This window comes from Cebus imitator, unplaced genomic scaffold, assembly GCF_001604975.1.
Source record: "Cebus imitator isolate Cc_AM_T3 unplaced genomic scaffold, Cebus_imitator-1.0 Scaffold76, whole genome shotgun sequence".
Lineage (NCBI taxonomy): Eukaryota > Metazoa > Chordata > Mammalia > Primates > Cebidae > Cebus > Cebus imitator.
The window spans coordinates 5,043,338-5,108,480 of NW_016107391.1; the positions used below are offsets into that span (position 1 = coordinate 5,043,338).

Below are 65,143 nucleotides of genomic sequence, written 5' to 3' on the forward strand. Positions count from 1 at the left end.
CGCCCATAGTTCCTTGCAGTTAAGTTTTGTCATGGAACTGAGATCTAGACAGTGGAAGGAAGAGAAAGAGGATATCATTTTGAGACCCGGCCAATAAGAATCTCCCCCCAAATCTCCAGTCTCTTTTCTTTTCCCTTCTGCCTGCTGAGTACAGAGTAACCTGGGATCTGGAATGATTGCATAAAACACAGCCTTTCTCCACCATCAACCCTCACCCTCCCTTCTGCCAAACTGCTTCAGTCTATAATTGTGTGTTAAGCCACTGGATGATTTTTTTTTTAACACAAAAGCTGCCACATGGTAAATATTACACATGTGACAGTAATTCTTGGAGTTCTTATTGGGAAGGAGAATGTTAAGTGTGACAGCATGAGGAGGTGGGTGAGTGAGCTCTTGAGATTCCAAAGTGTAGCTTGTGGAGGGAGAATTGAGAAACTTGGTAGCGCCTATGAATAACATGGATTTTATATCATCTTGCAAAATTATCCGTTAGTTGGGATTTCAAGTTTTAGACAGCTTTTGCTTTCTCTGAAGCTGTAAATTTCTGTTCTATAAAAATTGATAACAACAAGAATAATAAGCTTCTTTTGTTGACCAACTACTCTGTGCCAGGCATTGTGCAAACATCTTTACATTTATTGTTTTACATAATTCTGGCAAGAAACTGGAAAAACTAATTTATTAGCCCCAATTTATAAATGATAACATGGAGGCTTATGATGCTTAGGTTTATGCAACTAGAAGGTGGTGGTGCTGGGATTTAAGCCATAGCCTACTTGAATAAAAATAAATCACAACCATATTACATACATCAGAGGCTTGTGGTAAGAATTAAGCAGAAAAAAAAAATCCTCCGACTCCTCAACCCCTTTTCCCACACACATCCCACACACACTCATGCTTGTTGAAGCACCAGTTACCTTTCCTCATCCCCAACTCTTAGTATAGCTTTTAAGCCACCTCAAAGGGTATCTGTGTCAACATCTTTTTGCCTTAGTGATTGTACCTCAGCTTTCAGATGTTCTAAATTTAATTTATAATTTTAAATAAAACTGAAAGCTGAAATTTGTGAAACATTTTAGTAATCTTCTTACCCTCACACTCTTCTCTTAAAGTTTTTCAAAAATTATATAGAATTCCAATGACTATACTAGCAAGTAACTACATTTATCACACTGACTCCGTGGATCAAAAGTTCCCTTGTCAAAGATACTACCTTGAAGGTACACAAAGGAGTTAGTGCAATCTCAGTTGTGGTACTACTCCCAAATAAAGTCTGATTTTTAAAAACACTTTCTATCATTTTGGTATCCAGAGGGAAACACACACACACACACACACACACACACACACACACTAGAAGTATGCTTTACCTTACAATAAAAAATTCAATACCTTCTTTCAGCAGGATTATTTCTTTGTTTTTGTTGCTGTTTGGTTGATTGGCTTTGGTTTTTTTGTTGTTGTTTTTCTTTAAAGGGCTGAATTAAATCAGCTTATTCTCTTAGTGACCCATGAAATAAAAAGCTTCACTGCTTAGCATATCATATTTTACTAAAGCATTCTGGTTTCACAGCCAATGCCTAATCCCAACTCTGTGATAATAACCGCTGCTATTTGTAGACCTTGGACTATGTGCCAGGAAGTAAAGCAAGTGCTTCACATGACACAACAACCTATGAGAAAGGTCCTGTTGTCATCTTATCATGTTACCAAAACAGAAATTAGGCTTACAGAAGTTAAATCACTCCCAGAAGTGAGCCACCAATGAGGGGAAGGGTCTACCTGTCCCGACAGTCTGAGCATTTGACTTTTGTGTATATTGTTCTCTCACCTTTCTACTTTTATGCCTGAATCCACATAAAATAGATATTATAAATAAGGGTGCATATGTATCGAATGCTTGTTGTGTGCTGTGCACTATTCTACATCATTTATATTGTAATTCCCTTTACTTTTACCTGTGAATTATGTATATCGTTTGTCCTCATTTTATAGATGAGAATTCTGAGACCTGGAGAAGTGGAGTAACTTGTCCAAGATGATACAAGTGAAATAGTAAGAGATTCATGATTTGTGCTAAGTCAGGCTAACTGCAAAGCCGATGCATTTAGTCACACAGTGTACCACCAAGAGTAAAAATGTGTGGAGACTCCTCTGCGCCCCCTGCTTGAAACTACTTAACATACACACTGCCTTGTGCTTTTCCATCTCCAAAGAGCATATACTGTTTCAACACATTCTATGTTTTTTTCTTCCTAATACAAAAAAGTTTTTCTTCTCTCAGCATCCACACACAAAGTGAGCAAACATCATTTATTTATCTCAAAGATACCTGGAAATCCCAGGCCTGACTAGCCTTCAAATGCCCTTCAAGTGGAAATTTTGAAAGCAAGAACATTTTGCTATTTTTGACTGCCTCTCCATTCCCAGAGTGCTCTGCTTTTCACTCTCAATTGCTCTTGCTCTCAGCGTCAGCCAACCCCATGGCTTTTGTAGACTACTTGTTCATTGTAATGCACAATTGCATTCCCTCTTGTTTTATTTAGCACAAGTATGCACTCTCCAGTCTTTCCTCTATCTCTCTCCATTTAGTTTTCATATCACCTACTGGTTTACTGGCTCCATAATATATTTCTAATGAGGTAGGACACATTCAGAAAGAGCCAGGAAGACTAATAAGAGCTCTTTCAACAACCATGGCTGTCTGTTGCCACTTGAGATTTCCCTGGGATTTATGCCCTTAGAATCCCACTACACCACATTCCGTCATCTCGCTTAAATTCTCCCAACAGCCTTCCCTTTACCTATCACAAGAATCACTAAAATAATTTTGTAGCTGGGTGTAGTGGCTCACACCTGTAATTCCAACACTTTGGGAGGCTGAGGTGGGTGAATCACCTGAAGTCAGGAGTTTGAGACCACCCTGGCCAACATGGCAAAACCCCACCTCTACTAAAAATACACAAACACAAAAAATTAGCTGAGCATGGTGGCACATGCCTATAATCCCAGCTACTTGGGAGGTTGAGGCAGGAGAATTGCTTGACCCTGGGAGGCAGAGTTTGCAGTGAAGCAAGATTGCACTACTGCACTCCAGCTTGGGCGACAAGACAAGAGCAAAACTCTGTCTCAAAAAAAAAAAAAAAGAACAAAGAGTTTTGCTTAATGGATAATTAAAGGACTATAATGTCTTTGTCTCAAAATTAATGAGGGTCTTAAGATTCAGTGGCAGGAATGATGGATTCAGAATTAGAACTTCTCAGTTCTATGGTCATTTCCTAGGTATAAGATTTGGCTCCCTCTCCCTTGACTCTGTAAATTGGGGATAAGTACACCTGCTTACCTAAACATTCTTCAGAGGGTTTCTGCACGATCACCTTCAGTTATGCCTAAGAAAGAATTACGGAATTTTGGGGGCTCTACAAATAGCACCCCCTCTGTGTGAGCTCTCCACTTACTCTGTGTGAGTAAGGACCAGGGTTTGTGGGAACCACAGTTAATGGGTTGTACTATGGCTAACAACATAAATCAACTGACAGAAGCCATTACTGAGAAAACATTTACTGAGCATTTGTTTTATATCAGCCATTTTACTAGGTGCCAAAGAACAAAAGAAATTATGGCATAAAAAATCAATGAAAGTATGCTATGGAAGCTGCTTTCTTACTGGGCACCTTGATAGGTCCTAGGCACAAAACAGTGAAAGAGAGAGCCCCATGTGGTATAACCTACTAGAAGACAAGCAAACAGAAAATTTAAACATACTGAGGAGGAAAAAGTATTCTATTGCAACACATCAAGTGACGCTTGATTTAATCTTCTAATGATACAGGATGTATCACCATAGATAGTGATACCTAACGAAAGTTGTTTTAGTTTCCTATGGTTGCTCTAACAAAGTCATACAAATAGGGTGGCTTAAAACAACAGTAAGTTCAGGGTGCCAGAAATCCAAAATCAATGTGTACACAGATTGTTTCTTCTGGAACTCTGAGAAAAGGCTGTTCCATGCCTTTTTCCCAGCTTCTCTGCGTTCTGGGCAATCCTTGCTTAGGGTTGCTTGGCTTGCAAATGCATCACTCTAGTCTCTGACTCTATCTTCACATTACCTTTTCCACTGTATCCCTCTGTCTCCATTTGTGTATCCTATAAGGACACTGTCATTGGATTTAGTCTCATCTTCATCCAATATAATCTCTGTAACTATAAGGTCATATTCTGAAGTTCCAGATGGACATAAATTTTGGGGAGGCATTATTCAACTGCCCCAAAGGAGAAGGAATCATTTAAAAGGTGGTTTTGACACCTTTTGACAGAAACTGACAGAAAGGAGACCTTGTCAATTAACCTGAGGGATTCAGACTTTCTTCTGAGAGTAACAGAAAACAGTGAAGTATGATTCAAGCAAAGGATTGACATGATGAGACTCTTTAAGCAAAATTATCCTGGCCTTGGGCAGAGGACCGGGTGTGAAGAGATTACAGGGCAAGAGTCCAGTTGGAGGCTGCTGTTGGTGTGAAGTGAGAGAAGGTGATGATTTGAGTCATAGGAGTGGCAGTGGAGGGAGAAAAAAGTAGCAGACTTGGGGGAAAAAACGATTTCATCAGTGAGGACTTGCAGGACTTAAGGCGAAGGCATAGAGTTATAGATGGTTATACAACTTCTTTTTTGACAATTGCTTTTCTTTCTCTTAATAGCTGGCTCTATTTCCCATTGATCACAATGATTTTCCTCAGAGATACGATTGTTTATTAGAAAAAAGTGACACTAGTGGTACAATTTATTTGAATACTCCTGGGTTAATTAGAATTATTCTGCTTTCAAGTAACCATAATTGAATTTAAAGTAATGTAAAAAATAAATAAATAATGGGATGTGTCTACTCACATCCTGGGAACTGAGATATAGGCTTGGCTAGGTCTAATGATTCAAATACCATCATCATAATTGTTTTTCTTTCCTTTAACTCTACTTTTCTCCCCTGCTAGTGGGAACAAATGACACTGTAGTTCTAGCTCTCATCAACTGTATACTCAAAATCTCCCAGAAGAGAGTCTCCCTGACTAACTTTGTTCAGTGTCTTGGAGAAAAATGGAATTGTTCCAGCTTGGATCTTCTTTCCACCCCCAAACCAATCCCTGTTCTGCAGTGAAAGGAATACTCTGTTAGGCCTGGATCATGTGTCTAAGTTTTAAAGTGAGTAAGCTTCATCTGAGCCTCATGGACTAAGCAGATTACTATGAAATTAGTAAAAGAATCTTCCTCAAATAAACGGCTGTGAAATGCGTAAAAATAAAACTAACGGACATTTAACACACTCACCTACACTGCAATGGTGTCAAGCAATCATTTTAAGACAGGGAAAAGATAAGACTATGAATTCATAATCTATTACATCAGCTTGTTCTATTTCCTAATTCATCCATCCGTCCATTCGTCTATTTATCTATTCACAACATGTTTATGAAGCACTAGCCGTTTAAAAGGGGCCAAGAAAATAAATGCAGAATAACATGATTTTTGTCTTCAAGTTCCTTATGATCAGAAAGGAAAACAGATGCTTCATAACTTCTAGGCAAGCCTGAATAAAGTACCTAACAATGGTATAAATAACAAACTTTCAAAACATGAAATATGAGATAAATATTCCATTTGGAAGTTCGAGAGCAATGTTGTGGGGGAAATGACATTTCAATGGGGAATTCAAGAGCAAAAAGACGACTTTAATAAGTACAAGACTGTTCCAAACTCAGGGAATATTAGGAATAAAAGCCTAGAGTGTGTTAACTTGCTTGACGGTTGAAGAAAATGATAAGAGAGTGTATGGCCAAATGCAGAATGTCTGGAGGACTAAGAGAAAGGAATATGACCAGAAAGGTACTTGCTTGGAGAAAAACTATGGAGGATCTTGGAATGCAGAGCACAGAACGTCAACTATTTTTTTTATAAATATTTTGGAGCCAGTACAGTTTGCTGTGAAGAAGTTGAATCATCTGTGAAATAATCTGTGTTTCAAAAGATAACTCAGAGAAAAATAGCTTGCACTTTTGGGTGCTGTGCCCCCCAAAGTCAATTCAACTCTTTTGACCTTTCCATTTAGCTTTTACATTTCTGGAAATCTGGAAAGAAATTTGGTATTTTTATATATTTAAAAACCACTTTCTCTGAAGAAAAGAGATCTTCGGTAGTTGAGCACTTTAGTAGTAAAGGTTCCAACTGCCCTCTTTCCTAGAGAAGAAGCCAAACCTCTGTAACTGCATGGCCTACTTTGCTTCAGTGTAGTCAAGACAGGAAGTTGCAGCAAGGTCATGAAATAGAGTCACAGACACATTCACGTCATACCTAGTGCCATTGGGGAAAATTTCCAGACGCTTTTAGCACTCTCAGAGCTTTTGTTCGATAGAAAACAAAACTGCATTTTATCAGTTAGTTTGTGAATATATGTTTGTTCCATTTCCACGTCTGTTAAACATGGCCCTCATTCTCACTCTCTTTGTCAAGAGAAGAGAAAAATGTAAAGAATTTGTGCTGGGGGATATGGGGGTAGTAATTTTCTTAAAACAGCTGCACTTTAAATGAAAGTGAGAAAACATTTATCTTCAGATTTTACTTTTTTCTTTTGGGGACAAGAGTTCAAAGACATCAGCATACAGTTGTGAGTTGATATACACTATGCGGGAAAGAAAGTCATTGAACCACAAAGTCATGGAGAATGGCATTTCTCCATCTGCACTGGTGATAATGCGTTTCATATAACCACACCATCCCTTCCCTGAAGACAGAAACAGCCCCCACATGTGATGGGATCCTTTTGGTTGGCAAGTGGGATGTGAGTGAGAAGCCCTTTGAATATAAGGCATCAGTTCTCACTTTGGAAGGTCTGGCTTACACAGCCACCCCAGCCAATCCCACACATTCTCACGATCACCATAAGGAGAAATTCATAGAGTGTTAAAATAAGAAAAAACTTTGTAGACCACCCGTGTTTTTTTTTTTATGGAGAAAATGAAATCATTGAAAGATGTCATTTATTATAGGTGAAGATTTATGACAGAACTACAAATTCTGAAATATATAATGTCTCGTGTGTGATAGCACTTTATAATCTAGGAAGCATCTTCATGCCCAGTCTCACCTCCAGTTCTCATAGCAAGTCACTGAAATGTCGCTTATTCCCACTTTACAGGTAAGTAAATTGAGGCTTAGAGGGGCTAAGGTAACTTCTCTAGAACAAAAGAGACAGCAAAAATTGAGGTGAAATTGAAATTGTGATATTTTGAATAATATACCACAGCTCTTACCTTTATATTGTATGTATTGTCTCTCAAAAAATTTCACCAGATTATCACCTGTTTGGTGTTTGTTATTATAAGACATTCCAAAAAATAATTTCATAAGATTTCCTTGAGTTTCTAGGAAAGCAGCAGCACGGAGTTTCCACAGAGTGCAAAACTGCATGGGAGTAAACATAAACTAGCTGTTAGCACTGTTTCTATCACAGAAGGAGGATAATACAAATGGGAACACCAGACAATCACATTAAATAAGCAAAGAACAATTCAAAGTGGGCCACAGCTAAGTGCTGAGTGGTTATGGCAATATTTGATATAAAAGTTAATAGAAGGGAGTAATGATTAAACCTAAAGAAATCATGAAAGGCTCACAATGATTCTAAGAGAAAGATAAAAAGCTAGGACCTCTGCAGCATGTAAACCTTAGCACAAGAACCCAGCACTACCAGCCTGTGACTTTTGGTAAGCCATTTAAATCCTCCAAACCTCGATTTCCTCATCCATAAAATGTGATAACTCCTATATCTGAGGGTTGTGGTGAGGACCGAATGGAATAAAATATCAAACCCTTAGCATAAGATGTGAAACAGAAATATTTCTGTAAGGCTTTAATAAGCATGTGGAATTGAGACCGACCTGGTTGGAAGGGGAAGACATTAGGGACAACTTCCACTTGGCTCATGTGCTGATGAAGCAGAGAACACAGCTGTGACCTCTGTGCCTGGCTTTGGCATGCTGCTCAGCCAGCCCCAGTTTGCTTGAGCTGACTTTGGCAGTCTTGGAGGACACTAACAGAGAGGTGTGAAACGCTCTAGGCTGATTGTCATGTGAAAGCTGTCAATATTTGTAAATGAGTGCTCTTAGAGCTTAGGAAAAGCTCAACCCTGGGTTTACAAGGGAAAACAATGGAATGCTCTGAAACCAAACATCAATACTTCTGAGGCAGTGATGGCTAGACACAGAAAGTAATCTGGCTCCTATGAGAATGACAAAAATTTTCCTGGTGACATGAACAAATCTCCAGGACAGATTCTTTGTTTTGTTGCAAGTGATCACTTAAAAAGCCTTCTTGGTCATACTAGTGCAGTTAAAATGCCTATTTGATAGTAGATAATTCTACCATGGATAGAGGTAATGGAATAGAAAAACTACAGACAATGACGATAAGTGCTTGCTTTAGTAACATGTGTTTTATTGAGGAACAGTACAACTCTGAAAAAAACAAAACTGAAGAGGTATGGAAAGAGGCTGGAGGGTTGTATTAGACTTCTGGGCTGCCATAACAAAAATATCACCAAGTGGGTGACAAACAACAGAAATTTATTTTCCCACAGTCTTTTTGCCAGAAGCCTAAAATCTAGATGTCAGGGTTGGTTTCCCCTGAAGTATCTTCCCTTGGCTGTTTTTATATTCACATCGTGTTCTCCTTCCATGTCTGTCTGGGTCCAAAATCCTCTTCTTACAAGAACATCCATTATATTGGGTTACGGCCCACATTAATGACCTCATTTCAACAGAATTACCTCTTTAAAGACCCTATATCCAAATACCGTCAAATACTGAAGTACTAGGGATTGAGACTTCAACACAGGAATTGGGGAAGATACAATCCAACCCACAGCAAGGACACTAACAAAAAACGCAGATTTCTTTACAGATCAAAAAACAAAGTCGGGGGTCCATTTTTTGGTGGAAGAGACAAAATGAGAGAATGAGAAGCAGGCGTCATCAACAGGATGGCAGTCCAGAGCCACAGTGAGCACCATCCAGAAGGCGTTTCCTGTGACATGATGGATGACCAGTTCAGGCAGTAGCCATGTCTAGTTTTGAGTCAAATTGTTCTCATCTCAATTAACATGGCTTTATTTGTCTTCAATTTTCAAGTAAAGTTTACTATCCTGCTGCAACTTGGTTTCAGTCTCTTGTTAGCACTACCTGGAAAATAAAGGAAGGTGCTATGTCAACACTTTAGGCAAAACAAAGAGAAAAGAGTTAAATGACAAGGAGAACTAGAGACAAACATCCAAAAATGGTAGGGTGAGGAATTAGAAGTTACAATTCAGAGCGAGAATGATAAAAATCAACCAGGACATGTCAGCACTCTTTGGAAATATTTAGATATATTCTGAGGGGTTGGAATTTTTGTAGTCATGCAGAATGAGGTTGACTTCTTCCATTTTGTATGAAGTTGACCTGCTATTTAAAAGGTCCTAAGGGAGAAACCATGATTTCTCTAGAAATACAAAAAAGAGGCTGGAAGCTTTAAAAATGTAAAAGTTGACACATCAGTCAAATAGCTTTCTGTTGTTATTGTCTTTACTTTCAACGTTGAGCTCTTGCACAATGTTTCCAGCTTCCAAAAATGCTTTTCTTTAAGCCAATACTTTCAGAAGATACTCACTTGGAATTGTTTTGGGTAGTACAGCAGAGCTCCCCTCTAACTAGGAATAGAGTAGAACATGTGTGAGCAAAATCAGGAAATCCTACCTTGAGCCACAGTGTAGATGAGTCTAAAAGGTTTTTACAATAAGGACAGAAAGGCAAACTCAAACTGTGAGCAGGTAAGTCCTCTACTCAAAACTTCCATGACTGCTCAGTTCATTATCATGGAATTCAGTCTCCTCCTCATAGCCTACAAACCCTCACCTGATCTGTCTCAACCACTGCTGCAACCTTGTTCTGCACCACCCTTTCATTCTTCACACTGTGCCGTCTACACTGGCCTTCCTTCTCCCCTTTCAACATGCCAAGTTTACTTCTGCCTTAAGGCCTTTGTCTAGGGGTCCATTCTATGCTTCTTTTTCTTCAGATCTTTGCACAACTTCTCCTTCTTGTCATTCAAATCTCAACTCAAATACTCCCTTCTTACATATGTCTTCTATGATTAAGGAAGCCACCCTCCTATCTCATTCTTCTTAATTATTAATTACTACCTTATTTATTCATGTATTTGTTGTTTATTATCCTTTGGAATAGATGCTTCTTGAGGGAAAGCACCTTATTTTCTTGTTCTCTGCTATGTTCCCATCAGGGAAACCTTTGTTCAATGAATGAATGAATGAGTGACTATCACCTTCATCCCTGATCAAGGACATAGCATCCACACACGCACAAACCTTCTCATGCAAATTGGAGAACCAGACGTTCAAATCATTCATCTTTAGCTAAAAATTTAATCTCTTTCTTACTAATCTTTTTATTCACATTACTTCTCCTCCAGTCCCCAAACATAGCTTCAAAATAATTTACAAATCATAGAATCATCTGATTTGGAAGAGCAATTAAAGGATACAGTGCAGTTAACCTACTAGGTCTTTTATATGCCATTGCATTGTTTCTAGCAAGAGGTTTTTTAGTGTCTATGGGAATACTTCTAGTAAAGGACAACACCCCCACCAAAAACATGTCCAATTTATCAGCTAAGAACTTCCAGTGTTAGAGTCATTGCAAATAGAAAAAATAAAATTTCATTTTATTCTTTCCTTTAATTTAGTTTTTCATTCAATATTTATTTATTTATTTATTTATTATGTAAGCATCTCCTGGCAAAGGAATACTTTATTGTAGATGCTACAATACAGCAGTGGGTAAGAAAAGCAACATCTTCCTTTGCAGAGTGTTCAGGAAGCTGGGAAAATAGACATGGTGTACATAATTACAGGAAAAGCACGGGGAAAAGGAGTAGAGAGGAAACAGCCTGGAGAGGACGGGAGGAGCATGCATGAAGCCCAAAGAATAAGTATGGGTCAGATGGTACAAGGAGGCGCACCAAGGAAGTGCTTGAAGAAGAAAGGACAGTTCCAACCAAAGGATAAACACATCCGGAGTTTCCAAAACTAGAGGAAGGAAACTAAGTATGTGGCCAAGGCTGCAGCATGAAGTTACCTAGATGCATGAGTGTTCACTTCCTCAAAGAACCCCACTACAGGAGAAGCGAAGACTAAGGGGCAAAGCAATGGGACTGGAAGCGGGAAAAGAACGGAATTATTCAGGACTAGGTAGGCCAGCTAAGACTCTGAACTCTTTATTTAAAGTGATGTGAAGTTATTGAAGTGTTTTAAGCAGGGGAAAGACATGAATCGGAGGGAAGCAAAAGTGAACTGGGGAGACCACTTACAAGGCTGTGGGAGTAGTCCAGCAAGAGACGAAAATGCCACACACTAGAGCGGCGGGGAGCTGAGATGAAGAGAAATAGGCTTAAGAGATATTTGGGAGGTAGAACCTACTTGTTGATACTGGCTCCCTTTGCTCTATCATACAACACAAGTGGCTTCACATGCCCGCCTGACCACACAGCCTTTTGAAGAAAGACAGTGTCATTCTTATCTGCTCTCCTAACTTGGACTTATCCAAGTAGCGAAGCCATGGCTATTTCAATGGTCATCTGTTGACTACGGACTGACATCCTCTACCATTCTAGTTATTTTAGTTCAAATATACACTCTCTCAATATGCATTGCTGGTATATCTCGTGATGCCTCCAAGTATGTATATATCAACCCTCAGATGGTAAAAAGAGCAAAAGAATGATAGCTGGGAGAAGCAAATTCAGAAGACTAGAAAAATAAGAGAAATAATTATTTGGTTCTGAAATCCTCAAGAACCAATCATATTCCATTAGACTTCAAGATGTTTTGGGAACCAAGTGTACAGTAAACTTCTTTGCATAATATGATATGACAGAAAGATTAACCAATAGATTTTGATACTAAAACCAACTTTAGAAACAGTACTCAGTGAAGCAAAAATTATTCCTGTCTTAAAAGATGGGCCTATTTTTCTTGTGATCACAGAAGGGGGTGATTGCTGAGAGCAGAAACGCGGCCAGGTCCATCAGAAATACCAGTCACAGGAACACATTTATTTTGAACCAGCATATTCTGTTGACATCTCCCCAGGAGAAAGTACAAGAAACTGACATTAGCTTTAGATCTAAGTTGAGACGGCAGCATGAAATCATGTGGACATTCAGATGTTATCTTCCCCAAAGAGTTTCATTTTATATAAATTGCAGGAAACCTGACGCACATATTAAAATTTACTATGGTTGAGTGAAAGCCAGGAAGAAAAAAAGAAAGGAAAAAAATGTTGCTTCTAGTAATAACGTCCATTATCATCTGATACATGTTTTGTTCTCTTAGGGGCATTTCATGACATAGATTTTCACATCCAATCAAAAATGTTTCATTTTCAATGGAAAAACAGCAGATGTATTCAACCATAGGAGATTTGGCTAAAGTAAATGAAAACCCTGTTTCTCTCTCTGTGTGTTTCTCTCTCTTTCTCTCTCTCTCTCTCTGTGTCTTTTCTTAGAGTTCACCTTTATCATCATCAGTCCGGTGCAGTCAGTCATTCATGAGTAACATTTATGAAAGTGTCTACACTGAGCAAGAGCCTTCAAACCCAATGCCTGTTCAATGAGAATATCTCAGGACACCTGAGGAAAAACCCTTTGAGCTCTTCAAGCTCATTTGTCTGTTACAGCCCACAGCGTTTCCAAACACACTGCAGGAGTGAAAAGCTTAAAACTTGCTACTCTAGGTTGCTTTGCATGGTCAGTTCTAACTTTGACCTAAGATTCCATGTGTAGATGTTAAAAATAAAACTTTGGGAGAATGCTTACTCATTCTTTACTGCAGAAAACATAAACTGGTACATCCAACTTGAAAAGTTATTAAAAGTTTTAAAAATGCCCAAAGTCCATTTGTCCAATAAGATCACTCCTAGAAAGCTATCCTATGGAAATATTCAGAGACTAGAATTATACGTATGAAGAGAAATGTAACCAGAAACCAAAATACCATCAGTAGAAGAGTAATAAATTTAAATATTCATTTAACTATTTATTTAACTTCTTCATTGATGCATTGATATGCATCTCATAAAAAAGATATTTTCAAAGGCCCATCCTACGAGGCTTGGGTTTAAATGGAGAGAAGACATGCAACTATGCACATTCATATCCATTTCATATTTTTAAATTATATATGTAAGTATAACAACATATATAATATATGGCAACGTTGAAATCTGATTCACCTTGTCTAACCCGGCACCTAAAAGAAAGAATAGTAGATACCCACTAAATATTTGATGGATGCATGAATGAATGAAATAATACTCTATTATACAAAGAGCTACACTTGCAGGTTAGAGTCAATTCCCTATTGCTGTGTAAAAAAGTATCTATAAACTTAATGGTTTAAAAGGACAATTATCTCACATTTTCTCACATTGGTCAGAAATCCAAGCATCAGTGTGTTAGATCCTCTGGCCCATGGTCTATTTCATGTGGCTGCAATTAAGATCTTAGCTGGGGCCAGGTCCAGTGGCTCACACCTGTAATCCCAGTACTTTGGGAGACTGAGGCAGGTGGATCACGTGAGTTCGAGACCAGCCTGACCAACAAGGAGAAACCCTGTCTCTACTAAAAATACAAAATTAACCAGGCGTGGTGGTGCATGTGTGCAATCCCAGCTACTCGGGAGGCTGAAGCAGAAGAATCGCTTGAACCCGGGAGGCAGAGGTTGTGGTGAGCTGAGATCGTGCCATTGCACTCCAGCCTGGGCGACAAGAGTGAAACTCTGTCTCAAAAAAACAAAAACAAAAACAAAAACAAAAAACAAAAAAGATGTTAGTTGGGGCTATAGTTATATTGAGGCTCAAATGGGATAAATCTACTTCTGAGCTGACTCACAATGTTGATGGCTGGATTCAATTCCTCCCTAGTTATGGCCTGAGACTGGCTTCTGTTTCTTAGCACAAGGATATGTCTTCATATGTCAGTTCTCAATATGGCAATTTGCTTCTATGAAAGAGAACGAGAGAGAGAGAGAGAGGGGTATGCAAGCCACCCTTTTTATAATCTAATCTCAGAAGTGACATTGTATCACTTTTGCCAAATTTTGTTCCTTAGAAGTAATTCACTAGGTCTATCCCACACTGCAGGGGAAAGGATTATGTAATGTCCCTTATGAGAGAAACAAACAATAAAGGCATTGGAATTTTTTCTCAAAGCAAGATTATTTTTCATTGGGGTGATCTGAGAAGACTTCATGAACCTGGCATTGAAACCGAGATTTTAAGAATGGCTTACATTTATGAGTTTGACTCTTTTAGATTTCTCATGTAAGTGAGATCACGCAGTTCTCGTCCTTCTATGTCTGGCTTATTTCGGTTTGCATAATGTCCTCCAGGTTCATCCATGTTATCGCAGATGGCAGGATATTCTTCTTTTTTTAAGGGTAAATAATATTCCATTGTGTTTGTAGGTATATATATACATATTTTCCACAGTTTATTCCTTCATCTGTTGACAGACATTAGGGTTGTTTCCACATCTCAGCTATTGCGAATAATATTGTTATAAACAAACATGGGGGGCACAAATATCTCTTTGAGATATCGACTTTATTTTTTTGGATATATACTCAGAAGTGAGATTGCTGGATCATATGGTGGCTCTATTTTTAATTTTTTGAGGAATCTCCATACTGTTTTCCATAAATGTCTATACCAATTTACATTCCCTCCAACAGTGTGTTCCTTTTTCTCATATCCTTGCCAACACTTGTTATCTTTTGTTGAACTCATAAAAGCAGAAAGGAGAATGGTGGTTGCCAGGGGATGGGAGTGGGGAAATTAGGAACATTGGTCAAAGAGGACAAAGGTTCAGTTATACAAGATGAATGGGCTCTGGAGATCTAACCTATAACATGGTGACTATGGTTAATAATATTATATTGTATGCTTAAAATTTGCTAAGAGAGTTGATCTTAAGTGTTCTAATCACACTTCACAAAATCATAATTATGTGACATGATTAATATAATAATTAGCTTAATTGTGGTGATTCATTTTACAATGTATGTGTATATCAAAACATCAAATTGCATACCTTAAATATGGGCAATTTTTATTTTTCAATTGTACCTCAATAAAGCTGAGGAGAAAAAGAATGGCTTGTACTTAGGCAGAGAAAGAACAAAAGGAGGACGTTCATGTATAAGAGTCATGAAATACAGTACAGAAAAAAAAAGAGAAAAAAATGGCAATGAATGATATGATTTTAATGTTAGTAATTGGCTCCAGCTGAATGTTTATGAAGAAGAATGAATAGAGTTTATGTCTCCAGGAAATAGTCCAATGGCTTCCTCATAGTAGATATATGATAAACATTTGTTAAATAAAGAAATAAACTCCCTGGACTTTTTCTATATGCACTTGAAAGGATACACAAGATCATGAAAAGAGCCTTTTAAATGTGTATTAACTCAATCATCTCTGTGACTTCTGCGAGCAGTCAGGGCTCCAGTGGCTTTCTGAAACACACAGTTCACAATGGGACTGGGAGCCTTGCAGGTGTCTCAGCTGCGAATGGGGAATGAAAGATCAACCACAGAGGAAACTGGCAGCTTCAGGTTGGTTTCAGGGTTGTGGGAGAAGGATAGGGAGGACAACAAGAAGTAGGGGTGCCAAGATGAAGGGCACCAGTGATGATAGAATGCAAGAAGCTGCATGTTTTGCCACAAAATCTGTGTTATCTTGTGTGGTTGGCAGTATTCATAAGGCTCTAGTTGTATCTCACTGATTCCTTGCCTTAGCATGGACCTCACTGTATGTTATTTCATGTATATCAATTATACATATATATATAAAGTCCTAATTAAAGTGTCTCTGGCTTTGTGGGATGAGACTCAAGACATGCTAATTATTTTCTGTTGTGACTGTGAATAATGATGATGATGTTGTTGCCAAAGGCTGAAGGCGGGCAGCAGTCTTGGTGACTGGCAGCCATCATCACTACCATTAGCTCACATGTCTCTTCTTTGCCCTGAATGATAAAGTTCAAAGTTAAACGTGTGTGTTTGGATGTGTGCATATGCAAAAAAAAAAGTACCTATCTTTTCATGGACACTGAGAAGCTTTTCTTCCTAAGCCAAAGTACAAGTTTAGCTTCACACACACATTTGCACACATGTATATGCATGCACACATATGCACACACACAAACACACACTTATATATTTAGCCCCCACCACGGGAGCTTGAAGTCTATTCAGTGACCATGATATCAAGAAGTATCTCATTTATTGAAACTGATGAATTCTGAATTGTGCTTTCTAAGGGGCCAATAATGATTACCCAATCATTATTGTTAAAGGAAATGGTAGACTCCAAGGAGTTCCAGAATCAGAAAGTGACGTGGAATGCTCTCCCAAACTCTATTTCAGCCCCAGGATATACACAGGTAGAGACAGAACTAACCACTGATGTTAAATGCCTCCACGAGGAGACAGAACTTCAATTTTCAAAGCATAACTAAATTCATAGGCAAATCCTCCATGCATATAAGTAAGGAACCCAAATGCATATCATTTTCATTTATCTGGAAGTATTTTGCTTGCTTGATTGCCTTGGGTTTTGTATCTTGGGAGGGTGAAGAAGGCAGCTACAAGGTTTAGAATGTTGCTGTCTTTTTTCTCAGTTTTAAATCTTTGGCCCAATTCTAATATCTTACTTTCATATTTTCTGTTTTTTTCTTCTCATCTATCCTATAACGAAGCACTGCATTGCATCAGCATGAAGAAAAACAAGTTCAGCAGTGTGGAGCTACATCCTCAAGATGGTACATGTCTCTTGGGAAGCACTAGTTTTTTGATGTACAATCCAGTGTTCTAAGTAGGAGATTTTTATTAAGCAAGTGTTAAAACACCTCCCTTTTGCTTTAAGCTCCTTATCAGTGTGGTTAGTTATTACGGAAAGGCGAATAGAAGTTTCTAAGTAAATGCTTCACTCTTTCATCTCTGCTTATACTAGTGCCTAAATCTAGAGAAATTTCTTTTATATAGCTCAAGGAAAATACTATTACAGCTGATTAAGTTCAAGATGCAACTTGAACTTTATGTTTTCCTTTTTAATGAACCCAGTGTTCAAACTGCATTCTTTTTCTTTCTTTCCCATTACCTTGCAGACCTGTGAGAGTAGTAAGTGAGAAAATGCTGTATTCAGAATTTAGGAGGTTCACACACAATAATTTTACTCTGTCTGCTCCAGCCAAGAACATGAGACTCTAGGGATTTGGGTCCAAAAGCAAAAGTAATTCTAGTCAGGCTTATATAACCAAAGGCTGAATGATTATAATTGGCAATTTATGGAGAAAGGCCTTATTTGCAGCTTTCATTAATTTTTTAATATCTTAATAACTATTTTCTGAATGTGCTTTCCTAAGTTTCTATAACTGGATTTTTTTCTTTTTTTTTTTTTTAAAGTAAACCTATAAGTTCTGAGAAATATATTGGTAGGAAATCTAGCATATATTTTCTAAATGCTGTTATCTAATGTTGAGAAGGTTATGCTGATCACCTACTATATGTAAAACACAATAATAAGCTATTTAAATCTGAAAATTTTAATAAGTATTTACAGAGTTTAATAGTCACATGGCAATATTAACATACATTTTTCAGTAGATATTGAATTCCAAGCTATGAAAATGTCATTTAAACTGAGATTTGAAGGCTGAAAGGGACCTAGCTGAATAAGACACTTTATTTATTTATTTAAATATATATTTTTAAATTTTACACAAGACAGGGTTTTGCTGTGTCACCCAGGCTGGGGTGCATTGGCTCAATCGCAGCTCACTACAGCCTCAACATCCTGGCCTAAATAATTATCCCACTCAGCCTCCAGAGTAGCTGAACTACAGGTATAAGCCATCAGTGTCTCACTAAATTGCCCATGCTAGTCTCAAACTTCTGGGTTCAATTGATTCCTCCTGCCTCAGCCTCCCAAAGTATTGGGATTAGAGGTGTGAGTCACTGCTCCTGGCCTATAAGACACTTTAACATAAAGAGATATAAAAGCATTTTTCAGAAATCTCTTGACTGTCACTTGTTCAGAGAAGACTTCCCTTGATTCCCTCAATCTAAATAAATTTCTCCTCTACCTTTCATATTACTTTATTATTATAATTTATTTATTCATATCCATTTATGTGATTGCTTAGCATCTCCTCCATTGTTAGAGTATAAATGCCACAAAGGCAAGTATTGTATCTGTTTCATTTATTTGCATAGCTTAGTACATAGTCTGGTAAATAATGGTGTTCCATCAATATTGATAAATAAAAAGATTAAAGACTATTACTTAAAGGAAGCATAGCTATAATTTATTGAGCACTTACTAGCTGCTAAGCACTTAAAAAACATCTCATTTAATCCTCTTTGAGTGCTCCAAAGTCGATGTTAATTTTATGTATGAGGCAACCTAAATTCAGAAAGGTGAAGTAAACTTCCTAGTCTCATAGCTAGTAAGTGGCAGAGTTAGGATTTAACCCAAAATCTAGTATTTTTCTTATTGTAATAGCTATACTGCATGGTTTGTGTCTCCCTCTTGCCCTTCTTCCCTTGTAGATTATAGCTATAATCTCTTTATTTTAGTTACTGCACAGTAAATTTTCCATAAAATAATAAACCATATTTAATTATTGTGTTATATTTTTGATGTATACTTGGCTTCATTCTAGATTTTTTCTATTATGGATTTAGTTTTCTGACACAGTAGTCTTCCCTTATCCATGAGGAGTGCATTCCAAGACCCCAGTGGATGCCTGAAAATACAGAAAGTACCTAACCTTATATATACTATGTTTTTTCTATACATAAACACCTATGATAAAGTTTAATTTATAAAGTAAGCATAGAAAGATATTAACAATAACAAATAACAAAATACAACTATGAAAACAATGTAATTTTAATAAAAGTTAAGTGAATATTGCCTCTCTGTCTCTCATCTTATTTTACAGTGCAGCATGTAGCTGAATCTGCACCACGTGAAACTACAGGTAAGGAGAGGACTACTGTAGTTCATTTAGAACATTGGCTCATATGCTGTCAAGGGAGAAAAAAACTGTAATTTCTACTTCTCATGCTATCCTCATTCATTTTCAGTTTCTATCATTTTCCAACTAATTTGAAAATATAAACATACTTATCATGAATCTATTGTTATTATTACCTGAAAGAAATTGTGTAGGATTTGAGTGGTTTTTTTTCTTAATGTTGATGGAACTTACTTGTCCTGGTATTTCCTTCACAGGGAGATTTTCAAGTATTAATTCTTTATTAATTGTAGGACAATTTAGGTTTTCTATTTCTTCTTGTATCAGCTACTGGTCAGTTGTGTTTTTGAAACTTTTATCAACATTTTAAAATTTATTTCCGTGAAATTGTTTAGTATATATTTTTATTTTTAGTTTGTTCCATGTGTGTAGTTATACCATGTTAAATCCTTAGTATCTTCATTATTAATTTATTGCTTCTCAGTCCCAAATCACCCTCCTTTTTGGGATGCTGAAGCTAGACCCTACAGACCAAATTTCTTCTTTTCTAGCTGGCCCTGTTATGCTTTGACAATAAAGCATATTATTATCATACAGTCTCTCTCAAAGGAGACTGTAAGACTGGAGGGAGAAGTTACCCGCTTCTGTTTGTTTTTCTGCAGTAGCAAGTTGTGGCGTGCATGGCTGATCCCAGTCCCAGGAATGGCAGATCAGTTTGATGTGAAGCTGATTTCCTCATCAGTGTTCTTCAACACAAGAGCACATTGTTCTTGTGGTTCTGGTAAGTGACTCCCAGCAACTTCTGTGGCAGCTGATGTGGCTGTGGAAAATCTCTGCCATCTCCCAGAGGGCTAAGTCTTATTTTTACAGAGGCTCTCTTTGAAGCTTCTGTTTTTCCCTTGCTCATTTTTTCAGTCAGCACTAAGGACAGCAGCTGCTCTCTGTAGTTACTCTCTCTGTTGTGTCAGTCTTTTGCTCTTCCAGCTAGTTCATCACCTTTTCATAGGTAACAATGCATGTTAAATGTGCTCTCTTCAAATTGCTGATATAGTTCTGTTTCCTCATTAAACCCAGGTTCATTCAATTCATTCAGTATCATTGTTTTACTTTTATAAAATGTGAAAATTTAAAAGAATGAAATTGCTTTCACTGTAGTGTACCCATAAGTTTGATATATAGTAATTTATTTATAGCATCAGGAATATTGGATGACTGGGTGCTGTGGCCCACAAATGTAATACCAGCACTCTGGGAGGCTGAGACAGGAGGATTGCTTGGGTGCAGGAGCTCAAGACCAGTATGATTGTATAGGAAGACCCCTACTTCTACAAAAAATAATAATAATAATAATAAAGAAAGTAAAATAATAAAGTAAATAAAGGATTCATACCCTAATTCCCATAAGAGTTGGCTTCTCTCACTTGCATAATGCCTTTTCGATTTATTGATATTGTTGAGGGAAGCTGGGTGATCTTGGCTCACGAAAGCCTCGCCCTCCCAGGCTCAAGATATCCTCCCACCTCGGCCTCCCATTAGCTGGGACCATAAGCTGGGACCCAGGGCATACGGGGTGGGTGGGGGGTTCGCGGCGCCGCAGCCGATGCAGCCAGCTCCAGGCGGTGCCACCTCCGCCACCGCCGCCACGAGACCCCCGCCCCGGCCACCACCACTGCCATGGGAAACGCCCCCGCCAAGAAGGACACCGAGCAGGAGGACATGAAAGAGTTCCCAGCCAGAGCCAAAGAAGATTTCCTCTGCAGATGGAAACACCCCGTTCAGAACACCGCCAGCTCGCCTCAGTTTGAGCTGCTCAAGACTCTGGCACCGGCTCCTTCGGGCAGGTGGTGCTGGTGAGGCACCGGGACAGTGGCGGCCACAACACCATGAAGACACCCAACAAGCAGAAGGTGGTGAAGCTGAAGCAGGTCGAGCACGTCCTGAACGAGAAGCGCATCCTGTAGGCGATCCACTTTCCGTTCCTCGTCAAGCTCCAGTTCCCCTTCAGGGACAACTCCAACCTGTGCCTAGTGATGGAGCACGTGCCGGGTGGGCAGATGTTCTCCCACCTATGGCGCGTCGGAGGTCCAGAGAGCCCCATGCCTGTTTCTATGCCGCCCAGGTCGTCCTGGCCTTCCAGTACCTGTGCTCGCTCAACCTCATCTACGCGACCTGAAGCCCGAGAACCTCCTCATCGACCAGCAGGGCTACCTGCAGGTGACGGACTTCAGTTTCGCCAAGCACATGAGGGGCCGCACTTGGACCCTGTGTGGGACCCCCGAGTACCTGGCCCCCGTGCGGGACCCCCGAATACCTGGTCCCCGAGATCATCCTGAGCAAAGGCTACAACAAGGCCGTGACTGATGGGCCCTGGGGGTGCTCACCTACGAGATGGCCATGGGCTTCCCGCCCTTCTATGCCGACCAGTGGATCCAGATCTATCAGAAGATCCTCTCTGGGAAGGTGCGGTTCCCCTCCCACGTCAGCTCTGACCTCAAGGACCTGCTGCGGAGCCTGCTGCAGGTGGACCTCACCAAGCTCTTCGGGAACCTCCCGAACGGGGTCGGCGACATCAAGAACCACAAGTGGTTCGCCACAACCAACTGGATCGCCATCTATGAGAAGAAGGTGGAAGCTCCCTTCATCCCGAAGTTCGCAGGCCCTGGGGATGCCAGTAACTTTGACAACTACGAGGAGGAAGAGATCCAGATCTCCATCAACAAGAAGTGTGCCAACGAGTTTTCTGAGTTTTAGGGGTGTGCTTGTGCCCCTGTGGGTTTTCTTTTCATTCTTTCTTTCTTTTTTCTCTTTGGTGGGTGGGTGAGGGGTGGGTGGGTGTCAGGGTTGGACTGAACAGCCAGAGGGCCCCAGAGTTCCTTGCATCTAGTTTTACCCCCTAACCCAACCCTCCAGGGTTGGGGTAGCAGGAAGCCCAGATATTTAGAGGGACAGAAACACCAGCTGCTCCCTCACCCCCTATGCCTTCCTGGGCCCTCTGTGCTTCTCCCTTCCTCATCTCGCAGAGTGCCCCTTGTCCCAGCCCACTTCTACCTGTTTTAAACGAGTTTCTCAGCTCTATTCAGGCCAGGTCTTGCTGTATCCAGGAACAGGGTGTGGAAAGAGGGGCTCAAACTTAACTCCAGCACGGAACAGGCACCACTTGCTAAGAGAGGATGAATGAAAAGCACACCTGCCTTTCAGAGTAATCTTGCCTGGAAGGAGAGAGGTTTAGTGTCATGTTAGTGGGCTGCTTGCTAAAATTGAAAATTAAAAAAATAAAAACAATTAAAAATAATAAAGTGAAACAAACAAAAAATAATATTGGCATGTAGTTTTCTTACCTTTTATTGGTTGTTCTGTCCTTTTCTGGTTTGTGTATCAGGTTAGTGAGGGCCTCTTAGAATAAGTCTAGAAGTATTCCATTCTCACTAATTTTCTTAAGTAGTTTGAGGAGAACTGGCATGGGTCCTTCCTTAAATGTACAGTAGAATTCAGTACTAAAGCCATCAGGTGCTAAACTTTCCACCAACAGAAGACATTTTATTACTGTTTCAATGTCCTTACTTGTTATTGGTCTATTCAGGTTCTCTATTTCTTCATTATCCAATTTAGAAGAGTTATGCAAGTTCAATTTTTTCATGCATAGGCTAAAGTTGGATTTCCCAAGATTACACTGTATTTTATTTTTTTAGTCACCTCAAATTATTACCTACTTAAAATTACCTGCTTACCATGATTTAAGTTGCATAAGATAATAGTAATTGGGGCTTGAAGACAAGTAAAGGCAGCTGGTTGCTTATTGATTCTCAAGGGAAGTTTGAGTGTCCAACTCAACTGGTTGTGTGTCCAACCAATGCCAGAACAATGACAGAGGTATGTTGTCTTCTTCTAGGTTGAGTTTATTTATCATTCAAAGGATTGTACTCTGAAGTAGTAGTCCTTTAGATTCCAAGCTTGATATCGAGGTTGCCCAATATATTCTCACTTTATGCTGGTTTTAGTCTTTATTTCCATTCTCTTATGCTCTGCATAACATTGAAACAGAATCCTAAAGTCAACAATGTTGAATGTAAGCTCTCAAGGGGAAATTCATTTTAAGTGCTAGCTTACCTCTCAGAATTTCCTTTTTTGGAGTGTGTGTGTGTGTGTTTGTGTGTGTGTGTGTGTGTGTGTGTGTGTGTGTGTGTGTGTGTGTGTGTGTGTGTGTGTGTGTGTGTGTGTGTCTGCAGATGGCAGACTCTTTGTATTCTTTCTATGTCAATGGTGGCTATTTTCACCAGAGTTTTTTGCTATTTTCAGTTGTAAACTTAGGGTAACCAATCCATCAGAGGGAAAGAAAAAAAACTAGCCCTCCAGGTATTTCATTTGTTTTCCAAATACTTACCAACACTGTATTCCTAAGAATTCTTGCTTTCTGTAAATATGTGGAAGGAAAGGAATGGCTGAGTAAGGGATACTTCAGTGCCACTACCTGCATTACACTTTCACATTAGACATCACTTGGGGACAAAAAGTGTTGTATTGGAAAAGCATAAGGAAAAAGTGGCCCAGCTCTAAGGAAGAACCTGATATAGTAAATACTTACTTATTAAACTGAGTCTGATTGAGCAGTTACTTTCGTTATGTGTTTTATTGTGGGCTTCCCAGAGTTTACAATTAGTGAAAATTACCTTCAGGCCTGTTTTGAAAAATAAATCATGGAAACCCCTTTGATTCCTCATTTTTTTTAAATGTCCTATTTGCTAAAGTTCTTTTCTAAACCAATAACCTAAAATGTGAAAATACCTGAAATGTAGCAATGAAATACATCAATGTTTTCAAAGTGTCATGTCTTTGAAATGGTACAAAAGCAGTGTTGTCTTATAGGTGAAAAACAGGTTTGGTTTGTAACCTGAAGAAAGTATCAGAAAGGAACTCTTTAAACATCCAGGATGGAGAACACAGATTCAGTATTACATGGAAATTCTTAAAAATCTCCAGGCTGATTTCACATTCCATTAAGGACAGAATATTTTGAGAGAAGGAGGCAAAAGGAAGGAGAAATAGACCTAATGTCTGCTGCCTGTTTCCTAACTAGGATCCAAGTGTTGCTTTTAAATTTATGAGATCAGAACATCAAAAGATAGCAGCTAAATATATTCAAGTACAGTGGAAATTTTGACACAAATTTAGTGACTTATTTTTCCCCTCAAGAAATGAGTGCATTTTTTTTTGCCAGCTATTTTTTAGGACTTGATTTACATAGAGACCCATTTATTTAGGAAAGAGTCAATAAACAGAATAGCAGAGAATAACATCAACTGAGTCAGATGCTCTGAGTCTGCAATGTCGTTGGGTATCTGCCCTGTGCTGTTTTCAGAGTGTAAATGGGAGACCTCTCAAAGGTCCCTCACTGAAGCAAGGCCAGATGGAACATCAACTAGCACCATGGAGGGAGAATGCCTTTCCATCCTCTGCAGTACACGTTCGTAAAAGACTGAACAGTCCATGGACTGTTTAACTCTTATCAAGCCTGGGACAGAAGTTAGACTATTCAAGAGAGCCTAGAAAATGTATAGATTTTAGACCTCAGTTGCAAAGCTCCTAAAATAGTTTCTCATCTAGAAAATGAATGGATACAGGTCCAAGCTCGGTGGCTCAAGCCTATAATTCCAGCACTTTGGGAGGCCAAGGTGGGCAGATCACCTGAGGTCAGGTGTTCGAGACCAGCCTGACCAACATGGTGAAACCCTGTCTCTACAAAAAATACAAAAAAATTACCCCAGCCTAGTGGTGGGTGCCTGTAGTCTCAGCTACTCAGGAGGCTGAGGCAGGAGAATTGCTTGAACCCAAAACACAGAGGTTGCAGTGAGCAGAGATCGTGCCACTGACTGCACTCCAGCCTGGGCAACAAGAGTGAAACTCCATCTCAAATAAAATAAAATAAAATAAAATGGATGGATACATGGTAGATGTTTGGTAGATAATGGTTACCTTTAGGGAGGGAAAGGGGAAAAGAGAGAGGTATATACATTTTTTCTTATTTGGAAGGCTTAATTTATTATTTTTTAAAAAGAGAGTCCACTAAAACAAATATGGCAAATAGCAACATGCATTTCATCTCAGTGGTAATTAACATGGATGTCTATAATATTATTTTCTTAACTTTTCTATATGTTTAAGATTATTATCAAAATAAAAACATCGTCTTAAATTCAGCCTCTTCCAATAGAACATTTCTTATGTTGAGAATGCCCTATATCCTTTCTGTTCAACAAAATAGACACTAGTCACATGTGACTAAGGAGCACTTGAAATGTGGTTAATGAAACTAAGGGATGCAATTTTTAATTTTACTTAATTAATTTATCTACATGTGAGTAATGTCTTTTATATTTGACAATACAAATCTAGTATGCAAAACTTGTCAGCCTTTATTCATTGTAATGCTAGTCCCTAAAATCAGACTTCAGCACTAGCAGGAATTCCATGAATAGTTTCTTATTTAGTGAAATAATGAATCCTAGTACATATATTCGACTTTCTTCCCATGATTTGGTAGGCATGCACATGAAGCCAGATATTCACTAAGCTTAGAAATATTTTTAATTTAGTATCCTGTAAAATCAATATTTTCTAGTTGCCATCCTTCTATCTATAATAACAATCCCTATTATGTATTTTAATTAGACTATAATGTATATTGTGCAATGATTTAATTTTGTCCTGTTTCTACTATTGTGTTATGCTTGGTGTCTTAGATAGTTGTCAGTTTGCTAGGTATGGCTAATACTATATCAAATATTTCAATGACGGATCCTTAGATGTTTATAAAATCATTGAGTGCTTCCAAAATCTGAGCTTTAATAATTAATAATAATGATCTGAGGTACAATAATAAAATATAAATACATAAATGTTTACCAGAGAGAAAGGTATACCATAGACCAAATAAAGCATTGATCCAATGTGAAAGAAAACAGAAATAAATTGATAAGAAACAATGTAAAAAAATTTTTTTAAACACACAAATATCAAAAGTAGGTTTCATTTTCAACAAAGAAATAACTAAAAAGTGGGAATAGAAAATATATGAACAAAAAGATATTTTTTTCTCTTATTACTCCATATTACTTTGTCTCAAAATTATTAGGAAAGAGGGTAAATTTTTTGATAGGTAAATTATACCCAAAAAACTGATGTGAAAAAAGACGCTGTGAGAGAACTTTATGTTAGAAGATTAACTCAAGTCTAAAAAAGCTAACACAAGTGAAATATGGATGAAAAGAAGGGCAGGAAAATGGACAGCAATGTCTCAGATGACAGAATTTCTTTTTGATTTTCCTTCTAAGAAGGAAAAATGGTAAAGAAAATAGCTGTCTGTCTCTGAAAACTAAGTCAGAAAATTGAAGAGACAGAAATAGCTAGGCAAGGGTGATCTATCTTCCATTTTATCTTTCCCTATGAAGGAAGCAGTAGAGAATTTAGAGGAAGATCCCTACGGATGAGAAAACGATATGGGACCAGTAAACACACGGTCAAGCTTCTGCTATGTCTAGATCAATAAGGAAGTATTAAAGTGATATTATTTATGGATTTATAGTTGCTGCTGGCCAGATTGGGTGACACTGAATGAGAAGCCAGAAGAATCAAGAGAAAGAATGTCAGCTGAATGGGAGTGATTCCCTCTATTGCAGACAGGGATTGGGAAATAATTAAAAATAGATTTCATAAAGTCTTTTTGTTGTGCAGGTCCAACAAGATAAATTAAGAAATAAATAAAAGCAGAATGTTTGATTTTATTTTCAAAGCCATTATCAGTTGAAGGAGAAAACTTTCCCTGCAGTTGTAAGAAATTCTTCAGCTTCCCTGGAGAGAATTCTCCAAATTTCCCTGGCTCTTTAAGTTATGGTGCTACAAAACAAGTTGTGGCAAAAAAAAAAAAAAAAAAAAGCCAAATTCAGTGTTTCTAAGCATTACATGCTTGGTGAAATTTAGAGCAAGACAGCAGATATCCCTAAAGGGAAAGTGTCACAAACATCTATTGACTAATTCAGCCCTTGAAACAGAATTCCAAATTGAGATATGGAATTGCTTGGACTAGGTCATTCCACAACCTTATCCTGGAAAAGCCATTCAAGTATCTACCAGTGCAGATGTCATGAGTTTCATGTGGGAAAGGGAAAATGTAGAAAAGTACTTTTTAAAAGTTATTCTTGATTTACTAAGAGTGGGAAGAAGTGGCTTGTAAAATGCCCACATGCAGCCTGGGCATAAGAATTGAAAATTTGTTATGTCTACCACTATTTAAACCTTAAATAAAATGGAAATGGCATGTACAAGGGAAGAAACCAAACTTTGATCTAAATTTTGCTAAGTATTATATTGAAAAACAAATTAATAAACATTATTTTCACTATTTCACTGTTGGTTCTGTTAACAATAGCCAACAGAATTGGCTATTGTTATTATTCTTATGTATTATGTTTATTAAGCACCTGGTGTGTTTCCAAACTATTGTGATAAATGCTAAGCAAAAACCAAATAAGAAGAATGGTTGTTAATATTCATAACTTTCCACAATATGCTGCTCACTCTGCAAGGGCCTTACATAAATTATTTTATCTACTCTTTACCACCTTCTGAAGAAAAAGTATTATTTGCCCTCTTTATTCAGCAGGAAGAAACTAAGGTTTAAGATTGAGGAGCCTGACCAAGTAAAATGCTGGTATTTTTATCTTAGCTCTAGTGAATTCCATAGTGCATGACTCTTTCATTTACCCACAGTACTCCTTAAAGAATAGGAGTTAAAAAAAAAATAAGACTATTTTTGCCCAGAATCCCATAATCTAGTTGGTGTGTGTGGGCATGTGTGTGTGTTTGTGTATGTGTGTGTATATATATGTGTGTGCAGCCACACACACACACACACACACATAATATAAACAACATAGTCCACATTATATGAGCATGTAGAGAAGTGCCGTGGAAGTTCAGAGGACACATAAAAACTAATGGCTCTTTAAAGCAAAAGGCAAATGATTAAAATCTGAGTTAAGAAATAAACAAAGGCTATGAACAACAAGTTTCGAAAGAAAGAAAAATGGAAAGTAGATATATGTAATAATGTTAGAGCCCACCTGTTAAAAACAATTCACACTCAATGACATTTTTCAGCTCTCAAATTACTAGGCTCTAAAGCATGCTAAGACTGAGACTGATAAGTACATAGAGAAATCAGCATTCATAACCTGCTTAGAGTGCAAATTGCAATAATGTGAGAGGTGTTGGGGACAACTTGTCCTTTGTTATATCTAGCAATACTATTCAAAATGCTTATAATCTTTTTCCAACTAATTTCATTTCTATTTACTTACGTAAAAAATTGCACAAATATAGAATTTTGGCTATCAGGATATCTACCAAAGAATTTTTTAAAAGGAAAAAATTGAAAACAACCTAAATGTCCTTCACAAAATTAAAAATGTTAATTAAATATATGCTTAAATATTATGAAATATTCTATAGACATTAAAGTGATGTACTTAAGAAATATTCAGGAAAATAAGGAGAAACACATTTTATTAAATAAAAAGTATTATATAAGATGGATGTGCCTTTTGAATCCAATTTACATTCATATATATTTGTATATTATTGTATATACCCGCATATATGTTTGTAGTATAAATTCATCAATATAAACATACTAAAATGTGAGGAATTTCAAAAATGTTAACAGTGTTTAGGAAATAAGATTCTATATAATTGTTTTGTTAGTATTGTGTACTTTTATTCATCTTTCAGCTCTCTTAAATACAAATTTATTAAATGATCAACACTTACTAAATTACTTTTATTTAATTAATCATTTAGTAAGTAGTAAGTAAGAAGAGAATCAAGGGTACTATAAAAGCTAAAGCACCCCAAGTAAGACTTCATGGAGAAGCAAATTTCATTTGGAGCACCATGAATGCTGACTAAGATACTTAAAAGACTGTGTAGAGAAAGGTGACATTCTAAGAGAACAGCAACCACAAAGACAGAATATTATAATAAGTGTTTATGAAACTGAGGACAGATCAGCTCAGGAAGAAGACAGAAAGAGAGTACTGAATTTGAATAGTACTGGGATTATAATCAAGCAAGCTCTCTAAATAACTACATCAGTGGACAAAGGACCTTAGGAAAGAAGAGTTCAAGAGTCATCACCAAGGTAACCTGTGCCCTTCTTTACATATTCACTCATTGATTCATTCATTTATAAAATACGTCAAGTGCTACTATGCTCCAAGCTAGAACAAATGAACAAATCAAACTCAGGACCTTACCTTTATGGAGCTTGCTATCTAGAACAGAAATAATCTCACAAATTTTCTTCTACCTTTTATTTCCTGAGTTCCACTCAAAACCCTAAAGATACTCCGGAATCCTGTTCAAGTTGTGATAAAATAGTCAATTTCTTTGAAAAATGGTCCACTAATTCAATGGAAAAGAGCCTCAAGTTTCATCACATAAAATAAGTGACTAGGATCTGATTGTTGCTGTCTGGTGTATTTTAATCTCATCTAACTAGTCCCACTATATCTTCCTGTATGCCTCTTAGATACAGTTTACTTCTCACTTAACTCCCAAGCAGACCACACCTTTCCAGTGTGAACTGCTCTTTTCTGAACTCTGTCAAACGCCACTCATCTTTCAAAGCCATATTAAATGTGCTTTCCTAGACCACTCACTCAAACAGTTCTTCACCCATCTTTACTCTTCAGGCATTTTACTTACAGAGATTATACTTTACTTCCACCCCAGAGCTCTGCAAACCCCTGTATTCACAAGTATTACTGTATTATATAATTTTTCCCATAAAGTGCACTGGAGAATAAATGAAAAATTTAAGTTACCCTATAAGACCTTTAATGATTCTATAAACACAGGATTAAAATAATTTACAGTACTATTAAAATAAATTCCAGCTGGACCACCAGCTGAAGCAGCTTCATCTCTGTCTTATTCACTCATTTATTCATTCTTCTTATTAATATAGAGCAGTGCTTTTCATGCTAGAAGTTAAAAGCCATTAGTGAATCATAAAGTCAGTTTAGCAGGTCACAATCAGCATTTAAAAATGAAATAGAGGCCGCCTCCTCCTCCCAGCCTCCCTCACCCAGCCAAACTGAAAGCCGGACCCCAGGCCGCGGCGCTGCCGCCCGGCCTCCCCGCCAGGGCGCCACCATGGGCAGTCCCGATTGTCCCTTGTGAAGATGGCGGTGAGGGATCGCTGCAACCTTTAGACTAATGACTGTCCGAAACATCGCCTCCATCTGTAATATGGGCACCAACGCCTCTGCTCTGGAAAAAGACATTGGTTCAGAGCAGTTTCCAATCAGTGAACACTATTTCGGATTGGTCAATTTTGGAAACACATGCTACTGTAACTCTGTGCTTCAGGTGTTGTACTTCTGCCCGCCCGTTCCAGGAGAATGTGTTGGCATACAAGGCCCAGCAAAAGAAGAAGGAAAACTTGCTGACGTGCCTGGCGGACCTTTTCCACAGCCCTGCCACGCAACCTTCAAGAAGAAGGTTGGCGTCATCCCACCAAAGAAGTTCATTTCAAGGCCGAGAAAAGAGAACGATCTCTTTGATAACTATATGCAGAAGGATGCTCATGAATTTTTAAATTATTTGCTAAACACTATTGCGGATATCCTGCAGGAGGAGAAGAAACAGGAAAAACAAAACGGAAAATTTAAAAATGGCAACATGAACGAACCTGCGGAAAATAATAAACCAGAACTCACCTGGATCCATGAGATTTTTCAGGGAACGCTCACCAATGAAACTCGATGCTTGAACTGTGAAACTGTTAGTAGCAAAGATGAAGATTTTCTTGACCTTTCTGTTGATGTGGAGCAGAATACATCCATTATCCACTGTCTAAGAGACTTCAGCAACACAGAAACACTGTGTAGTGAAAAAAAACATTATTGTGAAACATGCTGCAGCAAACAGGAAGCCCAGAAAAGGATGAGAGTAAAAAAGCTGCCCGTGATCTTGGCCCTGCATCTAAAGCGGTTCAAGTACATGGAGCAGCTGCACAGATACACCAAGCTGTCTTACCGCGTGGTATTCCCTCTGGAGCTCTGGCTCTTCGACACCTCCAGTGATGCAGTGAACCTGGACCGCATGTATGACCTGGTTGCTGTGGTTGTTCACGGTGGCAGTAGTCCTAGTCGCGGGCATTATATCACTACTGTGAAAAGTCACGGCTCCTGGCTTTTGTTTGATGATGACATTGTAGAGAAAATAGATGCCCAAGCTGTTGAAGAATTCTATGGCCTGACATCAGATATATCAAAAAATTCAGAATCTGGATATATTTTATTCTATCTGTCAAGAGAGTAACTTACAAGAACTGTGGGACTAATTCAAGTGGGGGGAAATGTTCAAAGCACTGTTATCTGTTTTCTCTGCAGTCTTTCTTCTTCCCTAGTGGCCCACTAATAGTATCACTCCAAGTCTCAATGGTCTGGCTGTGTTAGACTCTCTCCTTTTCTGTTTTTACATGCAACACTACTCTTGGTTTTATTTCGGTCTGAGGTAGAGTTAACTGCAATCAGATTGTAGTCAGATTTATATGAATAACAGTTGCTAATTTTAGGATTGGGTGAAAGCTATGCCATTCGTTATGTCTGGCTGTATTAGAATGACATTTCCTATGAGTGTCTACAGTCTATTTTAAGCGTTTGCTAAACTCCTAGGGCTTCCAGGGTCTTCTTACAATGCAATCCTTTAACTTGTCCCTGGAAGCATTGCTACCCATTTTCAACTTCTCTGCCTCTTTTCTGATACAAGGACAGAAGAATTGGGTAGATAATGACCTTGTAGGGTTGCAACTATAGCTTTAATATTGTGCAAATGGAAATGTTGAAAAGTGAGTAACCTCGATACTAAAATCATCCTCAACACGGAACAGGGTGAAGAGAAGCTGTCCGTGGTGGCTGGTGCTGGTTGGCATTGGCACTGGGCTGTGCTGACCTTGCTGTTAGAATTCCAGGGGTTAAGAAGGCTCAGGGCAGGCAAAGCCAAAAGGCAGAAATTTTTGTGGACAATGAAAAGTTACTTTTTGTAACTTTCTACCAAAACCAAGTTTCAGGAAAATAACTCTATGCTGTTTATTTTCAGGCACACTTCTTCTGTAAGGCCCTGTGAGTTGTGTTTATTCTGTATCCGGCACTGTAAGCTTTTCAAGGTATCTTTCCACTCCTGCTGATGTGTGCAGTCAGTGGCTGCCGGGCTGGCAAACCTCCCCTTAGCCAGTCAGCACTGACATTGTTCCTTATCAGGAATAGCAAAGGCACTGCATCTTGCCAGCCATCAGCACATTGTACAACTTAACTTTTTAACATAGCCCATCTGTTTACTGAGGCACTGGCGAGTCCCAGGGCTGAGACAGAACCTTCCCTAGAGGGAATACCAGAGTTAGCTGGGTAGGAAGGTGGCTCAAAGGAAGTGTCTGTGGGCAGGGGGAGGAATGAACAAAATGGCGCTGTTGCTTTGGCTCAGACTCCTAAAATGCTTGAGAAGACAAAATTTTGGGGGGAAGAACCTCATCTCACTGTAGTTACTTTTTTCACTTTTATTGTATATGTATTTATTAGAGCATTTGAGTACTGGTACCTTTAATTAAAAGGGTCGTTTGGTGTTTTGCTGTTGAGCTGGTTTTTGAGTCATAGATCATGGCTTCCTTTGGAAGTCACTTAACTTCCGTACACTATAATAAACTGTGAACATATTTTTCTTACCTAATGCATCCGCTAATGAACATGCAAACTTTGGGCATAATGTGAACTAAAATTGAAATGGAAAATGTTAGTGGCCATTTTGCAACAATGAAGAGGATAGCATTTTATCTAGATGAAAACTGGATTTCTTGTCTTTGAACTATCTTGAACTGTTTATTGCTCAGAACTTAAGTAAGCATGCCAGCATTTCATCTGTTTATGCTTGAAATTAAATGTTTTACTTTTCACTGGAGAAGACAAAACAGATTGATCTTCATGTTATTGTTTCATACAAGTGATGGAGATGTACCTTGCGTTGTTTAGAGGCAATTTCATATTTATAAATATTTTCTATATCCCCCATGAAACTTATGCAGTGATCACTACCTGGAAGGTGAGCCTTTATTCTCTTTTTAAGGAGAGGCGCTTTCCAACTGACGCTGATTGATGTAGGGAAATGTTTGTACTATACAGAATCCATATATTTGACTGCAAGTTACAAAGTTTTAAGAAAATGACGGTTGGTCTCTAATATATTTGGAACTGATTCATAAGAAAAACTATTAAAATTATCTTTGAAACAAAAAAATGAAATAGAAAAAGAAAAAAAATTAGTGAAATATCAAAGTATATGACATAAAGTAAAGGCAAGTATTGCATTATGGAAGTTTTGTTTCACTGGCGGGATGTGCGTGTGTATGTGTGTGTGTGTGTGTGTGTGTGTGTGTGTGTGTGTTGATTACATTGTAAAGTGGAACAATTTTTTTAGATGGGTCATGGATTTTTAAAAACATTGAAGGCCACTTATATAAAGCTTGTGGCACAATCCTGTCATATATCTAAACTCATAAAGGGATTTGACATGCTACTTCTTAAATTATCCAACATTTCTATATTCTATAAAGAACAAGCATTTTTTTTAGACTGCTTCACTTGCTCCTCACACTCATTATAAGCACTACAGTTGGATTTTTTTTTTCAAATACAAAGTTTTTATCACTTCATGTGGCATTAGGGCAACAGTAAGATATAGATACTAAAATATCAGCTTTGCTGATTAAATGATCTGTTTCTTTTCTTACATCAACCCCAAAGCCTGAGCGATTCGATCTATGCTTATGCAAAATAATAAATTACCCTTGTCTGTGAACCTTCAGTAATTCAGAATGATTGTAACCAAAAATGTTAAATTTGTCAAGATGTCTTGCAGATCTTGTCAAATTATTATCATAATGTGGCCACATGGGCTGCAAATGAACCCATTTGGGGCAAAAGAACATGCATGTTTTATATTTACATACCTAGCCATGATCATTACTGGCTCATAGTGAGTGCTTAGTGATTATTGAACAAATTCAACTTGGGAGAGATCCAAATTCAAAAAAAGAAGAAGAAATTAGAAATATACTTTTCGTGCTTTTCAGCTAAAGAATGTAGTCACCATGGTTGTTTAAATTTTTTTAAATTACCATTACTAATCTCTTGATTGGCAATACCTAAAAATTTATGAAACTATTTGAAAAAGTGAAAGTCAGAATACATCTTTCTATCCTCCATTCTCTGTATAATTCCTTTGCCATCAATCAAATCCTTCTTTTTCCCAAATCCTTTAATCTTGGCAAAATAAGGAGAAATAGCCTCTGAAACATGTCCTTCAGTAAATTGGTGTCCTAGTACTACCCATCAGAAACTTCAGAGAATAAACTACACTTAGAGTGAGAAGGAAAGGCAGTCTTGTTACAAGTTAGCTGCCTCATTTTAAAGCATTGCTACGCCTTTGACTTACAGGCACAGTGCAGTCATTGAGAACAAAAACTGGGTGCTCAGACAAACCTGGGTTTAGTTCCTGCCGAATTCTGCGCTTCCAATTGTGTGACCTCTGTAGTTGAAATAATTACTGTAACTACATCAAGGGGTACTTGCAAGGATAAAATCACACATTATGTAAATGACTGTATTAATTTACATTCCCACCAACAGTGTGCAAGAGTTCTATTCTCTCCACATACTACCCAATACTTGTTAACTTTTTTTTTTTTTTTGATAATAGACATTCTAACTGGAGTAAGATGTCTCATTGTGGTTTTGATTTGCGTTTCCCTTATGAAAAGTGATGTTGATAATTTTTTCATACACCTGTTGGCCATTTGTTTATCTTACTTAGAGAAATGTCCACTTAGTTTCTTTGCACATTTTGTAATTGGATTATTTGGTTTTCTTTTCTTTTTTTTTTCTTTTTTGGCTATTGGATTGTTTGAGTTTCTTATATGTTCTAGTTTTAACCCCTTTTCAGATGTATCACTTGCAGATATTTTCTTCTATTCGCTAGGTTGTCTCTCCACTTTATTGATTGTTTCTTTTGCTGTGCAAAAGCTTTCTAATTTAATGTAATCCCACTTGTCTATATTTAATTTTGTTGTCTGCATTTTCAGAGTGTTAATTTAAAAATCATTGCTCAGCCCAATGTCATGAATTCTTTCCCCAATGTTTTCTTCTAGTAGTTTTATAGTTTGTGGTCTTACATTTAAGTCTCACATTCATTCCAAGTTGATTTTTGTATATGGAGAAAGATAGGAGTCCAGCTCTATTCTTCTGCATGTGAATATTCAATTTTTCCAGTACCATTTATTGACGATACTGTTATTTTCCCAATGCATGTTCTTGTCACCTTTGTAGAAAATCAGTTGGCTTTAAATGTATAGACTTATTTCTGGGACATCTATTCTGTTCCATTCATCTATGAGACTGCTTTTATGCCAATACCATGTTATTTTGGTTATTCTAGTTTTGTTGTATATTTTGAGGTATTATGATGCCTCTAGCTTTGGCTTTTGTTTATTTTTTTTGATCAAGATTACTTTGGCTATTCTGGATCTTTTATGGTTCCTCACAAATTTCAAGATTTTTTTCTTTATGTGAATAATATCATTAATATTCTGGTGGACATTGTATAGAATCTCTAGAATGCTTTGGATATTAATAACATTTTAACAATATCAATTTTTCCAATTCGTGAACACAGAAATCTTTCCATTTGTTTGTGTTCTCTTCAACTTTTTTCTTCAGTATTTTACGGGTTTTAATGTAGAGATCTCTCACCTCCTAGGTTAAATTTCTCTTTAGATGTCTGATTATTTCCTAGCAATTATAGATGGAATTGTTTTCTCAATTACTTTTTCAGATAGTTCACTATTTGCATATAAAAATGCAATGGATTTTTGTGCATTGATTTTATACTAAAAACTTTAGTTTATTAGTTCTAAAAGGTTTTTTTTTTTTTTTTGAGTCTTTAGGGTTTTCTATAAACATGATCATGCCATCTGCAATAAAGGACAGTTGAACTTTCTCCTTTTCCAATTTGGATGCCTTTGATTTCTTTCTCTTAATTAGCCTGATTGCTCAGACTAGGAGTTCCAGGAGTATGTTCAATAGAAGTGGTGAAAGGAGCCTTCTTTGTCTTATTCCAGACCTCAGAAAAAAAATTTCGATTTTTTTTCTGTTCCGTATGCTGTTAGCTGCAGGTTTGTCACATAGGGCCTTTACTGTGTTGAACTATAGTTTCTATACTTAATTTGTTGAAAATATTTATCATGAAGAGAGTTTGCATTTTATCAGATGTTTTTCCTGCCTTTTCTGAAACATTCATATGATTTTTTTCATTCTGTTAATGAGATGTGTCATGTTTACTGATTTGCATATGTTTAACCATCTTGCATTTCTGAGATGAATCTTACTTGATCACAGTGGATGATCTTTTCAGTTTGCAGTTCAATTTAGTTTACTATTATTTTTTTAAGTATTTTTGCATCTATGTGCATCAGGAATATTGGATGACTGGGTGCTGTGGCCCACAAATGTAATACCAGCACTCTGGGAGGCTGAGACAGGAGGATTGCTTGAGTGCAGAACCTCAAGACCAGTATGATTGTATAGGGAGACCACTACTTCTACAAATGATAATAATAATAATAAAGAAAGTAAAATAATAAAGTAAATAAAGAAACGGATTCACACCCTAAGTCCCCTTTAGAGTTGGCTTCTCTCACTTGCATAATGCCTTTTTGATTTATCCATATTGTTGAGGGCAGCTGGGTGATCTTGGCTCACGAAAGCCTCACCCTGCCAGGCTCAAGGAATCCTCCCACCTCGGCCTCCCATTAGCTGGGACCGTAAGCTGGGAGCCGGGGCGCGGGGAGTGGGTGGGGGGCTCGCGGCGCCGCAGCCGACGCAGCCAGCTCCAGGCAGCGCCACCGCTGCTGCCGCGGCCGAGAGACCCCCGCCCCGGCCGCCACCACTGCCATGGGCAACTCCCCCGCCAAGAAGGACACCGAGTAGGAGGACATGAAAGAGTTCCCTGCCAGAGCGAAAGAAGATTTCCTCTACAGGTGGGAACACCCCGTTCAGAACACCGCCAGCTCGCCTCAGTTTGAGCTGCTCAAGACTCTGGCACCGGCTCCTTCGGGCAGGTGGTGCTGGTGAGGCACCGGGACAGTGGCGGCCACAACACCATGAAGACACCCAACAAGCAGAAGGTGGTGAAGCTGAAGCAGGTCGAGCACGTCCTGAACGAGAAGCGCATCCTGTAGGCGATCCACTTTCCGTTCCTCGTCAAGCTCCAGTTCCCCTTCAGGGACAACTCCAACCTGTGCCTAGTGATGGAGCACGTGCCGGGTGGGCAGATGTTCTCCCACCTACGGCGCGTCGGAGGTCCAGAGAGCCCCATGCCTGTTTCTATGCCGCCCAGGTCGTCCTGGCCTTCCAGTACCTGTGCTCGCTCAACCTCATCTACGCGACCTGAAGCCCGAGAACCTCCACATCGACCAGCAGGGCTACCTGCAGGTGACGGACTTCAGTTTCGCCAAGCACATGAGGGGCCGCACTTGGACCCTGTGCGGGACCCCCGAGTACCTGGTCCCCGAGATCATCCTGAGCAAAGGCTACAAGGCCGTGGACTGGTGGGCCCTGGGGGTGCTCACCTACGAGATGGCCGTGGGTTTCCCTCACTTCTACGCCGACCAGCCGATCCAGATCTACCAGAAGATCCTCTCTGGGAAGGTGCGGTTCCCCTCCCACGTCAGCTCTGACCTCAAGGACCTGCTGCGGAGCCTGCTGCAGGTGGACCTCACCAAGCTCTTCGGGAACCTCCCGAACGGGGTCGGCGACATCAAGAACCACAAGTGGTTCGCCACAACCAACTGGATCGCCATCTATGAAAAGAAGGTGGAAGCTCCCTTCATCCCGAAGTTCGCAGGCCCTGGGGATGCCAGTAACTTTGACAACTACGAGGAGGAAGAGATCCAGATCTCCATCAACAAGAAGTGTGCCAACGAGTTTTCTGAGTTTTAGGGGTGTGCTTGTGCCCCTGTGAGTTTTCTTTTCATTCTTTCTTTCTTTTTTCTCTTTGGTGGGTGGGTGAGGGGTGGGTGGGTGTCAGGGTTGGACTGAACAGCCAGAGGGCCCCAGAGTTCCTTGCATCTAGTTTCACCCCCCCACCCCACCCTCCAGGGTTGGGGTAGCAGGAAGCCCAGATATTTAGAGGGACAGAAACACCAGCTGCTCCCTCACCCCCTATGCCTTCCTGGGCCCTCTGTGCTTCTCCCTTCCTCATCTCGCAGAGTGCCCCTTGTCCCAGCTCACTTCTACCTGTTTTAAACGAGTTTCTCAGCTCTATTCAGGCCAGGTCTTGTTGGTGTATCCAGGAACAGGGTGTGGAAAGAGGGGCTCAAACTTAACTCCAGCACGGAACAGGCACCACTTGCTAAGAGAGGATGAATGAAAAGCACACCTGCCTTTCAGAGTAATCCTGCCTGGAAGGAGAGAGATTTAGTGTCATGTTAGTGGGCTGCTTGCTAAAATTGAAAATTAAAAAAATAAAAACAATTAAAAATAATAAAGTAAAACAAACAAAAAAATAATATTGGTTAAAAGTCAATAATTTTGACTTTTAACCTTCAACCTGAAAATAAAACAAACAAGAAAATAATAATAATTTTCTTACCTTTTATTGGTTGTTCTGTCCTTTTCTGGTTTGTGTATCAGGATAATGAGGGCCTCTTAGAATGAGTCTAGAAATATTCCTTTCTCACTAATTTTCTTAAGTAGTTAGAGGAGAATTGGCATGGGTCCTTTCTTAAATGTACAGTAGAATTCAGTACTAAAGCCATCAGGCACTAAACTTTCCACCAGCAGAAGACATTTTATTACTGATTCGATGTCCTTACTTGCTATTGGTCTATTCAGGTTTTCTATTTCTTCATTATCCAATTTAGAAGACTTATACAACTTCAGGAATGTTTCCATTTCTTCTAGGTCACCCGTTTTCTTGGCATATAATGATTCAAATTGGTCTCAGACTCTTTTATGTTTCTGTGATTTCATTGGTGATGTCTCTTTTTTCATCTCTGAGTGTTTGAAGAGTCTTTCTCTTTTCTTCTTAGTTGGCATAGCTGAAAGTTGTCAATTTTGTTTATTTTTCACTTCGTTGTTTCATTGATTTTTTTTTTGCACTTTCTGTCTCTATTTTATTTATTTTTGCTCATATCCTTAGTATGTTCTTCCATTCTTAATCCTGTGGTTAGTTTGTTCTTATTTTTCTAGTTCCTTGAGGTGCATAATTCGGTTTTTATTTGTGATCTTTATTATTTTATGATGCAGGTGTTTATTGCTATAAACATTTTTTAAAATTGCTTTCCATGTATCCCAAAAGTTTTGGTACATTGTGTTTCTATTTTCATGTTTCTCGAGAAATTTTTTAATTCTCCTTTAAATTTCTTCATTGACCAATCAGTTATTCAGAAGCATATTATTTAATTTCCTTGTATTTGTAACTTTCCAAATTTCCTTCTTTTTTTGATTTTTAGTTTTATATTATTGTAGTCAAAAACAGACTTAAAAATATTTTTATTTTCTTAAATTTGTTAAGGCTTGTTTTGTGGCCTTACTTATGATCGCTCCTGGATAATGTTTCTTGTGGTGATGAGAAGAAGGTGTATTCTGCAGCTGTTGGGTTAAATGTTCTGTAAAAGTCTATTATGTTTATTTGGTTTACTATGTGGTTATTAGCTGATGTTTATTTCATTATTGTCTAAATGATCCATCCACTGCTGAGAGGGGAGTATTGAAGTCACCAACCACCCATCCCTCCAATATTCTTGTTGAACATAAATGCAAAATACTCAACGAAATAATAGCAAACTAAATTCAACAACACATTGAAGAGATCATCATACGCTATGATCAAGTGAGATCCATCCAAGGAATGAAGGATGGTTAAACACATGCAAATCACGAAATAGAATAGAATGTATTGTATTGTATATTTCTCTTTTATATCTAATAATAATTGCTTATATATTTGGGTGCTTCAGTGTTAAGTGCATATGTGTTTAAAATTATGACAACTTCTTGTTGAGTTGACCCCTTTATAATTTTTCCTTTTATAGTTTCTAACTTAAAACTCATTTTAGCTGGTGTAAGTGTAGCTACTCCTGCTGTCTTTTGGTTTCCAATTGCATAGAATGCTTTTCATTACTTCACTTTAAGTCTATGTGTGTTCTTGTCGGTGATGGGAGCTATTTGTTCATTTGGCCACTCTCTCTGTATCTTTTAATTGAAGAATTTAATTCATTAACATTCAAGGTTATTATTAATAGTTAACAACTTATTCCTACCATTTGGTTGTTTCCTGGTTGTTTTATAAATAATTTGTTTTATTCTTCCTCTTTTATTATTTCTCTTTTTGAAATAACCAAAGTTTGGTGGTTTCCTATAATAATAATATTTCATTTTTATTTTTGTTTGTGTATGTGTTGTGATTTTTTTTCTTTGTGTAGATACAGTGGGGCTTACATAAAAATCTTAAAGTTACAATGAGTATCCTAAACTAATAACTTTTTAGTTGCATACAGTTACTTTAGATTTTTCCCTTTCCCTAAATGTATAATTTTGTTGCCTTAATTTAGATCTTTTAATATTCTGTGTGCCCCTTAACAACTTATTGTAGATATCTTTGTTGATCATTTTGACTTTTAAACTTCAACCTGAAGATTAGAAAGATTATTTGCCACAATTACATTAATTTGTATGAAATTTATTATGAGTTTATCTCTAATAATGAGGTTTAAACATTCAAATGTTTTCATATTAGTAATTATTCTTTTGCTTCAAATACTCTCTTAGACATTTCTTGTAAGATCAATTTTGTGGTGATAAACTTCCTCAGCTTATGTTTGGAAAAACTTAATTTCTCCTTGGTTTCTGAAGGATGGCTTTCCTTGGCATAGTATTCTTGGCTGAAAGTTTTTTCTCTTCTTCTTTCAGTTCTTTGAATACATTATACCATTCTCTCGTAGCCTACAAGGTTTCTGCTGAGAGATCTGCTGAGTGTCTGCTGGTAATTTCCTTACCTGAGACTTAATGCTTTTCTCTTGCTGCTTTTAGAATGATCTCTTTGTCTTTTATTTTTGACAGCTTTATTATAATATCCCTAAAGAGAACCTCTTTGAGTTGACTCTATAATGCATCCTTGAGACTCATGGATCCAGATGTCTCTATCTCTCCCAGTAGTTGGAGAGCTTTTAGCTTATTTTGTTAAATAAGCTTTCTGTGGCTTCTCCTTTCTCTGTCTCCTCCCTCTGAAACTCCTATACTGCCAACATTTGTTTGCTTAAGCTTTACTTACTCTTTCATTCTTTTTTCTTCTCTTTTCCTTTGAGTGAGGTGTTTTAAAAGAGCTGTCTTCAGGTTCAGAAATCACTTCTTCTGGTTGATCTAGTCTGCTGTTGAAGCTATTATATTTTTTATTTCATTTGTTGATTTCTTCCAAGTTTTTTAATCTATTTCATTTCTGAATTTATTTTAGGTCATTAATTCTTTTTCTGGTATTTTTGGATTGTCTGTCTGTATTCTCTGGCATCTTTCTGAGTTTTCTTAAGATAATTATAGTTATAATATTTATTTTTTATTATACTTTAAGTTCTGGGGTACATGTCCTTTTCAGTAAATTCATAACCTTCATTTCTTTGAGATCAGTTATTCATCTCAAATATTGAAGAATTATTTTGCTTGTTAGGTAGTGTCATATTTCTTTGCCTTTTCATGTTTCTTGTGTCTCTGTGATGACACTTTGCATCTGGTTAACTGGTCACCTTTGTGTTATATACAGTGGCTTTCAAAGAAAAAGACTTTCACCTACAGATGTGTCTTAGGGTATCAATTTGGTAGGATATGCTGGCTTTGGGTCCAGCTGGATGTAATATTGTAATTTCCATGTAGTTTTTTTTCAGCTGTAGTCAACTCAAGGAGGCCTTTGAGTGCCTTAGTGGTCTAGACTACAAGAGTTAGTGTGGCTGGTCACATGGCTTTGGGCAGGGACCACCTGGAAGCAGCATGTCTGGCTGGTGAGTGCACTGGTAGCACATGGAAGCCAATCCACAGGCTCAGGGTGGGGCACCCCTGGAATTGGCATACCTGGCTGGTGAGCACGTGGAAGTACTTTAGGTCTGGTCTGCAAAGAGTTTGAGGTTCCTTAGAAGTGGTTCACCCAGCAGGTGAATCTGCTGTGGTGACAGGAGTTAAATTACTGGCTCAGGTTGGGGCTCCCTTGGGAGCAGTGTGCTTCACTGATGAACCTACCAACTATGTCTGCAGCTAGTCCAAATTTGGCTTCTCTGTGGAGCAGGATCACCTGTTCCTTTGGGGACAGGGTGCTGTATGGGCTCCAGTGCTTGGGCACCAAACTCAGGCTCTGAGAGGCGAGGATCAGGGTGATGCATTCACTAGGATATGTAAGGCAGAGGAGCTTGTAGGCAGCTTGTTCTGAGGGTGTAGGTAGCTGTAGTAGTACAGCAGGAGAATGGTGCATTATCATGTGTAAATGTAAAATGTTTTAATGGTAGCATAGCATCTATAATGAGATGCAGTAGCTACTAGCTTCCAGAGCAGGATGCATTCTAGCTGTGGCTGTAGTTTCAAGATGGTACTATACAGCTACAACTTGTGTCATGGGGCAAAGGGAGGACAATGTATGTTCCTTCACTGGGGTGGTGCAATTGCATGGGCATAGGGAAGTTTTTTAAACTGGGTTCAGGGATTCTGGGGACTGCAGGATTCCCAGTAGCAAAGACTACAAATGTCTACAACATTAATGAGAACTGCTGGAGACTTCAGCTTACTCTTTCCCCACTGAATGAAGTGCCTTCTTGTTCTGAGCTAATCTCATCTGAGAAGACATTGTGGTAGAGCAGAACCTTTTGTTTGATTCCATATGTCACCCTTTTTCAAGGTATCTTAGTTGCACAGGTTTTTCTTCTTTCCCTGCTGTACCCCAGTGCTCTCCTTCAAACACTCCAGCTTAAATATAGTTGTTTGTTCATTGTTTTCATCATTTTTTGTGGAAGATACAGGCCTTAGCTTCCTCTAGTCAGCCATCCTACTCTACCTCCTTCTATGCTATGAATTTAACTGTGATCCTAGCCAACTTATTCTTCAAGCCAGTCTTAGATGTATATATGCAATTATATATATGTGTATATATATACTTGTACATATAATTATATATACAAGTTGATAAAATATATATAATATATTAGTATATATTATATACTTATATATTATATGCAAATATATACGCAATTATAAGTATTAGCATTTCTAAAACCTCCTTTTGCTGTTGATACTATTTTTTGTTTGGAGAGTATGTCTACCAGAGTACACAAAATATATTCAGAAGTAAGATTCCACTGAATCAATAATTTCTTTGAAAACAAGAGAGAAAAAAGAAAAAAGTACAGAAAAATTAGCAAAGGTAGCAATAATCATCCTCAAGGAATTGATGTAGTTTACAAGTATTTAATTTACTGCAAGCAAGCATCTTTATTGAGAAAAAAATGTGTTACAGCAGAATTGGAAAATGGAAAACCAAATCTGGTTAGCTTCATTTCACCTAAAACAAAGTAAAATATAAAAACAGAAAATTGGGTCAGTTTTCCAAGAGCTCATTACAGTTTAAGGTCTTTCTTTGCCTTTTTTAATGGTTTGAAGTTCTGGCCTTAATACTTGGGGACAGAAAAAAGTATATGTTAATGTATAGATTTAGCCCTTAAACAGTAAGTGAGTTTTAGAAGCAATCTCTATGGTAGTCTAATTGTCTAGGCCTTAGAATGACTTTCTGGGAAGAGAGACAGGGAGAAGTAATTTGCATCATGCCTGCCAGGCACCAAAGGGAAGATTCTTTGAATACTAGCTCACCTGCAGCAAAGACTTCCTAAAGGAATAAGAAATTCATTTCAAGCATTTTATTAACTGTTTCACCTGTATCTTTTCTGGGAAATTTTAAAGCCAGGGATGCAACACATCAGGTTACAAACTCAAATACTTAACGTGGCCTGGGAGATAAGGAGTTTGGTATAAATAAATTTCATTTATGATTATTCAATTTGTACCTATTATTAATATATATTTACTTTTATTTACTGAAAACATACTTAAGTTACCATTAAGTATAAACATTTGTAGCTCGCTAAATAATCACAAAAACCAATTTGTTAAAAAGGAAAAAATTTCTAATAAGAAAACTTCATCAGGTCAAACTATTTCAGGAAACAAATGCAAAGAAAAAAGAGTTTAATTTAAAATAACTTTATGGATGGACTCTTCTATGTGAGTATAGTCTGGGTTGAGAAAAACAGAGATGTAAGTCATTCTGAAAGTGGCAATAATGTGCCCACCCTTAAGCTAGAAAGGGAAGGAAGTAGAAAAAGTGTTACCAGACCCAGAAGAGCTGAGGCCATGGATGGGTGACTGAATGTGGAGGCAGAGGCTGCAACATGCATAGTTCCTGCCAGCAGCACAGCAGAGCAGAAATGCTAGTAAGAGAAGAAAAAATACCCCACCCTCTCTCTTCTCCCATCTCCAATCCCCTACCAGAATCTCCCACAATCCGTAGAGGTCAGCCTTCCTGGGGCAAAGCGCAGAGGAGGGAAGGGCAAGATATATTTATTTGGTAGAGACGAATCAAGAATAACCAGCAAAGCCATCGACCATTCTATTTGTCTGTAAGCTCTGCAAAAATTAGACGACCAAAAGAGCTTGTTCCCCCAATAAATCAACAAAATATTCTGTCAAAGACAGACTAAGTTGTTCACACTGGGTTACGTCTATCATTTTAGTGGAATTGAGCATTTGGCTTATTCAAAAAGGTAATTGGCTACTTGATTTCAAGGGATTTACTGCTGGTTTACTGGTTACCTTTTTGATGTTCCTTTAGATACTGTCACTCCCTCACATTTTCAATGATATAAGGATTGCAATTCAGTCTTCCAAAGATCCATCTGGTTCCCAGACATTTCTCCTGAAAATGCATTTCGCTTTGGAAATAGAACTGAAGAGTTAAAGGCTCCTAGACCACTGTAGCACATTTCATCAGCTTGGTAAGTGACTCTCTTGTTTCATATTGCTTGAATGGGCAGGCGGATTCCTGTAAACACATTATGGCCTTCCCTGTGGCAGAAGTATGCTACTAAAGAGAGAGGAGAGAGAGAGAGAGGCATAAAAAATGAAAGGTACTTAAGCAAGCAGGACTACAATTGCACTACCTAAAATAAAGATGGTTTCCGTGAACACGATGTCTGGAACTTTAGTTTGCTCAAATTAAAGTGGAACATAAGAAGGAAAGAAATCTAATTTCCATTTAAAGTTGATATCAGTGGTAGTTGTACAATATTCCTTTGTCATACCTTCAGGTGATGGACCTGCAATGCTGCAGAGCTGTGGTAATGCAAAGGTAGCCAGGGGCAAGAGAAATATAAAACTCACATCTGCCAAAATAGATCTGAGCAGTGAGTTGGCCAGAGAAATGTGGCAGGAGAAATTACAGGATGCACTCTGAAGAAGTAATCAATTGCAATTAATGGTGCCTGCCTGCATAATAGGAAATGGAGAGGAAAAGAAGGTTTTGTATTTTTTATTCTCTGAGAAGAGTTGTGAGAGGATGAAACTTACCAGTGACTATTCAATCCTTTTTTATTCTTGTGGAGTCCAAGAAACTATTTTGCCATTTATATTTCAAAAGAAAAATTGTGTCCTATTTGTATTTTATCTAAGAAGAAAATATAGACTTGTCCCTCTATCCTACTACTTAAGCTAATTATAGTTTTGTTTTGTTTTTTTTAATTTGAAACCATATGAATTATGCCTTTTTTTTTCCCCTGTGACAAGGATTTTGCCTCAGAGGGGTAGATAGAGCACTGGACTCAAAATAAATAGTCCTGATTTTATCTTGGTTTTTCTGATTATTAACTGGGCATCAGGCACCAGACATAGAACACTGATTCCTTCAGCTTGGAAAAGTTTTACCCAAGAAGAGATGCTGAATGAATCTTAATATCAAAACTCCTTTTAGAAAATGAATCATCACCTCTGTGACAGAATCCAAAATATTGTCCTAGTTTCTGTCTTTTGCATTTGCCCACACAAAACTTTAAGGAACCTAAAATCCGGTCAACCGCCCCAAACCCCGAACGCAATCCCCCAGGAAGAAAAAGGCCAAATCCCAATCCCAAGCCCCGAAAAAAAAGCCCCGGGAAAATTAAAACCAAATCCTTGAAAAAAAAAAAAAAATAAGAGTCCAAAAAAAACCAAGAAAAAAGTAAAAAATACGAAAACAAAAAAAAAAAGATAAAAAACAAAAAAAAAAAAAAATAAATAAAATTTAACAAAAATTGAACTTTTTTCCTTCAAAAAAAATAATAAGGAAAAGAAAAAAAACAAAAAGGGAAAAAAAAAAAAAAAAAAATAACCGAAAAAAAAAGTTTAATCAAAAAAAAAAAAAGGCCCCTAAAAAACAAAGAAAAAAAAAAAAATAAACCAAAAAAAAATGGCCAAAAAAGTTAAGAAAACTCAAAAAAAAAAAAAAAAGCAATGCAAAAAAACAACCAAAAAAGGGCCCAACAACAATTACTCATCAAGGAATTGCATGTGAACATGATGTCTGGAGCTTTAGTTTGCACTAGTCATCTAGTTAACACCACAGTGAGATATCAGTTTACACCCACTAGAATGTCTGTAATAAAGACAGGGAAGAAAAGCATTGATGAAGATGTGGAGCCACTGAAACTCTTATACACTGCTTATGGGAATATAAAATATAACAGCTCTGAAAAAAAAGTTATCAGTTTACTAAGAAGTTAAATATAAACCTATGATAAGTCTCAGCCATTCCACTTCTAGGTCTCTACCCCAAGAAAAATAAAAGCACACAAAGGCATGTACGTGAAGGTTCACTGAAGCTTTATTTAGAATAGCCAAATACTGCAAATAACTCAAATGTTCATCAGTAGGTGAAAAGTGGATAGACAAAATATGGCATACCCACAAAATGAAATACTGCTCACCTATAAAAAAAAGAAAAATCTACCGATACACATAATAAAGTGGGTGAACTCAAAATCATTATTCTGAGTGAAAAAAAATCACATACAAAAGAGCACAGAGTGTATTGTTCTATTTACATAAAATTATTAAATATGCAAACTAATTACAGTGAGAAAAAGCAGACTGATCGTTAAGAAGAATGCAGGACGGAGTGGACTGCGAAGGTGTGTGAAGATCATTTGGGGATGATGTAAATACTGTGTTTTGATCCAGGTAGTGGTTTCACAGGTGTATCTACCTGTCACAACTCACTGAACGGTACACTATAAATGTATGCAACTCATTTGAAGTGAATTATACTTCATCCAAGTCTACTTAAAATAATAAAATAAGTAAAATACTGAGCTCCCAGCTTGGCTCAAAGTGAAATAGCAGAGGAATATTATCGTTCTTATTGTTTCTACTATAGATATGATTATTATCACCACACCAATAACATCTGAGATTTGTAGCTTGTTTCCATTCTGCTTTGTGCTCCGTGGATAAGACAGTATTAGGCCAAAGGTAACCCTTCTGAATTACTTAATAAAACTCTTCTTTCCTAAAAGGGTAAGTGGGAGGACCAAATGATGACATCTTATATGTAGAGGTAAACTATCAATACTATGTTTGGTAGCTTTATCATTATTAGTTTACTCAGCTGATAGCCCCTGAGGAAGCCAGCACTGTTTCTGATGAAAAATAATAATAAAGTGAACTAAAACCCTGCGAATTTCAAGCCTTTTCTTTGCCCTTCTCATGGTTCCATCCACCAGTTGCAACTTGGAATTAGCAGATCTAATGGACATTGAATGGGCTTGGATTCAAAGTTTGGGTCTACCTCTTATCAGTTGTGTAAGTTCAAGGTACTTAACATCTTTCAGACTCAGTTTATCATCTATACAATGGGCAGAATAGTATTGCCTGATACAGTGGTCGTGAGACTTAAAATATACATTTATACCGCATAACACCTTTGATGGAGTGAACTCACAGCAGATGGTACTTGTTCCTATACTTTGCCCCATGGTCAGATATCACATGTATTTGTTTAGCCACAGTGAGAAGCCAACCCTGGAGCTTTGGATCCATCTGCAGTGTGTGACACATCGTTGAGGTCTTCATTTTGCATCTGTACTTTCTCACTTTGGGCTTGAGTTATTGCATGCTAAAGGTCAGAGTGGAACAGGGTCATACTCTACATTCATCATTCACTCCTCTCATTGCAGGTCATTTCCTCTATTCATGTGCTGTTAATGATGTGATTATCAGTTCTGGTGGCCAATCATATGACCTAATCATAGCACTGAATCACACTCAATTCATCTCTCTCAACAGCTTCAGATGGCATTTCAACACTCATTGGTAATAAACAGGGAGAGATTTTTTTTTTAATAAAAAAGAAGACTTCTCTAATCAACTTGAATAATTACCTCAATAATAATAATAATTCTGAATCCTCTCCATAACCCATATGGAAAACTCTAAGATCATGAAGAAAAGAGATGCTAATTAGCTGTTTTCACTTTACCTAAAAAGAAGAGGACCAAAGGCAATCAGTCAGGAAACTAAAATCACATCTTCAAAAGCAAGTTTGATTAAGGAAAAAGTAAGACATGCATTCAGGGGCTTGCTGCAAGGAAGCAAGAACTGAAGCAAATGTTAATGCCCATAAAATGGGTCAAGGCAAATGATTTAAAATCATCCTAAATTTAGAAAAATATAGCGAGAAGTTCTTTGCTTCTTGTAAGTGAAGACCTCAAAGCATCATTGTATGCCATACGATACACATAAGGATTTTTTTTTAATCAAAGACTATAATGAAGGTGTTATGTTGTTTTTAATAAGAATCCAACTTGCCTTTCATATTGCTTAATCTGCAGAAATGGCAACATTTCGAGTGTTCAGTCTTTCAATGAGTAATGACGACAATAATGTGCCTGTCACTCCAGGAAAGCTAAAATGAACCATTATGGATCCCACTACAGGCAGAACCCTGGGTCTTGATGGACGTCCTGCAGAGTTTTGGGTACACTTACCAAAAAATGCCCTTATGTTGTATGTAGATGCACTTAACGAGGCAAAGGATAATGGATTCCTTTTAGGTACAGAAAAGCTGCTAAAGGAAATAAAATTGGGCTGGAAACCTGGGATTTATCAGGCTCTTGTCCTTCCCAAATCAAAACTATATCATCCTTAAGAAAATGTTAGCAATGTGGCTGAGAAAACTGAGACAAAGTAATTACCACATTATTTAATAACCTTGCTCTATTTAGAGAAAATTCTCCTGTGAAACCTGTAGAACTCTACACGTTAATTTATCACAGCATCTTTAATCCTGGGACCTGAAAATACAATGGCTGAATTATGAGGCCTTGACTTGTCTGTATAATGAAATGATTATTTTATTGTATTTTATGTATCATAAATCCTAAAGCTACTTTAAAAAAGTAATTGTATAGGGAAATCTGTCATTTTCGTCTCTCTGTTGTCTATTCTTCTTTATTCTGTTAATAAAATCTGGATGTTCCAAGATACTCCTACTACCTACTTCTTAGTCTATATGATTTCTAAGACAGGGGATGCAAATTCTACCTTCACAAGCTCTACGCCAGCAAGTAAGAATCCATATTGTGTCCATAGACCTCAATACAGCCATCACATGGTTAGAACATGCTAAAATTGAAGCGAACACAGAGAAGGCAGAGAGATGGAGGAGGCAGGGGCACATTAAAGGGTGGGAGTACAAACAAGATGACAGAAAGGAAGAAAGGAAAGATGTTCGTGGAAATTTGCTAATGCCACAAGGTTTAGATGTATTTAACTTAATCTTTATCAAGTACTCTGATGTAAGCATACATGCCCACGTAAAGATAAAGAAGTAAGTTCAGAAAGGTTGAGCAAAGACTCCAAATGTTAAGTGGTTGAATTAGGACTTGGATCATGTTTGGTCTGAGGCCAAGGACTATTCCACTCCATTGAAGAACCTTAGAATTGAGTTACGCATCCAGACGTACAATGAACTGAGCATCTATTGTGCTCTATGGACAGAGGCTACAATAATGAGAGAGATAGACACGCTTACCTCCAGGAAATTTGTAGTTTAGCACTGGATGGTAGACAATATAGTAGTAGTTACATGGCATTGTGAGTGTTATAATTTGAGGGCCCGGACCCAATCAGACCTGAAGCCAGAGCGCTTCTAGATTTCCTCATTGTAAAAACTAATAAATGTCCTATTTTTTTATTTATATTTTTTTCTTAATCTAGATTGAGTTTATTTCTATCACTTGAAACCAAAAGAGTCCTGGCTAATAGAGGAATGCAATTTTTATACTTTAAAGTTGGACTGACCAGCATCTAGTAAAAAAAAAATGTTAAGTTTTCTTCATTTAGAAACTTACTTGAAGATATATCCTGGTTTTTGGGTCAGTGTCACGCCCATCAGAGAAGGGTGATGTTAAATGAGCTGGTGATGATTAAGAGCCAGAGGTTTCATGGAACTTAATCCTTTTATAGCCTGAGAAGGGCTGTAGGAAATACATTAGACCTAGAAAGAAGATAACTTGGAAATTTTTTTTGCTAACAAAATCCTGCTTAATTTCCATCAGCACAACTGGAAAAAAAAATAAAAAAAATAAAAAAAACTTTTCACTGGCAGGAACAAAAACTACATGGAGAAAAAACAATTAAAAGATGACTTTTTTAAAATGGTACTTTTATGTTCCTCCCCTCCCCCCTTGCCACTGCCCACAGTACTTATAGGAAGGCAGTAATTTACTGAGATCTAAAAATGTACAGTATGTTTGATTAAAGGTCATGCAAACACTAAAATAGTTCACCAAAAATATGTCTGAGACAAAGAAATAGAGATAACCCAGTCTTCTCAGACCACTCAAGTATACTTTTAAGTTTATTAATGGCTAGTGATTCAAATTTTCCCTTAAGCATGTATGGGAAACATATAGCAAGGTGACAAAAGCCGAGACGTATATTATTTTTGGCATCCATCAGTGCTTTATGGGCTGTCAAAAGAAGTCCTTGCAGCAAAAGCCAAACAACAGCAAACCTCCCACGTTCGGCATTAGACAGAATGGAAAACAATCATGGTTCTCTATCCTGTCTTGAGCTAGCACCTGCCTAACTCTCTGTTACCACTAGCCCAGGCTCTCAGGCACTAAACTCTCACCATATTGAATTGCGTGGAGCTCCTCAAAGTGATCTTGATGCTTCTTAACTCCAGATTTCTCCATTTTTCCAGAAAAGCCCCCTCCTATGACTCCTGTAGCCTCACCAAACACATTCCTTTTTCAGCTAGCTAATCTCTATACCCACTTTTTTCCTCTGGGAAGCCTTTCTTGACTCTCCTGATTAGACTGGGGACTATTCATTAATTCTAGAAGCTTCCTGAATTCTGATTCCACATTCCCTAAAAGCACTCGTCACAATGCCATGAAACTACTACTATATTGCCTATCATCTAGTGCCAAACTACCAGTTTCCTGGAGGTAAACATACCTGTCTCTCTCCTTATTGTAGCCTCTGTCCATAGAGCACAACAGATGCTCAGTTCACCGTACGTTTGGATGTGTAACTCACTTCCAAGGTTCTTCAATGGAGTGGAATAATCCTTGGCCTCAGACCAAACATGATCCAAGTCCTAATTCAACCACTTAACATTTGGAGTCTTTGCTTAACCTTTCTGAACTTATTTCCTTATCTTTACATGGGGCATGTATGCATACATCAGAGTACTTGATGAAGATTAAGTTAAATACATCTAAACCTTGTGGCATTAGCAAGTTTCCACAATCATCTTTCCTTTTTTCCTTTCTGTCATTTTTTTTTGTTCTCCCACCCTTTAATGTGCTTTTGCCTCCTCCACCTCCTTGCCTTCTCCATTATGGCTTTCCCATACCACCATTCTCCTTGCACCTTTATCTGAGCATGGCAACCTCTAAGTATCGTGCAGTTCAACATTTCACTTTTAGAGAGCAGTAGTTATCCAAAGTTATTTAGCAGACTACTGCCGATCAGAGAGAAAGTTTCCACTGTTCTAAACAAAATAAGAAAGAAAAGGTGAGTTTTTTCAGAAAACTTTTTTCTTTTTTTTTTTTTTGGATGATAATTTATTTCATCTCTATCTCTGAATTATTATTTATTTTGGAGAAGCTCTAATAACATATACACATAAAGAAATTTTACTTGATAAATATTAGTCACTTCCTTATAGGGGTCTAACAGAGAAATCCTGATCTACGCCAGTGAAATATAACTGCAAAGTGACAAAGAATATTTTTTAACAAATACCTCAGTCAAATACGTGTTGCTCTTTCAGTAATTACTTTGGAAGATAATATATTTTTAGTAGTATTGTGTAACATTTTGTTTTGTTTTGTTTTGTTTTTGAGATGCAGTCTTGCTTTGTTGTCCAGCTGAAATGCAGTGGTGTGATCTCTGCTCACTGTAATCTCCGCCTCCCTGGTTCAAGTGATTCTCATGCCTCAGTCTCCTGAGTAGCTGGGACTATAGGTATGTGCCACCACACCTGGATAATTTTTGTATTTTTAGTAAAGACATGGTTTCAGCATGTTGGCCCGGCTGCTCTCCAATCCTGACCTCAAGTGATCCACCCGTCTTGGCCCCCCAAAGTTCTGGGATTACAGGCGTGAGCCACCACGTCTGGCCAATGTCATGTAACTTTCTAGAATTCTTCATTCGGCATAGGAGTCATTCCCTTTCTATGGTACTACAGCATCCATATTTCATAATATATATACACCTTCCATTACTTATCACGTATAATTTCTTGCTTATGTCAGTCTACCAGAGCGCCTCCAAAATGAAGACTCTGTCTGGATCATCTTTGTAGCTCCTTTGCTAGTTCACCATTAGATTCCATAAAGTTTTTAAAGTGAATATGCAAGTGAAATGGCAGCACTCCATATAAAGAAAAATTTGGGGAAAGGAGAGCAGTCTTATTTCCAATGATATACCTAGAAGGAGAAAACCATCTGTCGGAGCAAACGTGTAAGCACAAAATCCCTGATACTGAGTTAACAGTTTATCAAAATTTGCTGTTGTTTCTGGGAAAAGCCATTCTAGTTTTCTGAAATCCGCCACGTTTACTCATCTTCCATGTGTTCTTTCATTCTATACATATCAGTTTTCACAGTCACTCCATTGAGATGATGTTCCATTACTCTCTCAGGAAAGAAAAATTTGTGAGCACCCAGGAATGGCTGACGGTGAGCGAATGAATTACTAAGGACACCAACTACAACAGTTTTGTCTTGCAAGCTGGTCCACAGAGTGGAAAGTGTGATGAAGGTAGGAAAGACGTGATGTTGGGATGGCTGTCTTTGATTTTATGGTCATTTTTAGTTGTTCCAGAAGGGCTCCTAACTGTTTTGTCATCATTTCTACTTCTTGAGCACCGGTAATTATGTCTGACAAAATGATCTGAAGGAAGATCTCACATTGTCGTACATTATATAGTGCCTCTTTTAACATATACGGCTGAAGTTCAGCCTTCATGAGTGGGTTGTCAGCTACCTTCTCAAGGATGGCTGTGTAGCAGTATGCCTGGTGCTGGGTCTTCTCAAGCTGATCATCAATGTGCTGCAGGGTGGCTGGGATTGCTTCATGGAAAACACCTGGCAAATCATCAATGCCTTCTCTTCCTTTTCCACAGTCTCTGTTAAATAAATGAATTCCAGTTACAATCATGGTGAGTTCTTTCAGTTGGCATTCTTTGTCTTTCTTAGAAAGAGTTAGAAATGTCCCAAGCTCAGCCTAAGGAAAAACACTCTGGAGAGCAGCTGTTACCTCTCTGACCATCTTGATGCCTGTATGGGATCCAAGGCCAGAGCAGAGTAACACATAGCTGAAAACTTCCGGTAGAGGCTTTCCAATTCTTCTTAATACATGCTCTGTTATCTGTAATTTCCCTGGTAACAGAGCCTAATCTCAAGTCTAGGACTCGGTGATGTTCTTCAAGAAATTCCACTCGATTTGTATAATTCATATCAAAGTAGACTTGCATCTTAATAGTGTCCAGGGATGGATTTTTAGTATCCAATAGCCGAGCCATACAAAGCTTAACAAGATTCTGCACATCACTTTTCACGAGGGTTCCTATCCATGGTAAAGCCATTACTTGAATCCAGGACAGCAGCTTTCACCATAAAAGCAATCAGAGTTTCAGAAACAGTCTCTCCATGGACTGTGCATTCTTGTCCTATTTCTTGTATCATACTCCTGGTAACACTTTCAGCCTGAGTTGGAGGCATTCTGGCTGGACCAGAATCGACCGCAAGAGCCGTGTCCATACGCTTCTCTCCTGGGGTCCTACCGCGGCTGTTGGCCCAGTCGGGTGCCAACTTTTTTCTTACATTTAAAATTTTTTACATTTAAATTATATCACCAAACCCTGTTTCTATTAAAAATACAAAAATTAGCCAAGCATGGTGGCGTGTGCCTGTAATCCCAGCTACTTGGGTGGTTGAGGTACGAGAATTGCTCGAACCCCTGAGGTGAAGTTTGCAGAGAGCTGACATCTCACCACTGCACTCCAGCCTGGGTGACAGAGTGAGAACCTATCTCAAAAATAGTAATCAATTATTAATTGAATGAATTGTTTCTGAATGAAATAAATGAACTGATTATTGTTCCTTGTTCCTAAAAAACAGAAATAACAGATTATTCCTCATTATGAGTTTAGGTTCTCCCTACATTTTAGTATTAAATCTCCTTTTGTTTACTAAATGATGATAATATATTTTATATATATATATGTGTGTATATATATATATTTTTTTTTTGCTTGCAAGATTCAAAAGTAATAACCCAATTTAAGAATGCAATACCTTTAGCTTTGTTACTTGAAAATTTAAATCTGAGGAACACTATCACAGATTCCCCAATACGTGGTATGGATTGGGAGAATTGGGGTTATGTAGCTGTAAGAAGCAAAATCTAAAGTTCCAAAGGAATTTACTGATGTGTTAGACAGTCTCCAAAGACACCTGAAAGAACCACATTGCCAACTACTCATGTTCTTGTGAAGTTATCTCCCCTTTAACCTGGGCTCATTTGGTGACTTACTTGTAACTAATAAAATTCAACAAGATAAATGCTATTTGATTGCTGAGGCATACTTAGAGGAGATTTTGTGCTTTGGACTCTTGGTACACCTGCTTGAATAGACGTCAAGCACCATGTAAGAAGTTGGACTATTCTGTGAATTGATGGGCTATGGTGAAGGCAAACTCATCATGTGAGGGGCCATATGGAGAAAAAGAGATGGCCAGGCAGCCCCAGTTATTCCAGCCAACCCTGCCAAGATGCCAGATACATGAGTGAAGAAACCATCTTACATATTCTAGGCCAAATAAATGTGATGTGGAGAGGAAGTGAGGAATCCAGCTAACAGCCAGGACTGAAACTCATCAAGCCATCCACTAAGACCAGGCATCCCTCTGTGCTGTGTCCCAATTTCTGACTTGCAGAACCATAATCATTGCTACTAAACTCAGAAGTGGTATGCTACGCATCAATAGATAATTACAAGAATTTTAAGAGCATGGAATACCTCATACAATTGAGAGAGAAGCTTAAGAAGTAGGTCTCTGAAAGCACATGAAACTGGGGCTCTGGGAGCTTTGGTAACAGAAACAAATGGACAATCTCTTTTGGACTCACCATTACATATTACTATTTCAGTCTTTGAGTTACTCCAAACAAGATAAAAATTCCAGAGACAGACAATCTGATTGATGCAGCTTGTGAATCGTTTCCATTCTTAGACCCAGGGTGGATTTATCCCAGCTAAATCATTTGGACTAAGAGTTAGGGAAGAATTCTTTGCCAAAGCAAAATCAAGTTCTACTAGATGAAAAAAAAATGCATTGGGTCAAGAAAACAACAACCAGAAAGGAATTCCAAACACAAAGACTATTCTAAATTGTTATTTTTTGACTCAACCCCTTTGGCTTAGAGGCAGAACATGCTTATTAAGCTCTCTCAAAATGCAAAGTGGTTAAATATAAACCTTCAAAGAGATTTATATTTAAATCAATCTTAAAATATGAGCTCTAGAAAAAAAGAAGCATTTTATTGTTTGGGAGAATTTGAACTTAATTTGTGTCTAACACTTAAACAAAAAGAATTATCCTTTTTGTAGCCTTTGGAGGAAGCCACTTGTGTTTTCTTTGTCTGACTGTTCAAAGTGCAACCACATTTCCACCACAGGATGCTTTTCAAACTAACAGCAGATGAGGAGTTACAAAGCAGAGGAGGGCATGAAGCAGTTCATCATCATTTGTTTTTGTAATTGTTTGGAGCGAGTGCCTTTCATTATGTTCAATGGACCCTCCATAGCCATGCTGGGAGGGCTGCCATGAGCACAGTGGGTTGGGCCATGAACCAGGAAAACGGCTGTCTTTTGTCTGGAGAAGAGAAAGCCGTGAGTTAGGAAATACCCTCTGATCGGATATAATCAGCATGGATGGTGTCAGTGTGAATGGGCTCTCTTAGTTTAAAAGATTCTGCTATGTGGAACTTTCAGGAACAAAGGCAATACGATACACACAAATTGGCCCTTTACTTTTTCCAGGTCAATCATACCTTCCAGATGAATGATACCTATATCCACAATAGTCCCATTTCAAAAAGAAGAAAATGTTCAAACAACTTATTAATATCTGATTTCAATGCAACAAATATTTATGAGGTCTTTGCTAAGTGCCAAGATGTGGAGCTGGGCATTGGAGCACAAAGAAGACCAAGCAGATAAAGTTGCTGACTCCAGGGACCTTACATTCTATTGGGAGAAGCAGGAAATTAACAAATACATAATTTTAATAGTGATAAATGCTATGAGGGAAATACAAACAGCTTTGTGGTTGAGAAAAATGAAGTAGGAGGTTTCTAGAGAAGTCGGGGGCTGCCTCTCTCATGTGGTAACAATTTTAACTGTAATCTAAAGGAACAGAAGGAGTGATTCAGAAGGAAAACTTTGCAGGCAGATGACTGTGATCACAACAGCCCTGGGCAGGGGGAAAGCTCAACCTACAAACTCCCAGAAAGCTGATGTGTCTGGAGCTAGGCAGGATGTAGCCAGGAGTGGACTTGCAGGGCATGGTAAGAAGTGTGAATTTTATTCCATTTTCAATGAAAGGCCATTAGACTGTTTCAAGTGAGGCGTGATGAATACATTTTAAAAATCTTTGGCTGCTCTGTGGAAAATCGATTGGAGGGGTCAAATTAGAAGAGAGGACTACTTCAGAAATCCAGGTGAGATTTGATGTTGGCTTGAACTAAGATGATGGTAGTGGCAATGGAAAAAATAAATAAAAAATAAAAAAATACTTTTTGGAGGTAGAACAAAGGATTTTGCTAATAGATTAGAAGTTAGAGAAAGAGATGGAAAGTAGGAAAGTGAAAGTATGAGCAGAAGAGAGCAGACAACAGTCATGCCCTGCTTTACTATTTTAATAGCCAGGTTGTTAACGCTCTTTATTGGAATGGAGAACATATGAAGGAGGACAATATTCAGGGCAAAAATAAACATTTCTATATTTGGCTGGTAAATATAAGATAAATAGGAGATAGCCAAGTGGAGAAAGAAGGTAAGAAGGAATATGGGTACATCTGCCTTGAATTCGAACTTGGAAATGTAAGAATGTATGGGAAGACTTTGAAAACACCATGGAAATGTTTTCAGAACAACTGTCTCTTCTGCTGTAACCTTCCAGAGTCTCTGGGATGGCTGTTCTTTAACCTTATCTAGTTGCATCAGAATCACCTTCAAAGCAAAATACAAATTCACGTGCTGAGCCCCACATCTAATCAGTTTCCATGAGCGGGTCCGTGAACACACACTTAAGAACTCCTCAGGTGAGTCTAATACCTTCTCTGCTATGAGGTATATTTATTAGGAAATTTTACTTCTTGACTCACTTTTTCTCCAAGTTAAAAATACTTCCTTGAAATCTTTACACATAATAGAGCAATGTCCTGATTTCCTGGTTCAGTTCTTTGCTCTTCAGAGAAATAAGAAGAAACCAGCTGATCCTGGGTGGTCCTGAGATCTTAAGGCTTTGTGCCACTGCCACCACCTACGTGGACAGAGGTAAGTGGAGGAGACCAGGGAAGAATTTGTGAATTTTGTTGTTGTTGTTAAAATCCCCTCAGGCAAGACAAAAGTTAAAGCAATTTAAAAAAAAGATATTTATTGCCTCAAAGATTTGCAGCTTTGAATCATAGATTGTTAGAGGTAGAGAGGATCTGGGAGGCAGAAGAATGGATAAAACATTAGGCTCTGAGTGGATGCCTCTGTAAATAGGAGAAATCATAATACCTAGCTCATAGGGTTGGAGTGAGAGTTAAGCAAAATAATAGAAAAGAGATGGGTCCAAAACTACCCATAATCACAAAGGTATGTAATTTAAGCCAGAAAAGACTACAAATACCATGCAGTACACTCATATTGCACATAAGGAACTAAGACAGATACATTGAGGGCAAATGAGAAATACAATCTAATGTTTAAAGGATTCCACCACTATAGTTTGCTCTATAAAAAATCTGATTTCATTCAGCTTCCATTTCTTTGTGTAAACCATATATCGTTTAGAAGAAGGACCATTTGCTGATATTTATTTACAAGTTTTAGAAAGTAAAATGCCTTCCCACACTGCTAAAAGGCAGAAATGCTTTCAGAGGATTTCCTGGCTCATTGCACTGAGATCTTTTTGCAAGTGAAACATCTGCCGCCCACTGTGTGGTCTGGCCAAGTCCTCTTTCAAGTCAGTTGTCCAGAAGCATTTTAGGACAGGCAAGGTAAACAGACAGATAAGCATATGGTGATCAATTCAGAAAACCAATGTCAGTTTCCACTGTGTTAGGACCATCAACCAAACAGCTTTGATGCCCATTCATTTTGTGAAATCACAGGAAAACACAAGAACAGCAAGACTCCTGAAACTGTGTAAATACCACTCAGGCTCAGCTAACAAAAAGAAAAGCAACTGACAACTTGGCTCCTTTATTTCTGCTTTAAGTGCTCGGGGCTGGTTTTGTACTTTGGTTATCTTAAGGCCTTTTTTTTTTTTTTTTGCTTTATCTTTTCTTTGCTCAGAATTTTGATCAGGCTTGCTTATGAATCCTGGAGAACTCCCATTTTGGGGACAGAATCTATAAGAATGGAAATTGGTTTCTAAGCAGGCTGTGAACGATGGCCATGTAATAAATGTCACTGGTGTTGCTGTTCTCTTCTGATGGACTGCTGTTGCCCCATATCTGACAGCTAATGAGCTCCACTAATCAAACTGAGGAGCAAATGCTGTTTCCCACCCTCCTCTCCTACCTGAGGAGGTGAGGAGTGCTAACCCCTTGCCCTGGCAGATTGACAGTGCTGAATGGGAGCAGAATGAGAAGAAACCTGGAAGGTTAATTAAGGTAGTACCCAAAAGTTGTTTTTAAATCAATTTAATTAACCTGTGATCCCTTAAAATTAGAATATGTTGCAGCCAGAATGAAGAAGAATTTATTCTAATTTTTTTTAACCTCATCTAAGAAAACAGAAACTAAGCAAGTCTCTGGGTAAAGAAGTAGTGGGGAGAGTGTTAATTACCACCTGGACTCTTCACAACTATCTTTATTCCCTATGTATCTTAGAATAGTTAGTTTCCATTCTTAGAGGAAGAATCCATAGCATTAACATCTGGTGCTATTGTCAATCATCCAAGTTTCTGGTAACACACTCCATCACCAAATGGATGTGCTATTCACTCCTTATCAGGATTAGACATAAATAATACTAAAAAAGGAGACTAGAGTAGTATGGTCAACAGAGCTGGTCAAACTGCTAAGTCCAAAATCAGCCTGTATACTTTCTAGTAGTTTGAAATTCAGCAAATTACTGAACCTGTCTTTATCTCTTCTTTTTCCCTTTCTATAAAACAGTGTTCACAATAGCACACACCACACAACCGTGAAAAGAATTGAAAGACATAATGCACATGAGTTATTGGGCAAAGGATCCAGAACACAGTAAGCCCTCAGCAAATGCCAATTATTTGGCAGGATTTTTTTTTAAATTGTTGTTGTTGTTGTTGTTTTGTGTAAACCCCTTGTAAGTATGTACTAATATTTATGCTGTACAATTTTCAAGAGCTTCCTAAAAGAAATCTGGGACCTCAATAATGGTAAAGAAGTACTCTTGTAAGACATCAATTTCAAAGGTCTCATCTAATCAGTTTGAACAGTGGGCCCAGGACAATGAAGCCACAATTGGCCTATTACTGATTCTTGGGCATTAAATGCTTCTGCCTACCATTATGCCTGATCCCTTTAAGCATTCTTCTCTCTGGCCCCGACTAATACAAATAACAAGAAAACAATCTGCAACACCCTGAAAATTCCCATGTCCTTAGGATATTGCTTTCATAGGTAAGCTTTGGTGGTAAAGGATAAAATTTTAGGTTAAGACACAGATGCTCAGTATAAAAAATGTTATGTGTTTATTTTAATGTATATTAAAAATGTAGGTGGAATATTGAATACAATATGATCTTATAAATGCTATTGCTTAATATATGGCTCTAGTAGGCATTTAAGTTTTTTTTAAACGAAGCAAATAGACAAACATATACATAGACATATGTCAAATAACAATGTAGCTACAATCCGGATATTGCATAATTATGAAAGTTGAATGTGCATGGCTGAAGTTTGTAAAATATAGTAGCATAGGAGTTTGGACATTCCTGGAAAGAAAACTCTGCTCCAACTCATAGAGGCAAGAACACATTTGAGAGATTTTAGGGAAGGTGAAAGGAATCATTTCCCTAAACTAGATAAATGATCATTTCACATGACCCATTGGAATCCCTTGGAGATGTCAGTGCTAATAGGAAAGTAGTTAATCAGTGTTTTTAAGCAATGTCACTACATATGTGAACAGATTGGCATTCCTTCAATTCTTCAATTTTTCAACTAAAGTAATAGAGTTCTCACTGCTCATTAACATTTGCCCTAGCTGCAAAAAGAAAGATGGTGTACACAGGGGCAAGCATGGCCTTTAAAGTACTCACCAGCTTTTGATAAAAGGGGAATGATAGACTCATGATGCCAAGGCCTTGTCCTTTCTGGTTCTGCAAAAACACTGTTATTTTTCAGGTAACATTTTTGCACATGCTTTGATGTCAGCCTGGGGTGTGCTTCACCTATGCTGTCTAGCTCCTCTCATGCTTTAGTTTTCAGCACTTTACCTCCTCAAGAAAGCCTTTCTAATCATCACGTTTAAATAGAAACACTCCGTTGTTCATATCTTAGTCACCTTGTTTTTTATACAACTTACCATTAATTATTATGATTTAACTTGCTAGTGTCTTTGGGGTTTTTTCTTATTCCCCACTGAATATTGGTCTTATAAGGTCCAAGACTGTGAGTCTTAATCAAAATTGCATTTCCTGGGCCTAACACAACACATAGACCACAGTGGGATGTCCTTTAAAATATATTGAATGAATAAAGAAAGTGAATGGGTAAATAAAGTAAATAAGTGAAGCTATTCAATCCTTACCTAAAAAGTACTTAGGAAAAAAGAAGTGAAGTAGAAAGTAACTGTAGTAGAAATCCTCTTTGAGAAAGTTCCGTTTATACATACAGCAGTTTTGGTCACAAACATAAAGGAAGCAAGACTTACTTTAATGTACACACGAACATTCATTTAATCAAATCTCAAACACTCTTTGATCTAGTTTTAATAAAACCACAAATTTCCCATCTCTACAGAAAAAAGTAATTAAAAAAAACATTAGCTGGGCCTGGTAGTGCATGCCTGCAGTCCTACTTGGGAACTGAGGCAGGAAGATCACTTGAGTCCAGGAGTTTGATGTTATAATAAAACAATCTATGATTGTGCCACTGCACTCCAGCCTGGACAACAGAGTGAGACCCTGTCTCTAAAATAATAATGATTATTATTATCATAAAGCCACAAATAAAGACTAGAGAGAACAATGATGAGCTAATATGACTGCTAATTCAAGGAGGCAAACGGAGAAAAGATCTGAAAACAAGGACACTAGTATTTTTTTCACATGTATCCTCAGCAGCAGAGATTAGTGTGTTCCCAATTCAGAAAATGGATAACAGAAACACACTCCAAAATCGCATTCAGTGCATTCTGTTAGCACCCAGATGGCAGTAGGCTGAGGATGGCTTACCTAGGTGTATTGGGCGGGGTTCTCTAGAGAGAGAGAACTAATAGGATATATGTACATATGAAAGGGAGTTTGTTAAGGAGAATTAACTCACATGTTCACAAGGTGAAGTCCCACAACAAGTTATCTCCAAGTTGAGGATCAAGGAAGACAGTACTGGCTCAGTCCAAGTCTCAAAACCTCAAATGAGGGAAGCCAATGGTGCAGCCTTTAGTCTGTGGCTGAAAGCCTGAGATCCCCTTGCAAACCACTGGTAAGTTCTAAAGTCCAAAAGCCGAAGAACTTGGAGTTTGATGTTTGACAGCGGGAAACATCCAGCACGGGAGAAAGATGAAGGCTGGAAGACTCAGCAAATCAGATTCTTTCTTCCACCTTCTTCTGCCTACTTTTTCTGGCTGCACTGGCAGCCAATTGAATGGTGCCCATCCGCCTTGTTGTTGAGTCTTCCTGAGGGTGGGTCTTCCTCTCCCAGTCTACTGACTCAAATGTTAATCTCTTCTGGCAACACCCCAAAACAGTCAGATACACCCAGAAATAATAATTTGCATCCTTCAATAAAGTTGATATTTAATATTAACCATCACACTAGTCAAGTATCTGGAGGTCCTAACCAGTGTATTTTGATCCTGTTCCAGTTTCCTTCTGTGAAGTGTTAGGTAGGTTGAGCGTTTAAGCTGAAGCCTCCCAACAAAGGCAAGATCACACGCAGGAGGAGTAATTTCAGTTGTTCTAAATGGAAGATGTAAATCAGAGTAGAACAACAGCAAAATTATCTTCTCCTGCACAGATATTTGTGGGTTTTTCATTTCAATTGTAGCATCAAAGACCACTTCAAATGTAAAAGTTAATTAGTTCTTACACAATAAAAGTCATATATTACAGACCCACAGCTAGTATCATACTAAATGGGAAAAAAAAACAACCTGAGAAACCCTTTCCGATTGGGAGATCCAAGATGGCCGTTTAGGAACAGCTCAGGATTGCAGCTCCCAGTGAAAGCACGCAGGGTGAGTGGACACCGCATTTTTATTGCCCACAGACTAGGCAATTCCCAGGCAGAGGAGCTCCACAGGTCGCCAGCGCGGCTGTTTCGGCCAGCGCGGCCTTGCCCCGCGCGGCTGCTTTGTCGGCGCCCCGGAGCAGCGGTACTCTGTACAAAATACACCGGTCCGGGTGCCCTTTTGGCTGGCGATTGGAGCCACGGGAAGTCGCCCATTCGTCTGTTTAAAAAAGGGGACTGAGCAGAGAACCAGGACAGTAGATTCCAGGGCAAAAAAAAAAAAAAAAAAAAAAAAAAAAAAAAGCGCCACAAACCTCAGTGCCGCTGTTTAAGCCAGCACAGTGAGTGGCCGCAGGGGAAAACAAACAGACCCCGGCGCCTCTTCAACAGGCGACTGGAACACCAACTTAAAAAAGGCTCTGAGGCAGGGAGCCAGGCGATCAGGCTCGGCTGATCCCACCCCCACAAAAGAACAGCAATCAGAAACTCTGGATTGAGAGTTTCACAGCAAGTGCAGCTGAACCCCAGATGGTCCAGCTCTGAGGGGGAGGGGCGTCCGCCATTAGCGAGACAGCCCACCACAACGGAGGTAGTCAGCCAATGCTGAGGCAGCCCGCTGTTGCCAAGGCAACCCGCCATTGCTGAGGCAGCCCGCCGTTGCCAAGGCAACCCACCACTACAGAGAGACTCCACCTTAAAAGAGGCGGGCCACCCTTGCCAAGGCAGTTCTAACTACACCCATATAAACAGGACTGCAGGGAAGTTCACTGGGCAGCTGGGTGGAGCCCACAACAGCTCAGCAAAGCCTCTACAGGCAGTCAATGACTAGGCTGCCTCCTTGCTGCGCAGTGCAGCTCTGAAGGAAAAAAAAAACAAAAACAAAAAAGAGAAGGCAGCAGCATAACCGAAACACATAAAACCCTAAATCCCTGGGACAGAGCACCTGGGAACAAAAAGCAGTTTATGAGTTGTGCTGCAGCAGACCTAAAAGTACCTGCCCAGCAGCTCTGAATGAACAACGGAGCTCACAGCTCACCATTTGAGCTCCTATAAAGAAGAGACCGTCTCCTCAAGCAGCCCCCTGACCCCTATATATGCAAACAGCCACCTCATAAAGGAGAGATCAGATTGACAGTAGGTGGGTATCCTTCTGGGACAAAGATAGCAGAAGAAGAAAACTGGTAACAACCCTTACCGTTCAGCAGCTGCTGCAAGTGAACTCCAGGCAAGCAGGGCCTGGAGTGAACCTCAGCAGACCTACAGCAGAGGGGCCAGACTGTTAGAAGGAAAACCAAGAAACAGAAATAACCTCATCATCAACCAAGAGAAAGTCAATCTGAAAGATTTGAGACCCAATCTGAAAGCCAGCAACTACAAAGTTGACAGGTGGATAAATCCTTAAAGATGGGAAGAAACCAGCACAAAAAGGATGAAAACACCCAAAACCAGAACACCTCTCCTCCTACAAGGGATCACAACTCCTCACCAGCAAGGGAACAAGGTTGGAGGGAGAACGAGTGTGATGAAATGACAGAATCAGACTTCAGAAGGTGGGTAGTAAGAAACTTCTGTGAACTTAAAGAACATGTTCTAACCAAATG

General features: G+C 38.3%; 4 pseudogenes across 1 annotated transcript; 3 read left to right on the plus strand and 1 right to left on the minus strand.

The window, feature by feature from the left end:
- The first annotated feature begins 20,802 nt into the window (after nucleotides 1-20,802).
- LOC108307012 lies at nucleotides 20,803-22,102 on the plus strand (annotated as a pseudogene).
- An 8,264-nt stretch (nucleotides 22,103-30,366) lies between these two features.
- LOC108307103 lies at nucleotides 30,367-32,825 on the plus strand (annotated as a pseudogene). The gene has a single exon (XR_001826406.2). The product of XR_001826406.2 is annotated as a ubiquitin carboxyl-terminal hydrolase 46-like (transcript).
- Nucleotides 32,826-37,184: 4,359 nt separating this feature from the next.
- Nucleotides 37,185-38,443, plus strand: LOC108307013 (annotated as a pseudogene).
- A 12,345-nt stretch (nucleotides 38,444-50,788) lies between these two features.
- Nucleotides 50,789-54,676, minus strand: LOC108306990 (annotated as a pseudogene).
- Between the last annotated feature and the right edge of the window lie 10,467 nt (nucleotides 54,677-65,143).